The following is a 69,475-nucleotide window of genomic DNA, read 5'->3' as shown; positions in this document are numbered from 1 at the left end:
GCCAGAGAGAGGTCCTGGTTCCCTGACCCAACCAGAGCACAGTGTGATGATCAAGAACCCCTTGCTATTATTGGCTTCTGACTAAACTCCTAGAGGCCCACAAAGTTGTTTTTTTTTTCCATCCAGCCCAACGTCTCCTTGACTGTTCTGTGCATCTCCAGCCACTCTCCCCTGTGCTGCTTAGAGTGAGTATTCATGACAGCATCATAGATGTTTCAGCTCAATCTGACCATAACTAAACATCCTCAGCTCCGTGGTCTCTTCTCTCTCTGGATTCTACTTCACCTCCAAAAGCTGGAAGTCCCGCAAATAGTGGATCTGGATTATTGCTGGGTATCCTTGCTTCCCATAGTTACACTCCATCTAGCTTGACTTGACGGGCAAAAGTCCCAGCCCGTGCTGTGTGTCAAACTGAAACAGCTGTCAAACATTGGTGTGCACCCTCCCCAAACCATGCTACTGATTCTCTCTGGGCAGGCGTGGGAAAGGACAGCACGGCTGCTATAGCGGCTGAGTGGCTGTGATTTTCCAAGCCTGAAAGTGGAGAGGTTGAAACATACTTAAGCGTCTTGTGTGTGTGAATTCTCCCCCAATAGGAACATGCTAAAGTGATATGGAAATCAAGCATTTCAGCTGCTTCTAGTGGCCGCACGCAAACATTTGAGCACAGCTGAGAGGATCGCAAACGGCACAAACCATTTTTTTATCATCACTTCACTTCCTGTCTCCCTACCCTCTGGTGCAAAAATAATCTTCTGAATTGATCCCTTTTTCTGAGGACTGGATGATATTAATTTTATGGAACGCAGCATGGTTTCTTTCCATAGCTGTGAACTGAGTAAGCCTAAAAAAACAACACCCCCGCACAATAATACCATTATAGCTGTAGAAATTCAGGCCCTGTAAAAGAGATTCAGCATCTGTTGTGAGTTCATGTATAAATACCATCTTGTTCATTACACTTTGCACTGTGCTGATCTAGGTTTAACACTTACTGTAAAATCCATTTGAACTTCAGCATCTGAATTTAGGATACAATAGTCCGAACAGTGACATTCCAGTTTTCTGCTCAGTGCAGTTCATTGGAACTGTGGAACTCCTTGCCACAAGGTATCAGTGAAGCCAAGAGCTTCACCGGATTTAAAACGGGATTGGACGTTTATATGGCTAACAAGAATATCCAGATTGACAACAGTAAATATACTGGTAGGGGTATATTTGGAAGGGATAATAAACCCTCATGTGTCAGAGCATATGCCAGTGGCTATCTATTGGGGGCTAGGAAGAAGCTTTCCTTGTGGGTAAGTTATCCTATAAATGCCTTCTGCAGGTGTTTTACAGCTTCCTCTGAAGCTGCTGGTGTTGGCTACTCAGACACTGGACTAGATGAAGTAGTGCGGTCTAGTGGTTAGGGCACTGGGTTTGAGAAGCAGGACACGAGTTCTATTCCTGGTTCTGCCTCTCTCCAGCTGAGTGACCTTGGATGAGTCATCCCCCTTCTCTGCCTTTGTGTCCTCCCATCCTTTATCTGTATCCCACCCTTCAGCTATTTGTCTAGTTAAGTTCTTTGGGGGCAAAATCTGTGGGTCTGGGCAGCGCCTGGCACAACGGGGCCCTGATCTCAGTCGGGGCCTCTAGGTGCTACCATAGTGGACTATTGTAGTGTGGCAGTGGCTCTCAACCTTTCCACACTCCTGTCCCCCTTTAGGAGTCTGATTTGTCTTGTGTACCCCAAGTTTCACCTCACTTAAAAACAACTTGCTTACAAAATCAGACCTAAAAATACACAAGCGTCACAGCACACTAGTACTGAAAAAGTGCTGACCTTCTCATTTTTACCGTATCATTATAAAATAAATCGATTGGCATATAAATACTGTACTTACGTTTCAGGGGATAGCCTATAGAGCAGCATAAACAAGTCTGTATGAAATTTTAGTTTGTACTGACTTTGTTCATCTTTTTTATGTAGCCTGTGATAAAACCAGGCAAATATCTAGATGAGTTGTGTACCTGCCTCGTACTTGCAGTGTTGTGTCCCCCCAAGGGCTGTGTCCATGCCCCGTTGAAAACCATTGCAGTATGGCAATTCCATGCTCCTGTTGAAGCCAATGGGAGTCTCACCACTGACTTTAATAAGAGCAGAAACAGGCCTTTTGGTACATGCTCTTGGGCGCCCTGTACCTCTGCGCTCTCTGAATTGGTCTGAGAGTTATAGAATTTAAGGCCAGAATTGGCCACTGGGTCATCTAATCTGACCTCCTGCCACTAACCCATGCTGCGTTACCCTGGCACAGAGACCGATAACTTAGCAGAGACTAAAATATTACAGCCCAATTAGTGGTGGTATGGGAATTTCCCTTAGATTCCAGCCTGAAGTGCAGAATAAGCCCCAACGGTCTTCTTCATATTGCACTCGTGGCATTGAACCCTTGTGAGAGAGGGCTGGGTTTCTCCAGCTTGTGTAGAAATGATTGAAAAGAATGCTTTGGCTTTATAACCCTGGAGGAAATTCCTCTTTCGCAAGGTGCCAGATTCTTAGCTAAGTTCAGACAGCATCCAAGTTCTCCCTCAACAAAAAGTGGAATGGCTGGAATTGACTGGAGATTTCATAGTTGGCATAAGTCATTGGACTGTCAATTTCCTTTTTGTTTTGGTTTTTTTTTAAACGGGTCTTTGCTTCAGTCCCCTGCCCTGGCTTTAATGATCTCCTGCTGCTTGAATGCTTGAACAGAGTCAAAACTCATACCAAGGCATCTGGGAGCACAAGCCTAAATAAAAGGAATATATGCAGTCGATACTGGTGGAAAAGCCTTCACACTAAAAGCAAGCTAGGTTAAGGGAGAAACTATCTTAAACCTTCCACCTGTTCCTTCATTGTCCTAACTTGCATTCCGTCTTCACGCCATCTGGCCATGGCTCCTCTACCAAAGCCAGAGATGACCAGATACAATTTCCCTTCTGTGTGCCTTGACTGCCATTTTGCTACTCGAGTTTAGACTGACCCCTGCACTCTGAATGCTGTTGACCGGCTTCTTCACACTGTGATACGTGCAGTGACGTTTGTATGTTCTGATGGATCACCCTGGCTGTGGGCCTGGCTCGGCCAGCTGAAAAGTCGCAGTAACTTAGCATCAGATGCGTTGGTGCACTTACAAAATGTCCCTCTGCAAATCTCAGGGGTGGGGTGGTATGGGCTAGTGGCCAGAGCAGCATCTGGGACTCAAGGGAGCTGGCTCCCAGACCGCTGCTCTGGGCATTTAAACCTACAGATGCCTTGCTGGGCTTGAGGAGTAATTGTGTCTTGTCTGTACAATGGGGCTTGGCATTTATTGACTGTCTAAATGCAAAGGGCAGCTTGCTGTTGCAAGCAAGAGGTCTTCTGTTCCAGCTGTTTGGCTCATAAAGAACAAGATCACTGAGATACTTCCCCATTTGCAATCTATCAGCGGTAAGATCTTGTCTAAATACTTAGTGTCCCAGTGGTCTAGACTGGTTCAGTTAAAGCAGTGCGACCACCTTCATTTGGATGCAGTCAGATCAGTATAAAGGGGTTTATACCAGTGTAGCTTATTTCCATATGGGAAGGGAAATAACTTATCTGGCTATAAGGCGCTTGTATGCCAGTGTAACTGTATCCACACGTGAAGTTGTACCATTATAACTGTATCGGTGAAATTAATCACCACCTAACCCACATAGTTATCCTGGGACAAAAACGGTGTCTACCAGGCCTTTATGCTTCAATCTGCCTCAGTCTTGTGCTGGCAGACACGTTCGTGGTGGGTGAATAAAGCAGTTTGCGTTACCAATCTGGGGTCCAATGCACCCAATTTCTGCAAAGCGGTTGACTGCTTGAGCTCTAAACGCCGTTACCCGTCTTTGACTACAGGAAAGAACCTTTTGTTGAGTTAATGGTACTAAATGCACCTCCCTGTGCGAAAGAACAAACATCTCCAGAAATTCCCCCTGCATTGCTGATTTTTTTTTTACAGGGGAAAAATCTCTCCTAACTGCATCCCTTCTGGTAGCTGTTGGCCTAGACTTAAATCTACAGCTGGTCTATGTGTTGTACCAATAAATTAAAAACCAGCAGGATCTTATTAAAGGGAAAAAGGCAAAATACCACATTTATTGTGAATACAGAAAGAATCCTAGTAAGCAGTTAGTTATAGCTATAACATTCCATTCAATCTCATATTTATTCACACATTCATTCATACACACACACAGGTTCTGCAAGGTTGTTATCATAGTTACCAGCCTTAGAGTTGCTCATGCCAAGCCACTGGCCAGGTGGACTGGACACGAGGCGGGAGCAGGGCCTTGTCAGATGCTCACCTGATGCTCCTGGAAGTTGGTTTGCAGAATCAGACCCCAAAGTTCTCACTTTCTAGAGTCCATTTTTATAGGAATTTCTTCCTATGCCAGTCTGTGGGAATTGCTTCATCGTGCTGTTGCTGAATCAATCAGCAGATGGCACATTCCTGACGGCTCCGTGCTGCTAGATGTTATCTTGTTCTTTGGTTCCCCCATTCTTGAGGCTGTTGGGTGGATTCCAATCTGCCCTGGGGGGGGGGGGGTCCTCTGGTTATTTCCACTTGACGCCTTCTTCAGCTGATGGACACTGGATTCTTAGGCTGGCACCTCCCTGATCATTCAGTTATTATCCACACCAAGCATCCATCCACATACGTCCTCTATCTCTATTTTAATCACAATTATTAATACAACAAAAGGGCGGGGAGTCTCTGGGTGCTGTTTCTGTTGTTAGAGTATTGCTTTGAGTCTCTCTCTCTCTCTCTCTGTGAATTACTTTGAGAACAGACTGTCTTAGAATGTACTAACGCAATTAACAGCTTGCAAGTTTCACACATAGAGGGAGAGAAACAGTACCAAAAACCAAGAGACCTCTTAATTAGTAATACCCTGGAATTTAAACTATGGGGAATCAAACTCATTTGTGATTTTAATTCAGAACTTCTTTAATATGATCCAACATATCAACCTTGAGTTCCAATTCAGGGCTGAGTTCACGCTCCATTGACTCTTATCTATGGGAATTTTACTGATCATGAAGTTTGAAGGATGAAGTTTAGCAGGGTCTTTGGGTGAACTTTCACAGCTAGTTTGCTGGCTGATCCCAGAGGGGCTGGTCTTCAACTTTTTGCCTTTGTTCCGATTCTCGTTGAAAACATGGGTAGCGGTGAAAAGCTGCACTGACTGGCCAGGGCCGGCAGAGGCTTGTGTCCAGATACATTAGAGTATTAGGTGGCATTTCAGAAGTAAAGCTTGAATTTTGAACAGGGAATCCCATAGGCAGGACCCAAAACAAGTCAATAAGGCAGATTTCACAGCCCGGAACGAATAACTGGGAGGGGTTTAAGTGCAAGAATCTTAACTTTTAAAAAACCTGCACATGATTGATTGACCTAAAAGGGGAAGGGAAAAGAATAAACTAGGGTAATTAAAACACTAGTTCTAATGCTATTCCGGTAGCACCTGGCCCTCCCTCCCCATGGTGCTGGCTGGTGTCCAGACGTACGGGGTACATCTTCCCCGCAGAGCTAGCATGCGTGTGAGAAGCCGCATTGCCCTGCCCTGGCGGAGTCACCCTGTCCTCACTAGTGCTGCGCTTTCCCAGTGTGTGTCGCTAGGGCTTCTGGGCCACAACCCCGTGGTTCATAGCGCTCAAACAAGTGTGTGACGCTGAGTCTCTCCCAGTGAATTGTGGGAGAATTTCTCTCCTCTTGGGCCCACTGGGGAGGGGCGGGACTGGCAAGACACTGGGGGACTCACCTGTAGCCCCACCTGTGCCCGTTGGCCTGGGTTGAAAGCACAATCAAACTTGGGTGAGAGGGTTTGGTGTGTGGACAGGCGTGGGGTTAGGAGTAACCCCTAGCTCTGCAGTGAAGTCAACCCCCTCAATCAATGCCTCCCCTGTGAGGCAGTCTCTGCACCGAAGAGTTCCCGATCTAAACAGACAAGCCAAAGGGGGAAGAGAAAGGAGGGGTTATACCCATATTACAGATGGGCAGCTGAGGTATTGAGACTTGATGTGACGTGACCAAGGTTGTGGGAGGAATGTGTGGCAGAGCCCACACTGAACCCAGGGTTTTTTGAGAGCTGGTCCAGTGTCTTGTCGTCCTTCCTCTCTCTCAGTACTTCAGTTCCTGGTTTGGGCCTGGTGCCCCTCGTGTTCTGCCGGCATCCTGCAGCAGAATGTGTGTTGATGATGCCACTTGCAAGGTTAAAACAATTCAGTGGCATTAATCCCATCAAGTCAATGGGATTTCCCAAAAGCTTTTAAAGGTGTTTTGCAAAGGAGGGATCCCCTGACGTTCCTGGAGTGGAAAGGGAGAGATTTCCCTCGTCACGGACATAGAAGCAAATATCCTTCCTGCCCCTGCAGGTTGACAGGTACCAGCAGCCTATGGTCCCTTTTGCAGGACAGGGGGAGAGAAGAACCAGGAGCTCTGAACCTAGCAATCCGAGACCCTGAGGGAAGGGTCCTTGACTAAACCAGAATTTAGCTCTTGCTCCATGCCCCTGCAAGCAGCTGGTGAAGGAGTATGACCAGAGCAACCTATTTGCCTTCATCCTCCTGAGAGAGCTGCAGCCCAAGAGGCCAGCCTCTCTGCTAGCCGTTACAATTTCACCTCGACTCCCCAGGCCTGCTGCATTTCAGCGCCAGGCCTTCACTGTTGTGATCTGCGATAGCAATTTGGTGATGCTCTAAAAGGCTGCTTTGGTGGTGACTGATGCCTGATCTGCGGTCCGGTGCTGGAACAGTGGGCCGTCTAGACTGTCCCTCGAGCAAGCCCCATCGGAGCAGGGGTACAGAGAAATGCCTGCTGCATTCCTACCATTCCCTCTGTGCTCAGGCTGCCTAGTGCTGTAGCCCCCCCCCCCCTCTTTTTTTTCAAACTGGAAATGCTTTCCTGGGAGTGCGGGCTAGTGGTTAGAGCAGTATACAAGCTGTCAGGACTCCTGGGTTCTCCTTCTGTCTTGGGGAGGTGAGTGTGTTGTGTAGTAGCTGGAGCAGGGCACAAGGCATCAGGAATCTGGGGTTTCTATTCCTGAATCGGGGTGGGGGAAGTGTGTGGTCTAATGGTTAGAGCAGAGTGGCTCCTGGGTTCTATTCCTGACTCAGGGAAGGAAATGGGTAGACCTGGGGATGGGACTTGGGACTCCGGGGTTATGTTCCCAGGCTGTGGGACGAGTGTGTTGCTAAGTATTTTAGTCTTCAAATGGTTAATCCCTTTCGAGTTCTTTTCATCGCACGGTTGGTTTGGACGAATGTTTTTGACGCAACCTTTCTCCCTTGAACGCCCCAGCTCCTTTGATCCGCTGGCCATAATAGGCCCTGCTTTTAACATTCAGCTCCATGGGGCGCGCTGCAAAACCTTTCTAACCCTCTCCGCTTCCAGCTGAATGGTTTCCTCCTTTTCTTCCATCTTCATTAGGAGCGAGAGGCTGCTATGATTCCCCAACGCCTTCCAGCAGTTGAAGGGGACGGGATCCCCCCCCCCACCACCACCACCACACACACACACCCCCCCGGGAGCCGTTCCCCATCAGCTGAAATGACTTTGCCTGCAGTCAGCTTTTTTCCACCCTGGTTCTTGGCAGCCGGCTTCGCTGTGCTGGGTGGGAGCCATGCCTGAGAACTGTCTGTACCGAAGCTTCCTGCAATTTCCAACAGATGGTGTCTTGCAGACTAGCCCCCTTCACTGAAGCCAGGCCTGGGATTTCCCTGGGCTAGTCTCTCTCCGAAGTGGCTGAAATGCACCTTTTTCATTCGGCAAAGAAAGCTGAGGCGGAGAGGGGCAGCCCAGGACATGCGGGATCAGGGCCTGTGTTCCACTCACCTCTCGCTTGAAGTAACCTCTTCATAGCTGTGCATGCAATGGCATAGGGCTTGTCTACACTAGGGTGCGGCTATGGCCCTATACCCCCCCCCCATAGTGTAGACACATCCTACAACGATGGATGGGTTTTTTTGTTCCTCTAGGTACTCCCCGCCACCCCCAGGTGCCAGTAGCCAGGTTGCCGGAAGCTTTCTCCCATCAGCCTAACTGTGTTTACACTCGGTGTTATGTGGGCCGAGCCGTGGCCCAGAGGCGTGGGGATTTTTAGGACCTTGAGCTATGTTTTTAAGTGTAGACTAGGCTTTAGTTCTCATTGCTGCCATAACTGACCAGAGAACGCCTGAGCTGGCCTCGCTTAACAGGAAAAAAAGCTTTTGCTGGATTCCAAAAACAAAATGGCGGCTGAGTGCCCGATGCTTTGAGATGATGGCGGCTCTTAGTTTAAGAGACCTAGTTCAGGGGACGGGGGTTCTAGTCCCTGCTCTGCCCAAGCGGGGCAAAGTTACTTCCTAGCTCCATGCCTGTTTCCCCTCCCATCTTTTCCCTTGTCTGTTTAAACTGTAAGTCTTTCATCCATCATGTTGTCTGTACAGCCCCTAGTACCAGTCTCAGTTGGAGCCTCTAGGCGCTATGGTAATAAATTCCCCTAGGTCTTTAACTTCCAGAGTGCAAGTAGCATCTCTCTTAGCCCCCCAGCTCCTGTCTCTTTCCCCTGAGCAGAACCGCCACAAGAAAATTCCAGGGTCCTGTGTGCTCTGAACCCTCGTGTTTGCCCATCTCCTCTGGACCTCCTTCCACGTCCCCCGTGCTTGTTTCTGGGTGCTTGAGATGTCCGATCAGCCAATAAAATGAAGCCAGGTGAAGGAAATTTGCCAGGCGTGACTCCTGCGGATGAATCTCCCTGGGTTGTTGGTGGAAGGCTCCAAGGTCGCTTTGGGGAGGTTGAGGAAGCTAATACGTGGCGAACAGCTCAGGTTGCCAGCACTCATCCTACATACGACATGGACCTGCAGTTTAAATGGTACAAGCTGTTCCTGTGCTTACATCGAAGGTACCTTGCCATCGATTAGAGCAGTGTTGTAGGGGAGGGGCGTTGGGATAGTGGGGCTGTTAACGATCCTTGTGCTTTGGGTAGTCAGATTTATAGTGTGTGTTCCACCTGGGGCTCTTCTCCCAGTGCTTTCTCAGCATGACGGTGTGGTACCTGACTCTGTGTATCAATGAGATACTCCAACCTGGGCTCAATAGCCGGAAGCGGCTCTTGAGTGCAGCTCTTTGCAGCACGTGATATTAAAACACTGTGTGGTTTAATTATTAACTAATCAGGCTGCTTTTACTGTGTTAACTGATTGATTGTAGTTGAGAAAATGTGGTCAGTCCTCTTGCAGTGAGAATTTATATATATACACACTAAATATTTCTCCTCATACTGTTTCAATATGAATGGATAGTAAATGAAACAATGAATTCATACTCCTGTGGCTCTGTTGGGTACTGTTGATCACTAATTTGGCTCCTGAGGCCTGAGTATCACTACTGTGTATCAAAAAGATCAAGAGTTGACTTGATTAGTGTATAAGACTCATAGACTTTAAGGCACGAAGGGACTATCGTGATAATTTTAATCTGACCTCCTGCACATGGCAGGCCACAGATACTCACCCACCCACTCCTGTAATGGACCCCTAGCCTCTGGCTGAGTTACTGAAGTCCTCAAATCATGGTTTAAAGACGTCAAATTATAGAGAAGCCACCAGTTACACTAGTTCAAACCTGTAAGTGACCCGGGCCCCATGCTGCAGAGGAAGGCAGAAAAAAAAAAAATCCCAAAGGCTCTGCCAATATGACTTGGGGGAAATTCCTTCCCAACCCCAAATCTGGCCATCACTTAGACCCTGAGCATGCAGGCAAGACCCACCAGCCAGACGCTTGGGAACGAATTCTCTGCAGTAACTCAGAGCCCTCCCCAGCTAGCGTCCCATCACCAGCCACCGAAGATAGTTGCTGCGGGCAGTCGCAGATCAGTTACATGCCATTGTAAGCAGTCTCCTCCTACCATCCCCGCCATAAACTTATCCAGCTCAGTTTTGAAACCAGTTATGTTTCTTCCCCCTGCACCCTGCTCCCCTTGGAAGGCTGTTCCAGGACTTCACTCCTCCCATGGTTAGAAACCTTTGTCTAATTTCAAGCCCGAACTTGCTGATGGCCAGTTTTATCTCCATTTGTTCCTGTGTCCACATTGGTCTTAACTTAAATAACTCCCCTCCCTCCCTAGTATTTATCCCTCTGATGTATTTATAGACAGTAATCAGATCTCCCCATAGCCTTCTTTTGGTCAGGCTAAACAAGCCAAGCTCTTTGAGTCTCCTCTCATAAGGCAGGTTTTCCATTCCCCAGATCATCCTAGTTGCCCTTCTCTGCCCCTGCTCCAGTAGGGTTAGAATATACCAGGAACTAAAGGGCTCTTGAATCTAGCAGAAAAAAGCAGAACAAGCACCAGTGGCTGGAAGTTGAAGTTAAAGCCAGACAAATTCAAATAAGAGCCCAGGCACCCATGTTTACCAGTGAGGGCATTAACCAGCGGAACAAAGTGTCAAGGGCAGATGGGGGATTCTCAAGCTCTTGATGGCTTCAGATCCAGACTGGCTCCCTCTCTGGAAGATGCTTGAGCCTAATACAAGATATTGAGTTCCATACAGAGATAATGGAGGGATTCTCTGGCCCGTGCTATGCAGGAGGCCAGACTAGATGATCTAATGGTCCCTTGTGGGCCTAAAAATCTGTCTATACCTGGCCTTCATCCTTGTAATATCTGAGGCCAGGTCTATGCTACAGAGACTCTAGCCGCAATAGCTACAGGACTGTACAATGGCACTATGCCATAGCCCCTAGTGTAGATGCAGCGGCGGAAGGGGTTCCCCCAGCGTTGTGGGAATATCGCCTTCTCGTGTGAGAGCAGAGAGGTTGATGGAAGCATTCTGCCACCCACCCACCTACCTGCATCTATGCCTAAAATTTAGGTCAGCCTCGTGCCAGGGCTCGAGCGTGGATTTTTCACACCCCCGTGCAGCGTAGCCGGGCCCACCTCACTTTTAAGTGCAGACCAGCCCTCAGTAGCTCGGTGTCGCTCATAATTGCCCTTGTCACCTCCCAAGCGCTTCGAGAGCCCCAGCTGTGCCACATTACGGACGAGCAAAATAGAATTCGAACTGGAGTTTTACTGTGATTTTTATAGCACAGCAGCGCCTGCCTTTGGTACCTTGTTCATTGGGGAAACTCACCTGCTGACCACGCCCGCTGCTATTTATAGCTCTGTGTTTACTCTGTTGCTATAACCTGCTGCAACCCATCTAGAATGCTACACCGTCACTGGGCTGGCCTCTGGGGCAAGTGACATTGCAGTTGTGTTGCAGTAACCGAGCAAAAATAAGGTTCCTAGGTGAGGCCTAGAAGTGCTTTCCTCTCGCTCACAGCCGGCAGCCCTGTAGACAGCACAGCTATGCTGCCAGTGTAGCTTAGGAACTCTGCCTTGAAGGATGATGGTCTCTTAGTTGGTAAACGTGCAGCGCCTAGCACGGCGGGGCCCTCATCTCTGTTGGAGCCTCGAAGCGCTACCATAATAAACAAGAGTGCCCGCCACTTGTGCGTTAGGACATCTGGAGCTGTTTTTAACCCACAGGCTGCTCGCTGACCCTCCGTGAACAGAGCTCTCATGGCCTGGAATGCATGCGGCCCCATTGCTGAATCAACCCCTTCCTTTGTGTCTTAGGCCTTTGTCTTATGTCCTACATCGTGTGTCACTCCCACTCTCCCCCTTAACCAGACTGCTCCCCCACACGCGCACACTGCACGGCCTTTGAAGCGTCATCTCCTGTTAGCTCTCACCCATGCGCTGTGGCCGTAATAATCGGTTTCAGACCATAATTGGGCAGCATCTAAAATGTTCCCTGCTGGGGCCAGCATTGCAACAACAGGGGAACATAAAAGAACAGAAGCTCCTCGTGGGGTTTTTGTTTGGAGCTAAGTTTCTTTCAAGAGAATGCAGGCCCAGGGCTGGGGGAGTTTCTCTCTCTATGGGAACAAACCCCTCTGTGCCGTTAGAATTTACGGTCGAACGCTGATTTGCAGCAGATGTTGCATATGGCAAGTGACGGCCTGGCTTCTTCACAGGGGCTTGCCTGTCTAGAATTGGAGCAGACAATATTTGTGTAAGCTGGGAAAACAATGTGGGTATTTTCCTTTCCAAAAGGCAGAGCTAAATAAACTCGAGTCTGAAACTTATTTTACCCTTTACTCTGCCCCGCCCTCACCTCACCCTGAGGGACATTTTTGTGGCTGGAAATTTTCTTTAGTTTCTGTTTTAAGTTTTGTATTTATTTTTTAAATATACAAGATGGAGCAAAGCGGGAGAGTGCATCTAGTAGGGAAATAATAAACAGATGGACTGGGCTAGGCAGTAGCTTTGAAAGCCCTGGGAGCTCAGGTTGAGAGCCCGGCGGAGTTGGCTAAACCCTTCTTCATGCTAACGTTAGTAGCTGCAGTTTGACATCCTCCTGCAATACTAGTGGAATGGAAAGAGTGTTAGCAACATCATGTGATGTGACTGTCTTTTTCCCCCTAATACAGAACAGAAATATTTGCCATTCCTGCATTATTACTGACAATCCTATCATTTCCATCTAGTAATGGACCGATATCATTGTCAGAATTATTTTTGTCCCTACTATACTTTAGAAACTACTGCTCGTTGTCCTTAACTCTGCTGGCCATAGATTTCTCCTTGTATCCCTTTGATAAGGGAAACAATCTTCTACACTTCCTAGCTTCTGATTTATATTCAATACTATCCACTTCCCCTTTCTTCTATTTGTTAAATATTATTTTTATAGTTGGCTTTACTTCCCTCTAAATTGTTTGTTTGTTTTTAACCAATATGGCCATTGTCCTCAATTGTGGCTTTTTGGGCATATAAAAGTCGTCTTGAACAATTCCCAGGGATCAGTAACAGTTTTCTGATTAAATTCTTCCTCCCAGCAGATCTGGCTCATAATTCTTTTCAGCATTGTGAAATTGTCCCTTTTAAAGCACCAAGTGTCTATACATATATATAATATTACTGCTCTGGACTTTATTCTGTTTGCACATTATAAGTGTGATCAAGTCATGACCACTTGTACTTAGGCTACCGGTAATTTTCAGCTTGGTGAGCAGCTCCTTTTCATCCATCAAGACAAGGGCTGATAAAGAATGCAGGAGGCTCTTTGGGAAGAAGAGTAAAATCCGTACAGGCACAGATGGCCGGAATTGTAACAGCAACAGAGTGCTACGTTCAAAAGAGGTCTCATCAGGTAGGGGTCAGGGTCTGGGGCATGAGCGGCAGGGGTAGGTGCCGGGAACCGTGGGGTCTAGTCTTGACTGTGCACTGCCTTGCTCTGTGGATATGGGCAAGTCGCTTGAACCCTCTACCTGGGTACAAATGCTCATCTCACAGAGCTTCATCGCAGTTAAGGCCAGCAGGGACCATGTGATCTCTCAGGCCAGAGAATTTCACTCGGTTAGCTCTTTACTGAGCTCAATAACCTGTGATGGCTTCTGCTCTGTTCATTGCTAGCCATGCCGTACTCGATGCATGAGTCTTAATGGAAAACAAGATCAAAATCTTTATCATTGTACTCTCTCCCCTTCTTGGCTAATGAACTAAGCTCCAGAACTTCTCTATTTACAGACATCATGGACCCAGCCTTGGGGGGCGGGGGCTTGAATTGGCATAGTCCACTGCTGTCCATGCGTCCGTACTCACTTACAATAGTCTGGGGAGTATCTCTCTGTGCACTAACCAGCTAAATGATCCTGGTGGAAGTTACTGCTGCAGGGGCAGTGTGATAGAAAGGGCATGAGCCCACCTGGGCTAAAGACAGCCAGAACTGGGGTAACAAAATAGCCGGGGGAGCCCAGGGCCGTGCGTCTACAGTGGGGCTTTGAACCACAGCTGCTCCGTGGCACCAGAACCAAACACCCCAGCAGAGCTACTGTGCTTGTTCACACCCTGGAGCCTGTGCAAATAAACTGGGCTTATCTGCTCCCAGGGCTTTGCAGCATCACAGGGCCAGTGCTGCTTTGGTGCATGGCATCTCCTCCGTTAGCAAATCTGGTGCATGGCCTTCTAGTTTTCAGGCCAATAGCTCCTGAAGTGAGCACAAGCAGACACTGGAAATGACCTCCCTCTGTGTTGGATTAGAGAATGAAATAGCTAATGTGAACATTAGAACCACTGCCAGGCTTCAAAGTCAGTGTTGCATTCAGATAAAAGAGGATTGTTCACACCTGAGCTATTGCTCCAAGATCTCTCCAGCTGCTGGTCTAGGCATGATACTTTATCGACGGCGTTGCTGTGGGGCTGTAATGCTGTAGCCAGCAGGAGTGGAGCTGGGGGTAGAGCAAGGGCAAAAGGCAGGCCCTGAGTACCTAGTGAATTGCCCAGGGGCAGTCGTGACCCGGTTTTATTGCACTTTTCCAGAGGAGCGTCTGCCAGAGTTACCAGCTTAACAAGCTAGAATGCAAGCTCCTGTCTTACCTAGCCCTGGAATGCAGTCACCATGGGACCAGGTCCAGAGCTCACTGCGACCAGGCTATCCATTATTAGTCATGTTCATTAAGGTAGCGCCTAGGCCGCAATCAAAAACACGGCCCCCTTGTGCTAGGCGCTGCACAATCACAGAGTAGGAGATGGCTCCTGCCCCAGAGAGACCAGACCACCAGGGTAGGGGAGAGAGATGGAACAGACAAGGAATGACAGGAACATATATGAGCTGATTTGACATTTGGCCAGGACACCAGGGTTTGCATCCTTACTCTCCCCATTCGTCCCAGGGGATGTTAATTATTATGGGATGTCAGGCCCTTTGGCTTTGTCTCAGTTGGGAGGGGGTGTCTCCTTCTGCCCGGTGGCTCTGTGGTACCATGCGGGCCTTTGGGTTCGGTACTGAGACGGGGAGATGCACGTGAGACGGGGAGCCTGCCTTTCGGTTTACAATGTAATTTCATAGCATGCTCTATTTCCCCTGGGATGGCACGCTGGAGCCGGCTGATCTATATTGCATGAGCATGAACAAAAACCATCAGGGCATTATCTGATACAGCGACTGTGCTCCTGTGAGCTGCTAGCCTGCATTTCATCTTACCTTGCCTCTCCTGCTCTCTTGCTTCTTGTTAGGCTGATCTCCTATGCAAGCCCTGCCCGGAGGGAGCGGCCAGTCAATTTGTTGAGTGCCAAGCATCTGCTGCTCCTGTAGGTTCAACCACTGGTTCTGCTTGTTGCGTGGGCAGGCCCAGCTACCCCCAGGACTGAGTGTTGCAGGGGGCAGCTGCTAGCCAGCTGGAAGTGCTTAGGAGTGAGCTGGATTTAGAGTTGTGGTGGCCATGTGGCCCAGTGGGTAGGGAGTCCTGGGTTCTATCCTTACTCTGCCCCTGACCTGAAGGAAAATTCATGATGAAAATGGCCAAAATCCTGCAACCATAGTTTAAAATAAGCCTGAAGTGCCAGGCCCTGGGAGAGCCCAATGTCTCCCTCCCATCCCAGGAACACGTGGGCCCTGAAGCTTGCACCGTGGTTTTCTTTCTCAAGGATTTAAGCCCCTGCTGTTACTCTCTGCTCCTTTGCGGTGCTGAGAAGCTGCCTGGGGGTTCTCAGGGACGTTTGCCCAGCTATGTCGTAGTGTTTCAGAAATGAGTGAGTGATGCTTTCTGCTGGGCGGAGGATACAGGCTAGTCACCTGCGGGCCCTGAACCACAGCACCAGGGACCAGCTGTCCGGCAATAGACTGGAGATGAGACAGTGGCTGAGTTTCGATTGTAGAGCGTAAACCCCTCGGGGCAGGGCCTGGCTTTCTGTTCTATGTTGGTTCAGCGCCTAATGCCTATGGGTCCTGATTCACACCTGGAGCACCTAGGTGATACTGCAGTATGGATAATAATGATACCAGTGACGTTACGCCGGATATTGTGTATTATGCTGGCGCCTACACGCCCAAGCTGAGATCAGGACTTTGTTGGGCCAGGCGCTGCATGTCACAGAATGACAGACCGTCCCTGCCCCAAAGAACGTCCAATCTAAATAGACCAGACATACTATGGAGTAGGAGGAGAAGCGAAGGCACAGAGAGAGGATGTCGATGGCTCAGCTGTTCAGCTTGGTTCTAACCTGCTCCTCCAGGGACCTGCTCACCTGTGAGTTCAGAACTCTGCTCTCCCAGAGGGGAAGCGCTGGAGACGGACGGCTTGGGAGCCATGCAGCCTAAGAAGGTTCATCTTCATTGCACCCATGAGTGCCGTGCCATGCCAGCTAGCTGCAGCCCTAGCTTAGAGCCCCACTTAACTCAAGCTAGAGATTTGTGCATGTGGGGACAGGAGGCAGGTTAGGGGCAACGTAAGCGTCATACCGTGAGCTAATAGCCCAGGGAAGACGAACCCCGAGTACTTCTCCAGTCCTGGGCGCTGCAGTGTCTCAGCACCTTGCAGTCGCAAATCAATTTTCATCCTGGGGCTGATAGCGGCATAATAGGGGAGGAACTGAGATGCCGAGAAGGGGCTTGCCCCAGGGTGTCTGCAGCTGAGCTGGGAATTCATCTCAGGTCCCTGGGGCAGGGTCCTAACCACTGGACCATCCTTCCCCTCTATGAGCCATTTGTGGTTCGAGAACCAGCATTACCCCAACAGAAGCAGCACTCCTCCAGCAGCAGGGACTCACCAGTAAAGGGTTTGGTTTATTCACGTTCTGCTACAGCCCTCGAGGTAGCTGGGCCCTTCAATATTTCAGGGGTGCTGATCTGCAGTGCCCCCAAAGCCAGCACCTTCCTCTTCACTTCCTATCCCCCTCTTGGTTTGGCCTTTCCCACAGCCTGCTTCCAACCTCACCCCAACAGCTGCTGTGGTTCAAAGGTGGGATACAAGGTGGGGATCCAGGCCCAAGGGGTGGGAGATGAGGAAACCACTGTAGGGAGCTCTAAGTGATGCAGGAGGTATCTGGTATCGGCAACACCCTCTAGATCACTGTACTTTGCCCTCCTTGAGCACTTCTCAGCTAGGGCTCTTAGAGTGCTTGGTAAACGTTCACTGCTTGCCAACACTCACTGTATTTGGTGTTTTCATTAAAGCCCCCACTCCATGAGTCATGTGATTATGTGAGAGCCTCAGCTTTCTAGCTGTTGGGGTCATACAGAAAAACTTGAAACTGTGACCTGACTGTGACCCCGAATGCTCGGAGCCCAGAAGACAAATGAAAATGTTATTAAAAAAACCCTCCTAATTTTTAAGGCAGTCTCACAATTGTTTGAGGCCTGATAATTTTTTTAAGTGCTTTCGCCTGGCAATATGGGGAGGTTAATGACTTGCCCAAGCTCGCAAAGCGAGCCAGCAGTCAAGCTACAAATAGAACCCAGGAGTCCTGACCCTCTAGTCCCTTGCTCTAACCAGTAGCCCACGCTCCCTTCCAGGAGCCCTGATTCCCAGCTCTCCTATTTAACTGCTAGATCAGGCTCACTGGCCTGAGCTGGGAATAGACTGGGGACTCCTGACCCCCTCCCCAGCTCTCACCCCTAGACCATCATCCCTCCCCAGAGCTGGGGATAGAACCCAGGAGTCCTGGCTCCCAGTCCCCTGCTCCGCCCCTTGCCTCGCGGCTTTGGCCCGATCCGCGGCCAATGCGATGACATTAAAATGCGGCTGGCGGAGGGGAGGGGGAACGGGGGGGGGCAGCGCCCAGAAAAGGGCCCGGGCTCCTTTAAGGCTGCGGCAGGTTTCAGCCTCTTCCCGGGACCCAGCGGGTCAGTTTCCCCAGGCGAGGGGGGACCCACGGCTGAGCGGTGCCGCCCCCCCCCCCATGAAGGAAGCGGGTTCCCCCCCCGCACCTTAGAAGGGGTCACGAGCGAGCCCCGCCCCGCCGCTGCATCCTCCCACCTGGGGCTGCCTCCTGCCCCGCCTGGGAGGCGAGTTTCTTCCACGCCGGCTCGCCACGCAGGGCCCCCGCCCCCGGACCGGGACCGGGACCCCGCCCCTGCCGCGGGGCTGAGCAGCGGCGGAGACCCAGGAACCCGGGGGCTGAGCCGGGCACCTTCCCCGCCATGGACTGAGCGCCCTGCCTTCTCCGCCGGGGCTGGGACTCGCCCCTTGCTCCCCCTTCCCTGCTGGGGGGGTTCACCCCCCCCCCCACGTCTCCTCCCCGCTGGGTTTGTGTTTATGGGGCACGAAGAGACTTGACAATGTTATCGGGCTCCAAAAACTCCCTTACAATCCAACAGGACGCGCAGGGCCCTCCGGTAAGTGGAAAGCTGGGGGGGGGGGTGTTGAAATACTGGGGGGGGGGGTCCTGCAACAATGTGCACGATGCGGGTGCTGAGCGCCACTGAACCAAACTGGAAAAACCCTCCAGGATGGAAGGAAAAACCCCTTCGAGCCGAGGGGTGCTGGTGCCCCCCCCTTCCAGCACCTATTGGTGGTGGGGGGAATAAGTTTATGGGCTGAGTCTCCGGGGCTGGCTTCCTCACCCTGTCTGGGTCGTGGGGAGTGTGTGTGGGGCTCTCCAGCCAGGGTGCTGGCTGTTGGAAGCAAAAGTGATGTTGGGGGGGGGGCATGGCATTGTTTGTCTCCCCCCTTTTTTTTTTGTTGTGTAGCCTGGGTGTTAAAATTGCAGTGGGGGGCTGGAGGGTGCGCGGCTCTGTCAAGCCCCCGGGGCTGCGGGGGAAAGGGGGTTCGTGCTCCTGGCCCACAGCAGCCCAGCTCCGGGTTTTCCAGCCAGCAGCCCCCGCTCCCCATGCGCCTGGCTGGCCGGGCTCGGGTCTTTCCGACGCCAAACGCCGCCGTTGGCCAGCGAGCCCCGAGCTCGGCAGCGGTAATTGGGAGCAGGGCTGTTTGCACGGTACGTTCTGTCCTGCGCTTCGGAGCCTGGGCAGGGCCCCCCCGCCCCGCGCCTTCTTTCTGGGACCAGGTTTTGCGCTGTCCGCTGGGGCTGGTAACCAGGCGACTGGTTGTTGTCCAAGGGGCTTTGTCCTTGCTCTTGCAAACGGGGTGACCCCCCCCCCCAAAAACCTCCAGCAAGCCCGGAGTTTGCGCAGGGCTTCCCTGGGGCTGGAGCGGGTCCGCGGGCTGAGGGTTTCTTTGCAGGGAAAGCTGGCTGGCCTTGGCTGCGCGGCTCTCTGCATTCCTTGCAGAATGAGACGATTGTTTTCCACCGCCGAGCAGAAATATGCTACGCAGGGGCCAAGCGCGCCCTGGCAGTAGAGACAGCGAGTCTTTAAAGACTCAGACAAGCCTCGTTTGTTGTTACATGGAGCCTAGGAGCCCTAGCCCAGGACCCTCTTCCGTGCTAGGCGCTGGACATGCACAGGCCACGCAGACAGCCCCTGCCCTGCCCCAAAGAGGTGACCGTCTGAGTAGAAGGCAGGCGACCGCAGGTGGAGAGAGACACATGGAGGAGCAGGGGGAAATAATGAGACCATAAGGAGGGGTGATCATTGCTATGATTTCAAGGGTGGAGAAAATCGCTTTCTAGAGCGGGGCCCTGATCTTGGTTAGAACATTTCTGTGCAAACAGCTGGGTAAAATCAGGGAGATTAGAGAGGTTTCAGAGTAGCAGCCGTGTTAGTCTGTGTTGGCAAAAAGAAAACGAGGATTTGTGGCACCTCAGAGATGAACAACTTTATTTGAGCATAGGCTTTTGTGAGCTACAGCTCGCTTCATCGGATGCATTAGATTAGAGAGGCCAGTGTGGGGGCAGAGTGGCTTAGTAGGTAATGCTCTGGACTGAGCTAGGGAGTATGAACTCTGTACTGGTACCTGTCAGTTAGGACAAGACTGTTCCCTGTCTCAATAAAGCTCTAGGATCTATCATCACGGTACTGAGCAGCACATCATGGTCTTTAGTGGATTTATCCTCACTGCCCCCTGTAAGGCAGGACGGTTATCCCAATGGGGAAATTGAGGCACAGAGAGGCCAAGTGACTTGCCCAAGTCTGTGGCACCGTAGGAAATTGAACCCTAGGAGCTAAACTTCCTAACCACGGGGCCCTGCTTCCTCCCACCTGTTGCTCAGTGCTCTAAATAAGTCTTTTGCCACTCCTCTTTAGACTCTCTTCCATTAGCCCTCCTGGTTACGAAATTTAGCAGTTTGCTGCCAGCTGATCTCCCCACCCCAGGGAAAACCTCTCATGGAATGAATATCTTGCTGACCCCTAACATTTTGGTCCGTGCTTGGGGGATGTCTTACCCTGCTGTCATGGCATAGCTGGGGGCTGGCGGGGCACTGAGCCTCCCGTATGCTTGATGGCGTCACTAACCAGCTGCTCTTACACACAGTTTTTGTAGCATTTTATGTAAAATCTGCCATGCTGGGTCAGGCCAAGGGTCCATCTAGCCTAGTGTCTTCCCTCACCATCTTGGCTAATAGCTATTGCCGGACCTAGCCTCCATGAACTTATCTAATTCTTAACTTTAACCAGAGCTCTTTGCAATGGCTATAAATAATGCAGTGCAATCCCTAGTAAGGACGCAGTTATTCTATAAAGGTGTCTCTGTAAATGTAGCCGAATAAGCTATGCTGGTATAAAACACCTTTACTATTGTAGTCTACATAATAACATGCAGGCTGCAGCACTGGAGAAATGCAGCCACGTCAGGGGCGGAGGTTGGTAGTCGCAATACAACAGCGAAGGGGGAGGGTGGGATCTGGTCCAAGGACACTGAAATAATGTTGTTAAAAAGTCAGATTTAAAAAAAAAAACAAAGCAGGAGAGAGCTTTAACTTTTGGGATCTCAGCCTCTGGTGTCATTAAACAATTATTGCCTGACACCCCCCCCCCACACACACACACATTGTCTGAGCCACGTAATTTTGCATACCTGTAAAAAAATTACTTTAAAAAACTGAATCATGCAAAGAGGTTCTGGGAACAAGCTGCATGTCCCCATTCCGTGTATGGGGCTGCAGGCACTAATAGAGTGGGATGCAGCAGATCTGTCTGCCTCAGGCTGGTTCCTAGCAGCCAGGTGGCCAGGCCATGAAAATGCCAGTTGGCACTTACTGGCTCCTCTTTCTGGCAGCCTCAGAAGTGGGGTCAGACAAGATGATCACAATGGGCCCATCTGGCTTTGCAAGCTACCAATGGGCCATGGAGACGAAACTCCCCTCTCTGCCCTACCGGGGATCTGTCCAGGATAGGGCTGAGTTGGGTGGGAGTGTGTCTGTGTGCCCACCAAACTTCGTCTGAGATTGCTAAGGTCCCAGGGGCCGTCTGTCTTGTCCCTTTCACCAGCTCTAAGATCCCTGGGACTGAGAGTGGTAAACGTTTCTCGTTTATACATTTGCAGTGACTTTGACTTGCAGTGTTCTGGGCCCTTAAGGTTGTTTACAGCTGCAAGGAGGTTTCCGGCTCACTATCTGATCAGGCAGAGGAAGGTATGCTGTGGCAATTCCACTTTGTTTGCTCTCTCTGCTTAACAAAAATGCCAGATAACCTTTGGTTGTGGTTTAGGTTTCAGGCAGTTATGTTCCGGCTAATCTTTCCTCTGTGTAGCTGTTCCCTGGTAGCGTGGCACTCAGATCTTACCCTGCGCCCTCAGCTGGCATTAGCCCCCTCCCCTTAGTTGACCCTAGTAGTCAGGAGACTTTGGCTTGCCCAAGAGTTGGGGAGTAGCCAAGCCAGCATAGCCATGTGGCTAGCTGAGAATCATAGATTTCAGAGGGGACGGACCACTGTAACCATCTAGTCTGGCCTCCTGTAACACCGGCCAGAGTACTTGCCCAGAAGAATTCCTCAGCCAGATCTTTTAGGAGAAAACCTTCCCACCCTGATTTTAAAATGGTCAGTGATGGTGCCAGGGCACCTGGGTTCTATTCCCAGCTCTGTGAGAGAAGTGTGGTTTAATAGGATCTGTGGATCTATTCCCAGCTCTGCCACTAAGTTGTTGTGTGACTTTGGGCAAAATCATTTAAAACTCATTGTGTTTCCCCATTGGTAAACTGAACTGGAAAGGCAAAGTGATGTACCCAAGGCCCCAGAAGGGAGTCAGGGTTGGAGATGGGATTAGAACTCAGGAATCCTGGGTCCTAGTCCTGTGCTCACGCCAGCCCTCCCCCCTCCCCCAAAAGCATCAGATTTTCAAAATATTATTGCCTGGGCCCATCTAAACAACCACCACCACTAAACAGCCACTCATGATCTGGGGCACAGGGAGGGGAAGTGACTTGCCCAAGGTCACCCAACAGGCTAGTGGCCAAGCAGGAAATAGACCCCCAGCTCTCCTGGGCCCCAGTCCACTGTACTATCCACTAGACCGCACTATCTCTCATGCATGCCATCACCATCCTGCCGTATTATTGTAAATGGAAGGGGGCTGAGTTTCCAGGTAAGAGCCATTGCTGTAGACCCCAGTGTGGCTAATCCCAAGCATTCCCCAAAAAACCCCACAAGCCCTGTCCCAAAATAATCATGAGATTGGCTTAAAAATCAGAAGATTTTAAATGTTTGGTTCCTTGTTTGTTTTCAAACTCTTTAGAGGTTGTGTTTTGTAGCTTTTTTTCTCGCAACCACAAGGCCAGGAAACTTCCTTTCCTTCAAGAAATAAAAGCCGAGATGCCCAAGACTCCAGGAGTTAGGGCTTTAAGAAGTGTACCCCATAGAATCCCGGAGGCTGGCCACTCAGATCCTTGTGACTGGCTGAGCCTCCTGCTGTGGGAGGGGATGGGGTCAGAAGTCAGGACTGCGAAGGGGAAGAAATAATTAACTAGCGGATTGGGTTAAATATTACTTGCCTTGCAGCGCCCTAGTTAGGGCCCCATTATATGGACATAAGCTAAAGAGACAGCCTCTGCCCCAGAGACCATGAAAGTTGCTGTCTGGTTCTCCAATGTCTGTGCATTAGCCCACAGTGAGGAAAGGGTTAAATCCAGCTAACAGCGACCTGTTCTCTTTCTTTACAGCTGAGAGGTCCAAAGTCCTCTGACATGAACGGCCAGAGAAACAGAAACTGCCAGGCTTTCCCGTGTATCCCAGGTATCCCCGCTGGCTACGGGGGAGTGGGTGGCTCGTGTTTTGACCCCCCAGTTGGGTTTCCTTGGGGCTTTCACTATGGTTCTAATAATAATCCCTAGCGCTAATCTAGCACTTTCCAGCTGCAGATCTCAAAGTGCATCACAAAGGAGCTAAGTATCACAATCCCCATTTGACAGGTGGGGAAACTGAGGCACAGAGTAGGGCAGCAACTTGCACCAGGTCACGCAGCAGAGCTGGGTATAGAACCCAGGTGTCCTGAGTCGTATCTCGGTGAGTAGCCATTAGACCACACTGCTGCCGAGCACTGGACGGGACCAGCAGCCGTGGTGTCTCTTCCCTGTTCCTTAGCTGCACAGAGGAGGACACAGCTGGGCTCCCCACTCGCCTGTGCGTGTGACATTGAGCGCCCGGGGTGGGGGGGACTGTGATGAGGTGTCTCTTCTCCAACCCCCTCCCCCCGCAAGGCTCAGAATGACAGAAATGTCGGGCTGGAAGGGCCCGTGACAAGCCCCCTGCGCTGTGGCAAGACCAAGTGAACCTAGACCAGAGCAGATGAGACCTGAAGTCCAGGCCCACAGACTCTAGCCACACGCAGCTCACCTGTGCCTGGCAGGCGGAGGAGCCCTTCCTTCCCTGGCCACAGCCACTTCACATCTGCTGTCGGCCCAGGCTCCCCCGGGGGGAGCGGGGCGGAGGGGGCGTGCCAGGACACCTGGGTTCCCTCCCTGGTTCTGAGAGGGAGGCAGGACTCCTGGAGTATAATGATTGGAGAGTAGAGAAGAAGGATGGTCCAGGGGCTTGGACACAAACCAAGAACTGGGTTCAAATCACTGCTGTGCCGCAGATGTCCTGTATGACTTTGGGCAAAGCCTTTGGTCTCCCTGTGCCTCAGTTTCCCACCTGGACAGTCGGGATAACAGCACTGCCCTGCCTCCTGGGGGGTGTGCGTGAGGGCTAATATATTGAAGGATGAGTGCTCGGATACTATGGAGCTTTGGTACTTTTATTAAAATCATTAAGCTGGGCCCAATCCTGATCCCCTTCCTCCTTAAGAGCCTTTCACTTTTGCTCTGTATTAGAGGCATGAAGGGTTAAATCGGGGCTCTGGGCAGCAGCTGTCAGAAGGCATTTCCTGGCTAGGATGACACGCTGCAGGCAGTGGCCGGAGCAGATGCTTTGCTGAATTCGTGACTAGCAAAGAACAACCGCTCCAAAGGCACCTGTTACCCGGGCAGTTCCCTTTCATGCCCAGCATGAGCGGCAGGGCCCCCGTTCCGCGGGCCACGCTGCCTGGGCTGAGGGAACTCAAGCTGGAGCAGGTCCATTGTTTGGCTTTTCTAGCGAGGCTCTTTAGCAGGGGCTGGCTGCCCAGCTGCTCTGTGATGCCCGCACTTGTTGACGTTGAGGGGGAGACGGTGCAGTCTGGTGGGTATAGCAGGGGACCAGGCGCTGGGACACCTGGGTTCTGCTCCCAGCTCTGGGATGGGAGTGAGGTCTAGTGGTTAAAGCAGGAAAATGGGAGTCAGGACTCCTGGGCTCTGTTTGTACTAGAGGGTCACACAGGTCACAGCTTCTGCAGACAGAGTTCACTGTGCACACCAGGGGCTGCTTGCGTCCCTTCATTTCCCCTCCTCCCCCAACGCTCCTGGTGTGGACCATCCCATCCCCCCGCTATTCCAGGGACTTGCTGCAACCTCCCGCCGGGGGCTCTGTGCGCCCTCCCCATTCCCCGCCCCATGCCGGGGGCTCTGTGTGCCCCCCCATCCCCACATGCCAGGGGCTGTTGGACTATTGAAAAGGTCAAGAGAAAACAGCCCCCCCTCCGTTGTGAAACCCCCTAGCCGAGGGCCCACTATTCTGAGCACGGCCTCCATTGTTCCCCGTGCAGGCGTTCTGTGGGGCAAACCCCCTTCCCCACAGCTCTGCAGGTACAATTTGCCGCCTGATCGGTGGCCCCAGCCGCTCCAGCCCCCTGAGGATCAGGCCTTCGGACCTAGATCCTGCTGGGGTAAATCCACCTGGTTCCATTGCAGCCCATAGAGCTTCATCAGTTTACGCCAGGAAAGGATCTGGCCCCTCGGTGTGCTTTTCCCTCCTGTGGCATTGCATGCCCCTAACCCAGTCTCTTGCCTGGCTTTGCGTCACTCCCCAGCCAGCCCTGGGCTCCTGCCTTTACCCCCTCCTTTCCGGTGCCCTGGGGAGCTGGTTTCACGAGTCATTCCAAACCACAGCGTTCTCCCAGCTCACCCTGACCTCTTCCCCGCCCTTCAGGGGAACACGTCCTGGAAGAGGCAGCTCGCGTGAGGAAGATCGTCCGCTCCAGGGATGGCCAAGGATCCATCCTGGGCACACTGTACTGCACCAACCTGAGAGTCGCCTTTGTGCCAGAGCCGGCCCCAGGTGACACGGTGGGGGTGAGTTGGAGGAGGCCCGGGCGGGAGCCGGGACGCCGGGGCAATGCGGGCGCCCGGGCGGGAGCCTTGTAGCCCTCAGCCACCTGAATTGCAGCCCTGATGCTCTCTAGTGGACACCATCCTCCTGGCCCTTCGGAGCCCCCTGGCTGTGGTGTGGGGGTGGGCCCCCTGTGCCAGGTTCTGCGAGTGGGGTCGGGGTGTGGGGATGTTCCTTCCCCATGCCGCAGGAGGGGGAATGGGCCTGATCTCTAAGGGCTGCTCCTTTCCCACCGTAGGCCCCTCGCTGTTCCACTTGCCTGCACAGTGAGCACGACGTGGCCCTGCCCTGCATCGGGAGGCTGGTGGCAGGTAAAGGGGGGCAGGAGAGGCCACCATTACATTCCACCCCATCAAGCCGCATCTCCTCCACCGCTGTGATGAGTTTGGCGTCTCTCAGCCTGTGCGGCTCACTGCCTCCATCCCAGCATCCATCCCTGTGGCTGGCGCTGTGATCCCCTCATGGGCTGTCCCAGTGGCAGAGAGGCCGGGGCCAAGGCCAGGCCATGGCGACCCAACTGCCCCCTTACCCACAGGCAGGGCTGGGGCCATGGCACCTTGGCGGGGGGGTGGTGGCACTGGAAGACTTGCCCTTGCCGTAGTTGACAGGGCCATACTCGGAGCGAGCCGTGGTCCCTCCGTGTGCTCTCCCCCTGGGCTTCCCGGTCACCAGGGCAATCCTGATCGGCCGCTGCCAGCTACCCCCCACACCAGGCGCGATCTCCATGCAGCTGGCTTGGGGGCCTATCCTGCCCCAGTCCCCCCCCATGCTGGAGGTCGAGCCTTCCCAGCTGCCCCAAGACTCTGGTTGCTGCCTGGCCTCCTGGGTCCAAGCCCCCCTCCTCTGCCTGGCTTCCTCTGCAGTGAACAGCTTCACCAAGGCCAAGGTGCTGACGGCCAGCTCCACCCTCAAGTTCATCCCAGAGGAGCTGGTGCTCTACTGCCGGGACTTCCGGGTGCTGCGTTTTGGCTTCCGTGACAGCAGCTTGGAGTACCAGGCCTTTCAGGTGAGCATCTGCCATTGCAGACAGGGGCACCCGCCTCTCCAGCCGGTGATTTCCAGGGCCCAGCGGCTCGGGGCTTCGGGACCCTTGGATACTGATGGGCACCTCCAGTGGACTGGCTCTGAGCTGGACCTGCTTGGGATTTGGGGGCTTGTCACACCAGGGGTTGCTCTGTGTGTCGCCTGGGTGGGAGGATGAGACCCCCCAAGGGGGTTGTTTTACCCCTCGTGTGGGGTCTAGTGGATTAACACAGGGGACTAGGAGCCAGGAATCCTGGGTTCAATTCCTAGCTCCAGGAGGTGAGTGGGATGATGTGGTTTGCGGGGAGGCGAGGTCCTATTCCGGGCTCTGCTGCTGACTCCGGGCAGGGATGTCCACGCTGCTCAGGGCAGGTAGGCAGACTCATGCCAGCCCCGTCTGAGCTCGCGTGCTAAAGACAGCAGCGAGGGCGTTTGCAGCCAGAGGGCAGCTCAGAGCCGGGGGCTGGGCGGGCTTGGACTCAGGCGACTAGCCTGGGCCACAGCGTCCGCACTGCTGTTTTCAGCACGCTTACGAGTCTGTCTCCCTGGGCCGGGAGCGGCACCACCCAGCTGCAGGGCAGATCCAGCCTATGTGACCTGGAGCAAGATGGTTCGGTTTCTTCCCTCTTTCCCGAGGTCCCTTTCCTCACGAATCTATCTCCCACAGGGCTCAGAGCTGCAGAACCCTGGGCAAGGCAAACCCCACCCTTCCCTTCCCGCCCCCTGTCTAGCGATCCTCTGATGCCCCGAAACACCCAGCGTCCCCGGCTCCTGTCTCTGCCTTAGCTGGGACCCTCCAGCAGCGAAGAGCCTGCTCTTCAGAGGGGCTGAGCGCTTCCAGCTCCCAGTGACTTCACTGAGGGTTGTCAGCTCGGCAGCTTTGAAAACCCGGCCTGTCATAGAATATCAGGGTTGGAAGGGACCCCTGAAGGTCATCTAGTCCAACCCCTGCTCGAAGCAGGACCAATTCCCAGTTAAATCATCCCAGCCAGGGCTTTGTCAAGCCTGACCTTAAAAACCTCTAAGGAAGGAGATTCTACCACCTCCCTAGGTAACGCATTCCAGTGTTTCACCACCCTCTTAGTGAAAAAGTTTTTCCTAATATCCAATCTAAACCTCCCCCACTGCAACTTGAGACCATTACTCCTCATTCTGTCATCTGCTACCATTGAGAACAGTCTAGAGCCATCCTCTTTGGAACCCCCTTTCAGGTAGTTGAAAGCAGCTATCAAATCCCCCCTCATTCTTCTCTTCTGCAGGCTAAACAATCCCAGCTCCCTCAGCCTCTCCTCGTAAGTCATGTGTTCTAGACCCCTAATCATTTTTGTTGCCCTTCGCTGGACTCTCTCCAATTTATCCACATCCTTCTTGTAGTGTGGGGCCCAAAACTGGACACAGTACTCCAGATGAGGCCTCACCAATGTCGAATAGAGGGGAACGATCACGTCCCTCGATCTGCTCGCTATGCCCCTACTTATACATCCCAAAATGCCATTGGCCTTCTTGGCAACAAGGGCACACTGCTGACTCATATCCAGCTTCTCGTCCACTGTCACCCCTAGGTCCTTTTCCGCAGAACTGCTGTCACGCCCTGCCCAGGAGAAGCCCCGAGCGGCAAAGCTTGGGGGCGGGAGGGGGGGTTTTCTGCTCCAGCGGGGTTGGCCGGGGTCCCGTCACGACTCTTCTGTTCAGCTGTCTGGCTCAGCGATGGGCCTGCAGCCCCAGGGACTTGCGCGGGCTATTTGTCCTGGGCTACAAACCTCCATGGGTCAGTGTTGCAAGCGCTGCCCTGCTGGGGGGGCCTTCCTGGATCCCCAGCCTGGTGGCGTACCCTCTGCCCTCCTGTGGGCCCCCAAACCCTGCCCACAGCCCCAGACGCCGCTGTTTTCCAGGTGACGCTGGCCATTGTGCAGGCTCAGGAGAGCAGCAGCAGAAGTGCGGAGATGTGGTACGACGGCACTGCTATCAGGAACCTGGGTAAGTGGCATCTCCGCTTGGCGTGTAGCCCTGCCCCCAGGCCCTGGCAGCTCGAGGGGCCCGTCCCTGGGGTGGCTGGACCCACGAGGCACTGCCCCGCTCGTCCCTGACAGCCATCCCTCCTGTGCGGCTTCAGAGAACGCCTGGCCGAGCACGGAGGAGTCATCGTCCCCCGCGACGCTGCTCTTCGAGAGTCCCTGCGACTGGGAGAAGGAGCTGAGGCGGCTCGGGGCTGCTGGCTGGAGGGTCAGCCCGGTCAATGAGCGCTTCGACATGGCCACCAGGTAAAGCGTGGCCCAGCTGCCGGTCCCCCCGCTCCGGCGTAGGGGGGATCGGGGGGTGAGTTAGATCCTCGCCCTAACCCCAGCCCACGGCATGGGAGCATGTTACAGCCAGGAGCGGCGGAAGTGCCCTAAAAGTGTGTGTGTGTGTGGGGGGGGGGGGGCGCAGGTGCCTTAAGTGTGTCCCCCACCCATGCCGTCCTGCCCATTTCCCCCGCCCTCGTGCTGCCCATTCCCCTCAAAGTCCCGCCCTTGTCCCGCCCCCTCCCTCAAGATCCCGCCCCACGCTCGCTCCTCTCCACCGCTCCCCTGTCACTTGCCTTCACGGCCGGTTAAGAAGTGGGAGGGGCCTGGCCCCTGTCCCCACTTCCGGCTCCCCTGGTCACAGCCCCTCCGGGTACCCTCCAGTAATTGGGACTCCCTGAGCTGTGGGAATGCCCTCTGCCGCGAATCTCCCTCAGACCCCCTTTCTACAGTGGGTATGGTGTTCAGCCCTTGGCTACAGTCCCAGGTCCATATTGATGGCCCCCTCCCGGATTGAGCATAACCTCCATGGGCATGTGGCTTCCTCGAGTGGCTAGGGAAGCACAGTGAAAATGTTCATGATTTTGAACCACGTTTCGATCCCGAAGTGGGTGGTGGTTGGGGGCAAGAAGTCAAAATCTCAAACGTTTCCTTGAACTGGAAAAACTTGTAGCTTCCTTCCGATTTTGACCCTTTTACATTTTTGTTTTACTCACATTCACTCAAGTTTCTAAACCGAAAGGGGCTTTGACCCGGAAAACTGGAATTCCTCATCTCGCAAATATCAAAATGAAACGTTTCGACAGCTTTGGGATTTTTCCCTGAATGATTTTGATTCACAAAATGAGCCAAAACTAATCACCTTTGGCGTGGGAAACCTCCGGGTTTCGACAAACTGACGCTTTCTAGGGAAAAATCCTTTGGCTGTCAAATTCCCGAGAGCTGTAGGTGGAAGGCCTGTCTGGGGAGAGCTGGTGGGAGCTCTCTTCTAGCACACGTGGGAGGGATGCTGTGGGCCAGCAGACCCTGAGTTCTCTTCTCTGTCTGTGCATGTTAATGTGGGATGGATCCGGGGGAGTCTTGTGAGTTGTGGGGGTGGCAGGATTTGGGAATGTCCTTGTAACAGGGAGATCTGCCTCCTTTAAGAGCCAGGGGCCATCCAGCCCTGTCTGATTATCAGACCTGGTGGGGATCAGGCAGGTGTTTCCTGTCAAGGTCTGAGAGTGCTCAAAGGGGAGCTGTGGGAAGGAGGCAGGTGCCGGAGTAGTGGAATGGGAGAGGCCTCGAGGGTCCCGCATCCCACTCTGGTTGTAGTGTTTGTGTGCAGCTCCTGAAGAGGCTTGGGGCGAGGCGGGCCGGCAGCCCTCTGTGCTTGCTCTGAGCTGGTTCCCCTCCGACTCCGCTTCCTCCCGCAGCCTCCCCAAGTACCTCTGGGTCCCCAGCAGGCTCCTGGACAACGAGCTCAAGAGGGCCTTTGGCCACTTCAACGCGAGGCGCATCCCGGTGAGTGTCTCCTGCCCCGGGAGCAGGCTGCGAGCTGCCACCTTGGGGAGAGGAGGGCGGTTCCTAACGACCTCCCCTGCCTCACCAGGTTCTGGGGATGGGGCAACCACCGGGGGGTGCCGTGGGAGGGTGGGGTTCTTATTGAGGCAGGGGGCATTGGGCCAGCAGGGTGGAATAAGGTGTGAGGACCCCCCCCCACCCCGCACGGTAGGCTGTGTTTCCCTGCGGCCAGTGCCCTGTGAAGCTGGCCTGCCATCAAATGGGGACTACACCGCTCTTAAACCAGCAGGGGAGGGAAGGCTGAGGAGGGAGGGTCTCCACCAGCTGGTTGGGTGGGGGTGTATCCCAGAGCCAGTTAGGGGGAGGCAGGTCCCTGAAGCTGGGGGGAGAGGAGGAAGGCGGGAGACAAGGCCCCAGAGCTCAGGGCCCTGGCGTGTGCTGTGGAGAGCCTGCAGCCAGTGGAGTATCATTTCGTTCTGTTCCCCTGTGCCTCCCCAGAGGCTGTGCTGGCATCACCCGGGAGGCAGCGACCTGCTGAGAGCCGCTGGCTTTCACGCCGACTCGGACCCCGAGAAGGAAGACGTGAGGTACGAGCCTCGAGGACATGGGAATAGGGCTGCGCTGCCCCAGTCTGGGAGCTCGGGGGAGCTAAATAGGGCCAGGCTGGGGGTGGAAGACTCCCCAGGAAAACCCAGCTGCTCTAGGGAGTCGGGGGGGTGTGGCTCAATTGGGGGCACTCTCCCTTACAGTCAGTGCTGGCCCCAGTGTGGCACTAGGGGGCGCTGTGCTGCAGGGAGCTGGGTGGGTGCTGTCCCCTCCTAGCTGGTGCTGACCTCAATGCCCCAGTGTGACACTAGGGGGCACTGTCCCCTCATAGCCCGCGCTGACCCCAATGCCCCAGTGCAGCACTAGGGGGCGCTGTGCTGTAGGGAGCTGGGTGGGTGCTGTCCCCTCATCGCCGGTGCTGACCCCAGTGCCCTCGCATCATGGTAGGAGCGCTGTGCTGCCGGGCCCCATAGCCCAGACCAAAGCAGTGATTCCACCTCCCCGGTGCGGCTGCGTCTCTCTGCAGGTCCGTGGAAGCGCTGATGCTCGCTGGCCACGCCCAGTGCGTGATAGTGGAGACAGCTGCTGACCTGCCCAGCCCTGCAGAGATCCAGCTCTCTTACCTCAAGCTTCGGGCCCTCTGCCTTCCTGGTGAGACCCGGCCTCGGCCCCGGCACTGAGGTCACTTCTCAATAGCAGTCGCTCGCCTGAGCCGACGCCTGCGGAATCCCAGACAGTAACTAACCAGCTCTTCAGCGGGGAGGACCTGGGCTATTCTGGATTGGATCCCGCTTGGGAATCAAGGGACCGTTATCACTAGTTTGTATCTGATGCACCTGTGCTGGATTTCCAGTTTCTCCTCTCTTGCTCTTGGTGCTTGTCTGGCTCCACCATTGTCAGAGTGTCTCGTGCCGTGGGTTATATCCTCCCAATCCCCCAGGGAGGTATTATCCCTGCCTTACGGGGGGGAAGTGAGGCCCAGAGAATTACATGATTTGCCTGAGGGAGTCTGTCAGAACCAAGATCGGAGGCCGATACTGTAACCCCGAGGCCGTCTCTCTCCTCCTGGAAGCAGCTGGCTGTTTGACGCAAGGAAGCCAGGGCTCCGTAAAACAGGCCTGGCTAAAGCCAGAGCACAGTCCTGCACTGGCTGAGAGGCAGGTGGGACTCGAGGGTCTCTTCCTTCCATGTCTCCTTCCTTGTCTTCTCTCCGGGACAATTCCTGACCTGCCACAGAAAAGGCAGCCCAAAGGAAGGATGTTCAAGACTCTAGGCTGGGACTGAGGAGACCTGAGTTCTGTTCCCATCTCGGCCACAGACTGTCTGATCTGGGTCAAGTCACTTTACCTCCTCTGTGCCTCATTTCCTCTGTCTGACCAGGGATAATCATTCGCTCCCTGCCAAGGGGGTGGTGAGGATTAAAACCCAGTAATGATAACCTGGCGCTACACGGCTGGAGGCTGGATAAACCTCTCCACAGCCAAAGTAGTAATTGGGGTTCTTCGGCGTGGCTTCCTTTCAGACTCCTCTGTGGCCGATGAGAAGTGGCTCTCTGCCCTGGAGGGGACGCGCTGGCTGGACCACATCAGGTGAGAGCCGCCCCATACGCTGACGCCTTAACTCCAGGAGCACAGGCCCTACAGAACATCTGGGTGGGACTGGGTAACCACCATCCCTCTGTTGGGGGCTGCCCCAGCGTGGGGGGTGGAGCTCTCTGGGGGGAGTGACTGGCAGGACCGTGCCTGGCTGGATGAATTTCAGATGGTGCTGGGGGGGTGAGGGGGTCCTTTGCTTCCCATTGGCTGCAGGGTCTTCGTTTTCAGTAGTGACCCCCTCTCCTTGCAGGGCTTGCGTGAGGAAAGCGAGCGAGGTGGCCGCCCTGGTGGCGGAGAGGTCCCGCTCTGTCATCCTGCAAGGTAGAGTATGTCGCTCCCTCCTCCGGCCCAAGCACAGGCTGGCTGCCCTGAGGCAGGGCCAGGGATGGGGTGAGCCCGGCAGGGGAATAAGCAGCTGCAGTGAGCTCCTCGGTACAGGCTCTGTGACGCTTCCCAGATCTGTGAGGCACCTGGCTACTACCTGTCCTTTGCGTGAGGCAGGCTTGTCTGTGCCTGCCGGGGGTTGGCTCCCCGACCCCACGGGCAATGCAAGCACTCCGCTCTAGGTCATGTGGGCCCTGCTGTCGCTCTGTAGGTTAGCGATTGGCCCATCTCCGTGGAGGGTCCAGCCCCGGTGCACTGGCCACTGGCAGCATTCACTGACTCGCTGCTCCCAAAGAAGCAGCACACCCCAACTTCCCAGTTCCTGCTCACATCACCACTCGCCAGCACTTAGGTCTACTTCTAGTGAAACCGAGGCTAGGTTTACATGGCCAAGCCCAGAGATGCAAGGAGCAGCAAGTGGCAGTGTGGGAAAGGAATGGTTACACCTCACAGCAGGCCTTCTCGAGCTCCACCGAATTAACAGTCCCCTCCTGTCTCCTAGAGCAACGCTCACCCCAAATCCTTGCAGGACTTTACAGCCAGGGTCCAGCTTTGCTCCTAGGTGGAGGACTCAATGCTGTTTCTTTGCTCCCCAAGATATGCCAGCCCCACCCTCTGTCTGTATTCAGAAGCAGGACACCTCCCCTCCCTCCACTAAAAAGAAAAGGAGTACTTGTGGCACCTTAGAGACTAACCAATTTATTTGAGCATAAGCTTAGCACAAGCTTATGCTCAAATAAATTGGTTAGTCTTTGAGGTGCCACAAGTACTCCTTTTCTTTTTGGAAATACAGACTAACCCAGCTGTTACTCTGAAACCTCCCTCCACTGTTTGTTTCCTGTAGATTTCACAGTTTCTCATTTCCTCACTGGCTCAATATGTAAATAGGTCTCCGATGTGAGGCATACAATACACAATAGCCAAACTGCCAGGCAGGGGGAGAGGTGTCTGTTACCTCCTGGTGACCTGCCTTAAGTCCAAGACTTTAAGAACATAATTTTCAGGCCCCTCATGCCCTAAATATTATCCATCCATCCAGTTTGCAATTACTGTAAAGACTAGTGGGCTACTGGCTCTTGGTAGAGACCTCACATGTCACCCCTGGGTGAACTATTGTGCATATATCTGATCCCTGGGAAACCCTATGCAACCCCTGTGCCCTCTGCCTGTTGGCACCAAGGGGTGCCTGGGTCACAGGCTCCATGCTGGCCAGTGGGCGGGCTGGCCGACTCTGGGAATCGGGGACTGATGGAGGGTCATTGAGTGGGTCCCAGGCCAGATCCTTGCGGGACATCACAAGAGCTACTGCCGATCAGCCTCTGCATTAGCAGCTGCAGCAGAGAGGTCTCTGGACAGTGGAGCCGTGATGCTCCTCTTGCCGAGGTCCCTCACTCTCTGTACCCTTCCGCCTCACAGAGTCAGATGACCGGGATCTGAACTGCCTGCTGGCCTCCCTTGTCCAGATCCTGTCAGATCCCCACGCCCGCACCCAGTCTGGGTTCCAGAGCCTGCTGCAGAAGGAGTGGGTGGTGGCAGGGCACCCCTTCCTCCAGCGCCTCAATCTCCTCCGGGACAACGACCGTGAGGAGGTGAGTCTCTGAGCACCCGCGGCTCCGGCTTGATGCCTGGCTGTGTTGGCCAGAGGGGGGCATGCTTGAGAGCGATGGGAGTTCTACCAGTCCGGCCCCCGTGACACCACTGTGTCGAATGTCTCCCAGCACGTGGGCTCTGCCTTTTGGCTCCGAGCACAGCTGGCCGGGAGCGTGGCTTGATGGCCATGCAAAACTGAGAGGGTTTCTTGGACTGACGGTTGCCTTCCCTCCTCCCCCGTCGGCTGGTGGGATGCCGGACTCAGAAAGCAGCTGTGATCCAATCATTCCCAGCGTCTGCCCTGCTCCCAGCCAGGGCACTTGGGGCCCTGGGCTCTAGATTTCCCTCTGCTGCCAGTCATGTCAGCATCTGTTATGGTGGGGCTGGGATAAGGGGGCTGGGTGAGGGGAGAGGCAAGGTGGGAGCAACTGGCTGTGGGGGCCGCAGTTGGGAAGGTGCGGAGATGGCTGGGTGGGGATCGGCAGTAGCTCCGGAGTCTGAACCAAACCCAAGCAACCCCTCTAGGCTTTGTCCAGCTGGATACTTGCTAGGACGCTTGTCCTTGGCTCAGGATCCACTGCTCTGGTGGGGACCTCTGCTGGGCAGCCTGTGAATGACACTGTTACCGGCCTGTGCTGGATTACAGTGCGGGCAATTAGCCATGGGAGCGGCTGTTCGGAGCCTTTGAATCGGGATTGTTTGGCCTCTTGCTGAAAGACACGCTCTAGCTCCACCGAAAGCTAATGGGCTTGGTGGAGGAGTCGTTGGGCGACGATCTCTGGCCTGTGCCACGCAGAAGTCGGCTGAGATGCTGCAAAGGGGGCAGGGGAGTAATAAGTTAGAGAGGAAAGATGGTCTGGTGCTTCCGTGCTAGCCTGGATATGCTCCGGATTCCTTGGTCCAATTCCCCGCTCTGCCGTTGGCTCCCTCTCTACCACAGTTCGTCATCTGTCCAACGGGATAATGGCCGTGCTTCCCGGGGAGCTGGGGGGAATAAATGCACTGGAGATGGCGAGGCGCCCAGATGCTATGGAGATAGGCACCAGAGAAGGAGCACAGATCGTTTGCTCCTATGTGGGGGCAGGGCCTGAGCTCTGATCCCCAGGGCAGGTTGTTCAAGCTGCCCCGGTCAATCGCAGCATTGCTGCGAGCAGTTTGACGGTATTTCCTTTCTGGGTAAATCTCCACAGCATTGCTGCACGGATGGTCCGCAGCTGCCACTTTCCACCCCAGAGTCAGCTGCTTTTCAGTGGTGGGAGAGCGATTGCTATGCAGTGTTGCTGCAGGTTGTTTCGGGAGCTGTTCTGTTGCGCCCCAGAGTTGGCTGCATTTTTGCTGTGTCCTCAGGGAGTTCTGTTTTTTTTTTTTTTTCTTTTCCCCCCCTCTCTTATAGTCTCCGGTGTTTCTGCTTTTCCTGGACTGCGTGTGGCAGCTGCTCCAGCAGTTCCCAGCATCCTTTGAGTTCACAGAGACATACCTGGTGGCCCTCCACGACAGCAGCTACATACCCTTCTTCAGCACCTTCCTGTTTAACTGCCAGTGGGAGAGAGATCGCAGAAATCAGGTGGGTCCAGCATGGAGCCTCCCAGCTACAGTGAAACACTCGGCTGCTCTGCGGTCATTGCCCCAGGCGCTATCCTACCGTGGGCGGAGAAGGGGGAAATCCGGTGCTGGGGTTAATGCAAGGCCTGGGAGTGAGGACTCCTGGGTTCTCTTCTCAGCTGGGAGAGTGAGGCATGGCCTAGAACAGGCAGCTGGAGAACAGGACTCCTGGGTTTTATTCCCAGCTCCTAACAGAGCAGGAGACTGGGAGACCAGACTCCTGGGTTCTTCTATTCCTGGCTCACTGCCTGACCTAAGGCGAGTCAACTTGCTTCTTTGTGCCTCAGTTTCCCCATCCATAGAACAGGGTGGGGCTCATGATTCTCTTCCACCTCTGTGACGCTCTGAGATCCTCAGTGCATAACGTTCCCCTTAAAGGGCCCGCTCCTGGCCCAGCCTCAGTGGGGTACGGAGTGCAGCCTCTCTCAGGGCCAGGGGGGCAAAGGGATAGGGATGTGCATTCGCTGTTCCTCTCGGAGACACCTCTCGCACTCTCTCTTCATCTCCCAGCACCGTGCCTCCAACCAGATCTACGCGCCCGTCAACGGCTGGCGGGAACCCCTTCCCCTGGAGATCCTGCAGAAGGGTGGCCGCCTGGTGAAGGAGACGGGGGGCCCCTACTTGCCCACCATCTGGGACTGGGCGCTGCGCTACACCACCCAGCAGAGGGCACAGTTCAGAAATCCCGCCTATGCCAGGGGCAGCAGCAGCGTTCCAAATGGCAACTCTGCCCCACTAGGGGGCGACAAGGTGAGTGCGCTGGGCTCCAAACACTGGGTGGGGTAGTAGGAGCGATTTGGGGGCAGGGAGTGTGTTGTCCGGCAGTCATGCCATGGGGCTGTAGGGGTCAGGGCAACTGGGTTTTCTTGATGGCTGCGAGGCCTTTCTGAGCCTCAGTTTACTTTTTCTGTGTCACTAGTAGAGCTGGCAATAGAACCCAGGAGTCCTGATGCCAGCATGCCTGCTCTAACCACTAGACCCTACTCTCCTCCCAGAGCTGGCAATAGAACCCAGGAGTCCTGAAGCCCAGTCCTCCCCTCTAACCCCTAGTCCACACTCTCTCCTAGGCAGGGTTCAGTAAAGTATCCTGCTCCCGGCTGAAGCACCAAAACCTGGGGGGGAGGGAGAAAATGTGCTGAGTGTTACTGTCCTGGATTTCCGTCCCCCCCATCCCTCTCTCTCTCTCTCTCTCTCTCCAGCTGGAAGCTGCCTTGTCTGGGAACGGGGCCGTGTACCTGTTTGTCAAGGGGGGCCTCTCACCACAGACCCACCTCTTCCCCTGGAAGAATGGCTCGCTTTCCAGAAAGGGCTGGCGGTGGGCTCAGTCCTTGGAGAGCCTCAGCGAACAGGACCGGTCCTTGAGGAGCAAACCCAGTGGCTGCCCCCTGCAGCCTGAGGGGCTGCTACTTCCTGCCTCTGTGGGCCCCCTGATCCAGCTCTGGAGAAGGTGTTACCTGCGGGGGAGCCAGGAAGTTCAGGTAACGCCAGCACCAGGGACATTAGCAGACAGAGTGGCTGTGGGGTTAAGGCTCTGAGCTGGGACCTAGGAGCCACTTCCCTGCTCTACCACAGATGCCTTGTGCCTCCTGTTGCTATTGGGTGGAGCAGCATAGCCTAGCAGATAGAGCACTGGCCTGGGAGTCAGGAGACCTGGGTTCTGTTCCTGGCTCCGCCACTGACTCTATAGGTCACCTTGGGCAAGTCATCTAGTTTTTGTGCCTCCGTTCCTCTGTATAAAATGGGAATAATCCTGCCCTGCTTCCCAGGGGGTTGTGAGGATAAATCCATTAGTGGTTCCATGGGGTCAGAATCTATAGTGAAGGGTGCCAGATGAAACCTGTAGATTAGTAGCAAATTACCTCTCTGTCGAATCTGGGTGCGGGGATGGACTGAGGATGGTAATGAAGATACTCTGTGTATCCCCTGTAGGAAGTCCAGTATTAATACCCTCTTGTGCAGAGGGGTAAACTGAGGCAAAGTGAAGGTGGCATGGCGAGTCAGTTACAAGAGAACCCAGGAGTCCTGATTCCCATATTCATTTTTGTTACAGTAGCGCCTCGAGAGCGGAGCCCCATTGTTTTAGGTGCTGTACAAACAGATAATAGAGAGGGTCCCTGCCGAACAGAGCTGGGCCCAGGCTTTTAAATCCAGGGAGGCTGCAGCTGACCTGGCTGCAGTTTCCCTGCAAAGAGCCCTGCATGGGAAACATCTGGAAAGAGGGACCCATACATATGATGCCCTGTCACTTTCGGCTTCCTTAAAAGGATTGTGATTGGAAACAGAGTTCCCCGGTTGAGCCTCCAGAGGCCCTGTCACACGCTGAGGTGCTCCCTTTCCCTGCCCGGCCTGCCTGAGGGCATCGAAACATTTCCTGGACATCGGAGTTAGAGGAAGAACGTAGCACGGCTCTCTGGGGGGCAGAGGAACATGGCTCTGGTTTGGCCACTGGCATGGCTTAGATCTTGCTAATGATCTCAATCCACCTGAGACAGAGGCCTCAAAATCCCCGGCAGCTGCCAGGCCTGGCTGCTCTGGTGATTTGTGTTTTTTAAAAAAAAATATATTTTTTAGTCTGTATGGGAAAGGCCCAGGGCTCGAACAGCTGGAGGGGCATCGGCTGAGCTGAGTGTATGGGGGGGGACCGCAGGCCTGGGATAGCAGGGTCTGTTGCAGGTCAGGATAGGAGGGTATTGGTGGATCTGCACCGGGCACCCAGACTGCGACAGGACGGAGGGCCATGAGCAGAGGCGCGTTACCTGCCCAGGTTGTTCCAGCTGGGGCTGACTCAGCCATCGTGTCCCCCAAGCCCTTGCGCTATACCCGAGTCTAGCTGGGGTGCTGAGTCTCTCACTTGCCTGGTCGCCAGCCCCAGGGAGTGCAGCTTGGGAGCACCCACAAAGCTAGGCACAGTGTAGACTCAGCCATCCCTGAACCGCCCTTACTGTCTGTGTCTCTGACTCTCCCCATCAGCGCGGCCTCTTTGCCTCCACGCTCGCTGAACTTGCGGAGGAGCTGGACCTGCTTCGAGAGCGGCTGGGCGACTGACAGGCGAGAGGACCCACTTGGGAGACTCGCCATGGCAGCAGAGAGCCCCAGCCGGGGGCACCGGGGGCACACGGAGCCCCCTCTCGCCATCCCCCTGAAGGCGAAACGCCGTGAAGACTGGACGGCATCGCGTCCCTGCTGCCATGCTGGAGATGGGAGAGTGCCCTGGGCAGAACCGGATCTGTCTGCTGGGCCAGTGGACAAACGGGGGGACTTGGAGTTGTAGGAACGGCTTCAACAGAATTTGGGCACTGCTGTCCCTCCTGACGCTGGGAGCTGCCCATCCTTCTGTGGCTGCTGGAAAGGGAACCGGGTAACCCTGTTCATCTAAAGGGCTTGCTCCCACCCCCGCAGCTCAGGGTGATAGGTGCCCAGATAACCCTGGCTCCTCCCAAGTGCTACCTCCTCAAAATCAGGCCCGATCCAAGGGCTCCCACCTGGCCATGAGTCGTCTGGCGAAACCGCACCCAGTCACGCTGGGCATTTGCCCGGGATTCGGATGGTGAGATCTTGGTGGGAACCAAACAACTCCACTGTTTTCCAGCGCCACTTGGCAAAACCTACAGCATCGGATTCTGTTAACGCAGGGTTCAGGGCAGGCTCCAGTGTACGGGGTCCAACTGCTTTGCTGCTGCTCGAGCTGAGTTGCGTCTCTCTCCGTTGTCTGATATTTCATGCCCCTTTACTTTCCTCGCTTCCGCAGGGTGGCTTACTCAGCTGATGAGACTGGCTCATTCACTCTCCTCCAACTGGGTATTGATGCTGTAACATACCACCCCCAGAGGGGCACGTGGGTGGGAGGGTAGGAGAGGGTTAACCTGCCGCTGCCCATGCTGTACCCATCCTCTGGATTATCGCTGGCCTCCAGTCTCCAGCACTGCCAGTCTGGTACGCAGCCCTGAGTTGCAGCTCGACGAAGCTCTTAACCCCCCTGCCTGGATTTCCCAAGCGAACCTTTCAAACGAGGCTTTTGAAGCGGATGGAGAGGGGAAAAGGGTTTGAATCTTTCAGAAGGGTGGGGTGGGGAAAAGCCAGGAGCAGGAGAACCCCATCCTCAGTAGATCACAGGGAGCCCGCACGAGCTCGCGTCTCCGGGCAGGGCTACGCTCCAAACTCGCATCGGCGGCCCGCTGTAGCGCTTCTGGTGGAGACGTTCTAAGCCGACAGGAGAGAGCTGTCCCGGCAGCCACGGGGTGGGTTAAGGTCGGTCTCATGACGTTGCTCAGGGGTGTAAAAAAAATCCACCCCCCTGAGCGACGTAGTTAGAGCGGCGTGTGTAATGTAGACCCGGCCTCTGGTCCGAAAGGGACTGTCTCTCCCAAAGCTGCCTTGCGGAGCCCGTGAGTCGGATGCACTTGGAGCTGTCGTGCTAGCAACGTGCTGGGGCGGGTCTTTGAGGGGGTGGGCATGTCCCAGCGACAGGTACTTCCTGTGCTGCCTCCCAAACTTGCTTTCTAAGCCTCGGAGTTCAGGTCTCGACTGGAGAGTCCCCAGAGGGTGGGAATGTCAGGATCCGGAGTGTTGGGACTCTGTGGGCTGAACAATGTACCCAGCTGTGTCTCTGCCAATCGTCTGGGCAGCATGTAAGCTGCAGTTGCGCTGGCAGGCAGCTGGTAACTGCCCTCTCTTGGTTTCGTGTGTCTGTCCCAAGCGTGGTCCCGGGAGCCTCGGTCCTTCGTTACCACCCTCGAACGATGGCAATTCCGTGCTCACTAGTTTCTCCTACAGCGCGTTTCCAGCACAAGCTTAGGGGAGGACGGCGCAGGGGTGGGAGCCTTTCCTAGAGGCCATCATGGCAGACCTAGGTCAGGTTACCACCTGATGTCTCTGAGGAGGGGATTGGTGGGTCGCAGCCAAGTCCCCATTAAACGAGCATCCGTGTCCCCCCAACTTCCATCATCTTTCCTGCTCTGCGGCTCCCACCTTGATACGTGCAGTGGAGCGTGAATGGGCCTTGTTCTCACCTTTCCCAGTGCTCCTTATAACCCAGGGCTGAGGCTCCATGTATGGGGGTGGGCGGGGGCAGTTTACTTGGACTGTACCCGGCCTGGAGGCCTTCAGTTTCCAGGGTGATCCCACTGGAATCTGTCTTGAGCTTGGCAGGGAAGTAACCATCCATCCCAGTCATGGGCTGCTTCTGGCCTTAAGCCAGAGATGATGTTGCTTTTGTATGTTAAATCCTAATTGAAAAGTGAATGCTCCGGAGCATGGGCCATGCATTTCAGGGAACCGCACTTGCTATCTGAGCTCCAGCTTTTCAGAGGCCTGAATCGCAACCCTGTCACCCACCACTCCTTCCACTTTTTAGCCAGCCTTCTTGGGCTGAGACTTTCATCTCCGAGGGGGGAGCAGGATGTGGAACCCAATCTTCTCCCTCCTCACTCTGCAGAAGTTGCATCCAGTTAGTCCATTTCACCAGCCATGCTTGGGCATTAGAATCAACAGGCGTCTTTCCATTGGCCCCAATGGACATTGGATTCAGGCCCTTGTGAGGGAGATGGAGGAAACCCTTTGATGGGAGACTTGCTGCGTCTTTCAGGTACCTACAGATGCATGACTGCCATACCCATATGGCAACATGCTGCTTATTGTCAGTGTTTATGGACACTGGGGTTTGCACAGTTCCTGTATCTACTTCTTTTCCGCCCTGAGATTTGAGTGCCTACTTTGTATATCTGTCTAACACCAATGAGGAATAACAAAGATTATTTTTATTGGCATTTGTAATATAATCTCTCAGGACGATATTAGATGTTTGGTTTTTTGTTACAAAATTTATATTTTATATTAAAAAAAAAAAGCTCTGGTTATAACGTTAGTAACCCACAGGAAATGGGTTATTGTATAAGCTAAAGTATTAGACAAAACTGGACGATACATTTTTGTGTGTGTGTGTGTTTCTTTCACACCCCCACACAGCGGCACTGGAAGCCGCCAAATTCCAGGCTGGATTAGAACAGTCTGGGGGGTAGGGCTACCCTGCAATCCAAGGAAGCATTGCAGCCTGGGTAGACATGCTGGCATGGCTAAGAGTAGCTGTGCAGATGTGGTGGCACTGGTTTCGGTGGGGGCTTTACGGGGGACCCTGGGTAAGTATGGGTGGTGGCGCAGGCTAGCAATGCATCTGCTTGGCAATTTTGAGCCATGTTAGTGCAGATGAAGCTAGCGTGGGTAGACATACCTGCACAGTAATCACACCTAGGATTGCAGGATAGACCGACCCATGCTGCCGGCGTCACAGCAGAGGGTCGAGTCCAGCTGTGATCTTAGCTTAGGAACTTGGGACTGTTCTCTGCGGAAGTGTGGAATTGTTGGTGTAAGAGTCCTAGAGCTTTAGGGCTGGGAAAAGAACCAGGACTGTCGGCTGATGAGTATGAACAAAGTACTTCCTCCAGAACAGCCTCATTTCTTTTTACGTGCAAGGGTTCAAGACCGCGAGGGCCTGGACTTCCCTTGGAAGACTCCTTTGTGATTCCTTTTCCTGCTGGTTACTACTTGTGGTGGTGGTGTGGTGGTTTTTTTTCTTTTGTTTTTTGTTTTTGTTTTTTTTTTAAATCCTTAGTGCTAATAGCACATACATAGAAGTATTTTGGAGACCAGAATATTAGGGTAACTCTGTGCAGATCACACATTCCCTGTGACATGAGGCATGAGTTAAGTGGAAATCCAAATAAGGGCATTTTTTTTCTATTCTGTATATTTTTTGTAGTGACATTTCTATTTAAGAACTCATTAAAGTGCAGTATTTTTAAATGCAGAGTGGCTGACTGTGAGTTGAATGGTATGCTCTAGTTAAACTAACAGTTGGCAGGGGTCTAGATGCTGGAATCATGGGGTGACATTCTCTAGCCTGTGTTCTGCAGGAGGCCAGACTAGATTATCCTAACGGGTCCTTGTGCTTTTAAAATGTATGAACCTAGGAGTTTTCTTCTCATATAAAAGCTAGTGCTTATATGATGTTTCGTAGCAGTGGATCTCAAAGCATTTTACAAAGGTGGTCAGTACCACTATCCCTATTTTACAGATGGGGGAAAACTGAGGCACAGTGGGGCAGTGACTTGCTTAAGGTCACATAACAAGCTCATGGGAGAACCAGGAATAGAACTCAGGTTTTGTGAGTCCATGTTCAGGGCTCTCTCTCACTTGGCTGTAAACTGGGAGCAGGATCGTTCAGGTGCCAGGCTGCTGACCTGTGAGGCAGGAGAGCTAGGGCCTATTTGTACCTCTGCCAATGACTTTGTGTAAGATACTTCACTTCCCCCATATGTAGGTTTCCCATTAGTGCTTTGCAAAGAGCATGAAGATCCTTCCCCTACGAGGCTGGACACCCTAGAAGACTAAGGACTTGCTCCATAATGAAGGTGCAGAAAGGGCAGTGAGGGCCCCCGTTAGGTTCAGCAGGACAATAAAGCATCATGGAGTAGCTGACTCTGCCCGCTGCTTGTCCCCCTAATATCAGAGCTTCTGGCATCAATTATGGGGGCCTGGGTGTCTTTCTCCCTGACCCCAGTCAGAGGGGGATGAAACCCCCTCTTGCTGGGTTTTTAATTTTTCTCTCGTCTCTCCGGTTGGGGAACAGGGGTCCTCAGAGGCCCAAACAACTGTCCTCGTCTCCCCCCCGCCCCCCCAGCACCACTGACCATACACTGAGCAACGCTGTGCCTCCAAGGGGAACAGGGATCCCCGTCAAGCAGCCGCTCATCCCCCACCCAGCAATGGGGGTGCCCTGCAGGGAGGGGGCATCCACTGCACTGGGTACAGGAGCCTGTGGATTTGCTAGGGGGAGTTTATGTCATGATATGTCACCACAAAGGTGTGAGACCAAAGGGGAACAAGCTCTGAACCCCTGGGGGCCCAGAGAGGGGATGAATTACACATGGGGGGGAAATAGGGCCTAAGATAGTCACTTCCGCCCATAGGCAACATGGCTACGCGTGCGTCTAAGACGACTTCCGCCCTTAGCCGCCATGGCTCCTTCAATGCACGGCCACTTCCGGCCTCACCCAAGATGGTGAGCACCGCCCCTTTTCAGCCGCGGTGGCCGGAAGTGGGGGTGTGTGAAAGAGCGGAAGTCGGAGGTCTCCCGCCTGGCCGAGGGGAGGCGGGAGCGAGTTCGAGATGGCGGCGGGGCCCATCTCCGAGAGGAACCAGGGTAAATGGCGGCGGCTTCGAACCCCCTTGTCCCCGCTCACGAGGGGCTGGGGCCCGATCCCCCTCTAGCCGGGGGGGCGGGGCTGGGTCCTAGCTTGGGGGACCTGAGCCTTCCCCCAAAAGCTGGGTCCCAGCTTGGGGGTCCTGAGCCTCCCCCCAAAAGCTGAGGGGGGGGCTGGGTCCTAGCTTGGGGGTCCTGAGTCTCTCCCCCAAAAGCTGAGGGGGGGGCTGGGTCCTAGCTTGGAGGTCCTGAGTCTCCCCCCAAAAGCCGGGGGGGGGCCGGGCTGGGTCCCAGCTTGGGGGCCCCCGAGCCTTCCCGCCCCCCAAAAGATGGTGGTGGGAGTTGCAGTAGGGGCCTAGATTGGGGGGCCCGAGCCTCCCCCCAAAAGCTGGGACGGGGGGGCTAGATTCAGTCTCCTTGCTGTGCGTCTGATTTCAGTCAATTCATTTTGGGCGTCTGGGGGGAGCTGTGGGACCCATAAAGGGAAGGCTGTCAGGGTGCAGGACTGGTAATCAGGACTCCTGGGTTCTGTTCCTGGCTCTGTTACTGGCGCACACTGCAGCCCTGGGCAAATTGTTTCCCCTCTTTCTGCCTCAGTTTCCTCCAAACAATAGGTGTCATAACAGCGATTCTCTATCGGGAGCTCGTGAGGGTTAGTCTAAGAAGAGGTGCGCAGTGCTTTGTGTGGAAAGCCCTTCGGCGGCACAGAGGCCTCATGTCGCCAGGGACTGCTCTGGTGTTTGGTATAGACAGTGGCAGACTTGGTTGGAAATGCAATAAAATAACAGATTTCCTAGTTCAAAATAGGAACCAGCATTCAGCGGGGTAACTGACGTTCATGTTTCAGGGCTTGGGCTGCGGACGGCAGTGGTCAGCCAGGGGTTCTACACCAGTTTGATCTGAAGTATCCACTTTGTGTTGCCTTGGCAATGAGTGGGGGACAACTGACTGCGACATCATCAGATATGGTGTGAGGGTGACACAGTACAAATGTGTGGTTTAAGGGGAGTTACTTCCTTGTAGTACAAGGGGAGGCAGCGCGGCCTGGTGGCTAGAGCCCCGGGCTGGCCCTCGGAACACCTGGGGTTCTATTCTTGGCTCTGTTGGTTGACCTTGGGCTTGCCTTCTCAGTGACTCAGTTTCCCCGTCTGTATAATGTAAAGCACTGTGAAAGCTACTGAAGGAAAGTGCTAGATAAGAGTTAGGGATTATCACCTCTTTGGAGCATGTCTTCACTGTAAACAATGTTCTTAATCATTTAACGTTGGTTTATTAGATGTCAGTGTACTTACTCCAGAGATGTATGTTTCATTAAGGGTCCAGTCTTGAGCTGTTTAAGTCGAGGAAAGTTTTGCTTTTGACTTCATGGACTCGAGCTCAAACCCATGGGGATCCAGAGCTGATCTGTTTGAGGGAGAGTTCTTAACTCATCTGAAATGTTCAAGAGATTGCTCTTCAGATCCACATAACCAATCACCATCTCCTCTCCCCCCCTCAAGATGCTACAGTTTATGTCGGTGGCCTGGATGAGAAGGTCAGCGAGCCGCTGTTATGGGAGCTCTTTCTGCAGGCAGGACCAGTGGTCAATACCCACATGCCCAAAGATCGAGTCACTGGTCAACATCAAGGTGAGATATTGACCGGTCCCTTCAAAGACATGTCTCTGAAGAGTGCCCTGTGGATACGTTATTTTGCCGGCAGACATATGTATCTTCTGCCTGTATGGAAAGGGTTAAAAATCCCATTTCTAGTCATTTTACATGTCACTTGTAGTAATAGTCTGTGTAAAATGTTCAGACAGAACTGAGACAATTAGCTGTGTTGTGGCAGCGTGGAGGAGCCCCAGTTGTGGATCAGAACACCACGGTGCCAGGTCTGTACAAACACTGACCAGACAGGCCCTTCCCCATAGGTTTTATAATCGAAGTAATTCTCCTGGGTTTCAGTTTACTTTGTGTGTATGTTGCCATTTGTTCTAAGATGAAATACCTACCACATCTCATTCTGTACATTGTCTCACCCCACTTGTTACTTTAAAGAGTAAAAGCTTGTCTCTGCACCAAGATGCACCGTTACTTTTAAAACCAATTGAGACTTAGGCCTTGTCCACACAAGGCCGGGCCGGGCCCGGGCAGCTATACTGGCAAACGTTCCCAAGGGGGAGACAGTGTACACCAGTAAAAGAGTTCTATAGCTTATACTGACAGGTTTCAGAGTAGCAGCCGTGTTCGTCCGTATTCACAAAAAGAACAGGAGTACTTGTGACACCTTAGAGACTAGCCAGTTTATTTGAGCATAAGCTTTCGTGAACTATAGCACTGAATGCATCCGATGAAGTGAGCTGTAGCTCACGAAAGCTTATGCTCAGATAAATTGGTTAGTCTCTAAGGTGCCACAAGTCCTCCTTTTCTTATAGCTTATACTGTATAAGCTGTAGCAGCAAAAGGACTGACTTGTTGGTATAACTGCATTTACACGTGGGCCTCTGTTGACACAGCTATGCCATTTAGGGGTGTGATTATTTCACACTCCTAACCAACATAGCAATGCTGGAAAACTTCTGAAGTGTAGGTCAGATCTTAGTGAAACTGGTACAGATTCCTCTTTGGATACTCATAGCTGTTTAAATCTAGGTTAGCTTGCAGCTGTGAATTACAGGTGCAAGCTAAATTGATAAGCCAGGTTCGACTTGATGAGCGTGTCCACATACAAAGCTGCACCAATTTAAATAAATCAGGTTTGAAATCGCACCTTTAGACTGGTCTAACTTTGTGTCTAGACCAGGCTTTAGAAGCAGAGTGGGAGAGAAATCAATAGCTGCAGATGAGGGAGGAAGACAGTTTGAAATGAGATGGAGTGGAGAAGGTGGAGACATAGAATGAGGTGGTTCTGGGTGCTAGATGATGCAGTGAGAGTTCTCCTATCTGTAGGGGGGCAGTTAGCCTCCTCAGTTGTTCCAGCCAGTTCTGGATAAGCAAGGAGGAGAGAGATTATTTCAGGAGAGCTGCAGAGGAGAAGATTATTGCATCAACAGTGGAGAAATGATGGAGCCTTGAGATCAACCAGGGGGATGGTGTGGGTGACATAGAGAGATTATGGAGTGTATCTGGCTATAAAGGGCTCTGTTGGGGCACGTGTTGCAGGTTATGGGTTCGTGGAATTCCTCAGCGAGGAAGATGCTGACTACGCCATTAAAATCATGAACATGATCAAGCTGTATGGGAAGCCGATCCGTGTGAACAAGGCCTCGGCCCACAACAAGAACCTGGACGTGGGCGCCAACATCTTCATCGGCAACCTGGACCCGGAGATCGACGAGAAACTGCTGTACGACACCTTCAGCGCCTTCGGGGTCATCCTGCAGACCCCCAAGATCATGCGGGACCCTGACACGGGGAACTCCAAGGGCTACGCCTTCATCAACTTCGCCAGCTTCGACGCCTCCGACGCCGCCATTGAGGCCATGAACGGACAGTACCTGTGCAACCGTCCTATCACCGTCTCTTACGCCTTCAAGAAGGATTCCAAAGGCGAGCGGCACGGCTCTGCCGCGGAGCGGCTGCTGGCTGCCCAGAACCCCCTCTCTCAGGCAGACCGGCCCCATCAGCTTTTTGCAGACGCCCCTCCTCCTCCATCAGTGCCAACTCCTGTCGTCACGTCCTTGGGGCCAGGCGTCAACCCTCCAGGTGAGCACATGCTGTGTGGTGCTTTTTGTGCTTGCGGGGAACTCTGGCTGCAAGTTTCCATAGGCTAGAGGGACCCTTCAGCTATGACATGGCTGCGGCGCGTTGCTAGGGGGTGCTGTGCTGCAGAGAGTGGTGCGGTGACTCACTAAGGGGCACTCTTCCCTCTAGTTCAGGGGTGGGCAAACAGCGGCCCAGGGGCCGCATCTGACCCTCCAGACGTTTTAATCCAGCCCTCGAGCTCCTGCCGGGCTTGCCCCGCTCCATGCGGCTCCCGGAAGCAGCAGTATGTCCCCCCTCCGGCTTCTATGTGTAGGGGCAGCCAGGGGGTTCCCTACACTGCCCTTGCCCCAAGTGCTGCCCCCACATCTCCCATTGGCCAGGAATTGTGGCCAATGGGAGCTGTGGGGCGGCGCCTGTGGACAGGGCAGCGCGCAGAGCCGCCTGGTCATGTCTCCACGTAGGAGCCAGAGGGGGGACATGCCGCTGCTTCTGGGAGTTGCTTGAGGTAAGTGCCACCCAGAACCTGTGCCCCTGATTCCCTCCCGCGCCCCAGCCCCATGCCCCAGTCATGGTCCCCCTCCGGCCCTCCAAACCCCTTAGTCCCAGCCCAGAGTACCCACCTGCACCCCCAGCCCCTCATCCAGAGCCCACATCCCCAGCCGGAGCCCTCACCTCCTCCCACACCCCAGCCCCCAATTTTGTGAGCATTCATGGCCTGCCATACAATTTCCATTCCCAGATATGGCCCTTGGGCTAAGAAGTTTCCCACCCCTGCTCTAGTTGGTGCTTGAACCAGTGCCGTAGTGCATTGCTAGGGGGCGCTGGGCTGCCGAGAGCGGTGTGGATGAGTCACTAGAGGGCGCTCTGATCTGGATCATGGCTGAAGCCTGGATTCAGAGCTGAACTGCGTGGCTGCAAACTCTGCTGCTCCATCGTGAACCCTGGTTCCTTCGGGTGCTTGCAAACTGCTTGCAGTTTTCCCCACCACGCTCAGGGGTAAAGTTGGCCATTAGTCCCCAGAGCAGTCGGCCATGTGTTCTGCTCTCAGACCTACCCAAGAGGTCTGCAGGTAGCTGACGTGACCTCAGTCATCTAGAGCCTGGGGAATGGAGTCAGGACTCCCTGGTCCTGTTCCTGTCTGCCACTGACTGGCTGTGTGAGTTCAGGCAAGTTGCTTAATCCCTGTGCCGCACTTTTGTCTCTGTAAAGTGGGGGTATGACCCTCAACTCAGGGCACTGCGGGGTTATATTGAGACCGTTGGGTGAGATGCTCTGTAGAAGATTACTGGCTTTGTGTGCTGGCTGAAATCATTGAGGCCTTCGGGCGATCTGTGGCACTCCTGGTTTGGCAGAGACCACATGGGCTATAACGAAGCAGGCGAGATGCTACGGGTGATGCTGGCTCTCTAGCAGCAGGCAGGGCTCGCTGTCACTTGCTCGCACTAGCAGGTGGCCATGTGGCTGCTGCCGAGGCCAGTTCATTCTGACTCCTGTCTGTGGTTTGTTGATGCTGACCCAGGTGATCAAGTTTTTTCTCACTGACTCATCTTTCTTTTCAGGCATTCCACCCCCAGGATCGTTTCCCCCACCAGTGCCGCCACCTGGAGCAATGCCCCCAGGAATGCCTCCTGCCATGCCACCTCCACCCATGCCACCAGGAGCAGGTGCCCCGGGTCCTCCTTCAGGGGGCACTCCCAGTGGAGGGCACCCTCCTCACCCACATCCTTTCCCACCTGGGGGGATGCATCATCCAGGTAGGTATCAGAGAATCGGTGTGGCCTAGTGCACAGAGAACTGGACTGGACTTGGGAAACCCGGGGGTTCTATTCCTGGCCTGGTGGGTGATGTTGGGCAAGTCACGGCCCCTCTCTGTGCCTCAGTTTCCCTACCTGTAAAATTGGCTGAGCTTTGCAGAGTGCTTTGGGATTTACTGATTAAATGCAAGGAAAGAGCTGGGGATTTTCAGGCTTTCTCTGCGATCTGCTCTTCTGAATGCCTTTTCTAGAGTGCGGACCAAACGGACGTCTAAACCAGGGTGAAGTGATTTAAACCAAGGTGATTTATCATGGATTGTTGTTTTTAAATCACTAGAGAGAGAGAGAGATTTAATTTATTGACTTAAATCAAGTTGAGGCTTTGTAAATTTAATCTGAAAAGGTATGCAGTTGCAACTTTACATTCAAATCTGTGGCCTGAATTATAAATGCTATTTTTTATGCCGTTCTTGCAAAGGGTGAATCTTACAAAACACCCTCCCCGCAGCCCCCAAACATTAAAAATTCAGGCTCCGGTCCTGCAAGCACTTAAGCAGCTGCGTACCTTTCCTCCCTGGAATAGTTTTAAAGTTCTGCACGTGCTCAGGTGTTTGCAGGATGGGGGCTAAAATGATATTTTTAGTTTTTTAAAAAAACCTGGAGTGGCATAAAATCTGTGTCACTTCAGAACAAAACCGCTTCGGTGTTCGGACTGAGCGTGGCTGTTTCTGTGCTGCAGAGCCTATGCCGGCATAGCCGCTAGTGTAGACGGCAGCACATGCCGACAGAAGCTTTTCTGACGGGAGGTGGTGGTCCAACCCCTGCGTGAGGTTAGTTAAGCCAACAGGACGCCTCTCCTGTGGACACAGCTGCATCTACACTAGAGCTGTGTCTGCATAGCTGTGCCACTAGGGGGGGGTGGCTTTTCCCCACTATGACCAACAGAGCTATGGCGGTGTGAGGTTTTTAAGGGTATGTCTGCACTAGAAAGGCTGCAGTGGCTCACTACGTACTACGGAGACGGATGGCGATCTCCTGCCGCTGTAGTAAATCCACATCCCCGAGAGGCGGGAGCTTGGTTGGCGGAAGAATTCTTCTGTCCACCTAGCACTGTCTACACCGGCTTAGCTACGGCTCTCAGGGTGTGAACCCCTTCCATCGCCGTAGCGTCTACACTGCAGCAGCCCACCTGTAGCCTATCTAGTGTAGACCCATCCAAAGTGACTGTAACTTTTTTTATTTGCCCATTCCAAAATATTCAGAAAGAGCCTGATGTTAGGCTCCGTAAGCCCGTATTTAAGCACCTTTGGGTGGGACTTTTGTAAAGCACCTACAAGATTTAGGAGAATAAGCCCCAGATGGGGGAGTGCAGCCTGGTCAAAGCCTTTCAGCTTTTTCTGATTTGGGGAAGTTCAGTGTATGGGAAGGTAGCAGGGGTTGCAGACCCAGCGTGGGCTATTTATTTATCAATCTTGCGTGAGAGTTTGTGGCGTTCTTGCAATAAGAGTGTGAATGAGGCTCTGGACTTGTCTTCTGCAGCATAGATGAAGATTGAAGTGTGAAGCTTCTTAGCAGGCAAACGACTCTCCATGTCAAATCTGAAATTCTGGTAAAGGAACAAATACAGAACTTTCCCTTTACCAATATAAGACTATAAAATGGGAGGGAATCAAAGAACTGGCAACATGCAAGCTAAAAAAACCCTCTGATTTTAAACAGAAATCTTTTTAAAATCATGATTTTTTTAATCCTCCCTGCTCTAAACCAGAGGTGGGCAAACTACGGCCCGCGGGCCACGTCCGGCCCAGCCGCTGAGCTCCCGGCCGGGGAGGCTAGGCCCCGGCCCCTCCCCCGCTGACGTCCTCCCTGCAGCCTGAGCGCACTGTGCCGCCCACGCTCTGACCCACCGCTCTTGGCGGGCAGCGTGGCTGGCTCCGGCATGGTAAAGGGGCGGGAAGCGGGCCGTTCCGGGCTGCAGTCGGGACAGGGAGCAGGGGGCGGTTGGATGGGTCGGGAGTTCCGTGGGGGGCAGTCAGGGGATGGGGAGCAGGGGTTGGATAGGCAGGGGAGTCCCAGGGGGCCTGTCAGGAGTTGGGGCTGTGGATAGAGGTTGGGGCAGGCAGGGGACAGGGAGAAGTGGGGGTTGGATAGGGGGTGGGGTCGCGGGGGCAGTCAGGAGACAAGGAGTGGGGGGAGGGGGGTTGGAAGGGTCAGGGATTCTGAGGGGGGCGGGAAGTGGGATGGGGAAGATAGGGGGCGGGGGCGAGGCTGTCTGGGGAGTCACAGCCTTCCCTACCTGGCCCTCCATATAGTTTTGCAACCCCGATGTGGCCCACCGCCGCTCTAAACTGTGAACCCAGCTCTGTCTGTTAGGAAGTCACCTCTCCCCCTCATGTCTGATTAGGAGGCTTTGTATAATTGCAGATTTGGCTGTGTTAGTGACAGATGGCTGTGGTCTCCTATTACACACTGGCTTTCAGTGCTTTAAAGTAGACGGTTACATACAGCAGTGAAAGGCCCATCACGTTCGGTGCCTGGCCTGCGGAGGTGTGTTCGGGCACCTGGATTTCTGTTAAAGGGGAAAAGAGAAGAATCTGTGTTTTTTTTGTTTTTTTTTAAAAGAATCTCTTTCCCCTCTTCCTTTGTCTCTTTACTCCAGTGCCTGGTGCCTGTCCCCACCTTTTCCCCCTTTTAAGTTGTCAGTGGCGTAACTGGGTCATGCCACTACCGCTTGCCAAGGGAAAATTTCAAATCCATTGGCCGTGCTGGCTCTTCTTAAAAGTGAGCCTGGGAAATGCAGCTGGTGGCTGTTTCTCACTCTCCTGTCTGTGCCACGCTGAAGGCTGCGGGTGGCACCTTAGATCACGTGCATGATTAACAACACCAAGTCCCTTGGTTGTGTCACGGCACCCCCGGGCGATGCTCTGGAACTGCTCCTACGAAGCCAGGCAGGACCCTGGGAAAGTCTCCTCTCTGGGAGCAGACTGTCTGCAGGGCAAACAGCTCACATGGCTTCCACCTTCCTGGGTCTGACCTCGGAGCATTCAGCGTCCTCTGACCCTCCGTGCGCTTCCCACGGTGAGTCCGCCCAGGCAGGGTCCTGGGGAAGCCAGAGGGCCCTGCCCCCAAACTTCGCAGTCAGACGTGACTCTCAGCCAGCCACTAAAACAGAGTTTTATTAGACGACAGGAACATGGTCTAAAACAGAGCTTGTAGGTACAGAGAACAGGACCCCTCAGCCGGGTCCATTTTGGGAGGCAGTGAGCCAGACAACCACATCTGCCCTTCACTCCTCGTCCCCAGCCAGCCCAAACTGACTCGCCCTCCAGCCCCTGCTCGTCTGGGCTTTGTCCCTTTCCCAGGCCAGGAGGTCACCTGATTCCTTTTTTCTCCAGCCCTTTAGCTCTCACCTTGCAGTGGGGAAGGGTCTAGGCCATCAGTTGCCAGGGGACAGAGTGTTGGCCCTTGATGTACACTGGCCCTGTGCTCTGCAACAATTACACCCCCTTATTCCACCACCTAGAGACTTAGGAAATGCCTAGGGGAAACTCAGGCATCCCTACAGTATTCAGAAGAAACATTAAGAATAGTCCCACTTTGTCACAGGTTGGCACTGAAGGGCTCTTTAAATTAGCGGAGAAAGGCAGACCGGGAACCAATGGCTGGCAGCTAGAGCCTGATGCGTTCAGACTGGAAATAAGATGTTACCAGGGAGTTTAACTGCTGGAGCAAACTCCCAAGGGAAGTGGTGGATTGTCTGTCTGTCGAAGTCTCTAAATCCAGAGTGGAGGCCTCTCTGGAGATATGTTAGCCAAACACAAGGCTCTGGTTCACTACAGGGCTAGCTGTGAGATTCTCTGACCTGGGCTATGCAGAAGGTCAGACTAGGTGATCTAATGGGCCTTTCTGGCCTTGAATTCTCTGGTACAATCCTCCCACCTGCTGGAATTCGAGTTGCTCTAGTGGCCAGTAAAAATGCTATTGGGACCAGTCACGTCCCCCAAGCCCTGGTTGCCTCGAGGTCGCTGGGATCCTGGAGTCCTGTCCGGCAGCTCATGTGGTCAGTGGGCTCAGCAGAACTTAGTTTCTAATCAGCTGCTTTGAATGTCTGAGGGGATCTAAAGAATGTCTTGTGCTTTTCCCTAGGGATGCCGCCCATGCAGGTGCATCACGGACCACCCGGGATGGGACAGCATCATCATCCAGGGCCTCCAGGGTCAGGAGGCCAGCCCCCGCCCCGACCGCCCCACGGCATGCCCCACCCCGGACCACCCCCGATGGGCATGCCGCCCAGAGGGCCCCATTTCGGGTCACCCATGGGTAAGTGGGAACCTGTGAGATGGGGTGTTTATATGCCAGAGTGAGAGTGGGCACTATCAGGAGTGAAGGGCCTAATACCAGCCCAGGCCTGTGGCATCCATTTGCTAGTTCAGATGGGTGGTGGGAAGAGGAAGACTGAGGTCTGAAATGGTGGCTGGTTACGTCACAGCCTTGGAGGTCAGCCCTATGCTTGGAGTGAGATCTCTGGCTGGGAGCTGTTGAGAAGGGGGAACCGCGGGCAGTTTCCTCTGCCTCGTGATGCTGCGTGGCTCTGTGGGTGGATCAGGGGCTTGGGAGTCAGGACTCCTGAGTTCAATTACTGGCTCTGCCGCTGTCTCGCTGTGTGACCTTGGCCGCGTCCCATGTCATCTGCCTGCCTTTCCCAGCCGTCGAGTGGGGATGTTTCCTTTGAGATCCTTGGCTGAAAGGCACCTGAGGTGGGCGACTAAGGGCTTCCCCGCCTACTTCCCAGCTAGGAAGGGATTGAGCGATAAAGTGCCTCTTCTCCGATCCTGATGGCGGAGTGGGAGGGTGGGGGCTCATGTCCCTTCTGCCTCGAGCCCTGCTGCAAGGAATCAGGTGGGGAGGCAGGGCCTCAGGTAACTGGCATCCTGGTACAGCAGTTGCTTTGCCCAGAGCTGCGTCATTTCACTGACCAGTTCACTTCGCTGAGACCAGACTCCTGCTTGAGGTGTGGGGAGGGCCCCGAGGACGAGAGATGCCTGTAGGGCTGTGCCCAGCTCGACATCCCTCCAGAGGCCCCAGCCAAGAGTTTCAGCTCTGAATAGCCTCTTGACTTCGAAATCAATTTGTGGCTTGTGGTACCTGAAAAATCTTGTGCAAGAGGCTCGTGCAGCTGGGCCCTGGATCGGAGCTGCCATCTTTACTTCCTTCAGCTAGGGTTTAATGTCGCTACGCTCTGTCCTTGCAGGTCACCCGGGCCCCATGCCCCACCACGGCATGCGTGGGCCGCCTCCATTGATGCCTCCCCATGGTTACAGCGGCCCTCCCCGCCCACCGCCCTATGGCTACCAGCGGGTCCCTCTGCCGCCTCGTCCTGCCCAAAGGCCCCCCGTGCCACCTCGTGGGCCTTTGAGGGGACCCCTTCCATAAACACAGCCGCATCAGGACCCGGCCAGCAGAAGAACCTTCCTACTGCGAATTCCTCTCTCTCCTACCTTGGATTTTGGTTTCTTTTTGGACTAATGTTCCTGAGAACAGGAAGCGTGATCGGAGCCGTCAGTGTCTCGTTGCCCCTGTGAAAACCCTGCTATTCCCTTTAACAGTGTTACTTTTAGTTTTCCTCTCCCTGCTCTTGTCTCCATCATTTCGAGAAGATAACTTGATTTTAATGAATTTTTTTTCTATGTGAACTGACTGAGGTTGGCTGTTTTCAAATAAACACCTTGGGCATTGCCCTTTGAGGCTGGTATGATTTTTTATCTTTGCATTCCACAGCCTACCAGCCCCTGCGCCACATCTTGAGGAGTCCATAGGGCCTGGTGTTCTTTGGATCCCGGCAGCGTGTATCATTGGATCCTCACGCAAACGTTTATTTACATGCTAGAATCCTGTTTCTGCATCATTGTTCCTTCGGGGGGCTGTTGATCATGAAGGTAAAGGGCTGGCAGCATTGGCATAATGCAGCCATGCATGCAGGCATCCTCTGTGCTTCTTGGCCAAGACGTCCCAAAGCTATGCCAGTATTAGGCTACCACGTACAGCTCTACGAACATATCTCCTAACCAGCCAGCCCACTGCCTCTTCCTTAAGAACGTAAGAACAGCCATGCTGGCTGACAACAATGGTCCGTCTAACCCAGTATCCTGTCTTTGGACAGTGGCTAGTGCCAAATGCTTCAGAGGGTGTGAACCGAACAGGGCAATTTATCGACTGATCCATCCCCTGTCCTCCAGTCCCAGCCTCTGGCAGTTGGAGGTTTAGGGACACCCAGAGCGTGGGGTTGCACTCTCACTTAAATGAGTCCAGCTTGGTTAAGCGAAGGCAAAGGAGGAGAGGAATTATTTAGGGTGATAGAAAGGGTAGTAATGAGAGCTGGTTGGGAACTGGAATTTCCATTCCACGAGGAGTTCTGACATTTTGAAACAAAAAATCATTCCAGTTGGGAACGAAAAGCCAAAATGTCTCATGAAATGAAAATTTCAAGAAATTTTGATTCAGTCCCATCAAATGTCTTGCTAGGGTGGAAGTGTGTTGTTTTCTTACTTTTATATTAAAATATTTCAGTATATTGTTAAATGAGACAGATCTAGATAAAGTTAATGCAGTAGAAAACTCTATAACCAAAATTAATCAAAACACTGTCCAAAAAAACCCACTCAGTTTTTCCCATCAAAAAACTGTTGAAATCAGTATGTTCCCCTGAAACATTTAGACGAAACTCTGGTGTTTTTCCAAAGGAAAGCTGTTCCTTCTACATTTTTTGATCAACTCTCGTTCTAACCAGCCATGGAAACTTAGGCTGAAGGTTCAGATTCTGGCCTTGCTCCAATCTAGAGTGTACAGAGTACCTGAGTCGATATGCTTCAGGGAACGATTCTCTGTCAGTTCGTGGGGTGGACGCTTTGTACCCTAGGTAAAGCACTCGGCTAGCTGGAGTGTGCTATGTGAATTTGTGGCGTTAGGGGGTCTGAGAGCTCCATTTAGCAGAGCACTTTGGCATTCTCAGCTAGTGAGACCCCAGCGCTGCTGCTACGTTGGCCTCCAGTCTCTAATCTCAAAGCCCAGCTAAGCGTGTGCTTCAATCCAGAACATACCCAGGGACACACTTCTCACTCCTCCCTGCACAGCGCATGTCTTGTGTCCTAGCAGCCAGCATCTCACTAAGATAAGAGCTCTTGCCTGATGATGATGGCCTGACTGGAATAAAAGCAAGTGGGTTTATTGATGTGTCTTCCAAACGATGGAGCTTTTCTCTGATTTACCTCACTCAGCTGGATCTGTCACCTAGGACATTAGAACTCTAATTTACTTTGTGCTGTTGTCATTTTGCACTTCACTCAGCTTGTGCAGTGGAAATAGACTAATCAGCTTCCCTCTTGTTTATGGTCTTGTGTCTGATCGATTTCACTTTCCGGATCCCCTGCCTGATGCCTGCTTTGCAAACGTGGCAGGTGCTGTTCCTATCTTTTCTTTTTAACCCTGTTTCCATTAGACTTTGTAAACCAGGGATCAGAGGGACATTTATCTTGGATGGATTTATTATTGCTTGTATGATTGGGGAGGCCCCAAACCAAGATCAAGGCTGCATGTGCTGGGCCCTGCACTGATGCATAATGAGAGACAGGCCCTGCCTCAAAGAGCTTACAGTGTAAGTGGACAAGCTAGAGGGTGAGAAGGATCAAGAGGTCCTAGTGGAGAAGAAACTCACCAGGAGCTCTCAGGGCCAGGCTGTGGCACAAAGGGCTAATGCAATCCTTGGGTGCATACACGGGAATTGGGGTAGGGAGGTGATTTCACCCCTGGAGATGGCAGTGGTTAGATGAATACTGCCTCCTGTTCTGGTGTCCACATTTTAAAAAAAGATGTTGGAGAAGGGGGGCAGAAAGGGCCCAAAACATAATTCCAGGGCTGCAGAAAACACCTTACGGTGAGGAACGTAAAGCGCTGGCATGGTTTAGCTGATCTAAAAGAAAAATGAACGGTGCCTCAATTTCAGTGTATCGGTGCCTGCTGGAGACTAAAAGACTCCCCCAGCTGCTGGAGAAGGTCAGAATGAGAATCGAGGGCTGCAACCAGACAAATTCCAAGTAGGAACAAGGCACCAGGGAGGGCAATTTACCACTGGAACGACCTGCCAAGGGAAGATGTGACTTCCTTGTCTCTTGACATCTTCAGCTCCAGCCTGGAGGCCTTTCTGGAAGTGATGCCTGGGCTTGATAAAGGGGTGAAATTTAACAGCCTTATTCTGTAGGAGGTCAAACTAAATGATCTAATGGTCCATTCTGGCCTTAAGCTCTACGAAACTATGCAGTGACTTGCCCAAGGTCCCAATCAGTCAGGGGCAGAACTAGGAATACAATCTGGTTCTCACAATCCCAGAGTCGTGCTGCCATCTGACCCTAAACCTCATCTCCTTTGAGAGATCTTTTTGGCAATGAGGTCGTGCCCTCTCCCCAGTCTCCAGCTAGGAATTAGAAGGTCTGTCCTGAAGATGCAGGTAGGGTCTGTGCCCTGAATAGATATTAAGGTCAGAAGGGACCATTATGATCATCTAGTCTGACCTCCTGCACAATGCAGGCCACAGAATCTCACTCACCCACCCACCCACTCCTGCGAAAAACCTCTCACCTATGTCTGAGCTATTGAAGTCCTCAAATCATGGTTTAAAGACTTCAAGGAGCAGAGAATCCTCCAGCAAGTGACCCGTGCCCCATGCTACAGAGGAAGGTGAAAAACCTCCAGGGCCTCTTCCAATCTGCCCGGGAGGAAAATTCCTTCCCGACCCCAAATATGGATGACTGCCTGGTTAGGCAAACCTAGCATAGCTATATCTTTAGAATCTTCCCAGCTCCTCTAACAAATTCAATGCGATCACACAAGTGAAGCTGTTAATTGGGAAGGTATAAAAGCAGAGGTGCTGTGTGGAAAGTTTCACACCTCCCTTGACAGCTAGAAAGGGGTGAGGGTGGAGACTGACTGAATAAAGGCTTAAAAGTCTCTATTTGAAGATGGGGAAGAGATATGGCCCTTGATTCACCAGATGCTTTGAAGGGCCGCTATCATCTTGAAACCCCAGACTTGAAGAAGGGCTCTGTGGGAGCTTGAAAGCGTCTCTCTTACCAACAGAAATTGATCCAATAAAAGATAGCACCTCTTAGCTTGAAATCTAGTTAGTTCCAAAAAAAGAAGTCTCCAAGTACTTCCATGTTCTCCTGCCAGTTTTTCTGGGTTTATAATCATGTTTCCCTGTAGATAAAAATAATTTGCTCCTGCCTGTTCTGGGGGAGACCTGCATGAAGTACAGATGCTGGTTGTAGCGTTGACAGTGCAAGATAAAATTACTCTGGTTTCCTGATTGTTTATTTTTAAGCTGGTTTGTTTATAGGGCTCTTAGGAGTTAATTAGTACACAAATAACGCTATAAAAAATCCAGATGGAAGCATTAGTTTTATTAAAAAGTTGACCTCCCCTTTAGGATCCAATTAGAGCCAGAAAAGTGAGCTGGAGTTTACAGCAGGTTGGATTCTCTCTGAATCCCCGTTGCTCCCTTTCAGACATGAAAGACTTTCCTAATTGCTAACGCTGCAGCCTGCTCCTCTGGAAAGCCAGCCATTGCTTCTGCGCCTCACCCTTCCCGAGGTGTGAAGATTCTGCAGTTGGAAGCTGATGGCTTTGCTGATGCGCAAAGCAGAAGACAGTCCAGCTGGCTTCCCCATAACAGTGTCTGCCCTTGCAAGGAGTTATTTATTATCTGTGCTGCAGTGGCTCAGGCCCCCTGGTACTAGGCGCTGCATAAATTCATTCAGGATGGTCCCTGCCCCAGGGAGCTTACAAGATGTAAGAGAAGAGACAACCGCTGATTACAGACAGATGGGGAAGTACAAGGAAAGGAGGAGATTATATTGACCAGCATGCCAGGCAGGGGAGTCAGCACACCAGCTGCCTGGTCGCTGTTCAGTTTTTTGTAGGCACAGGGGAAGTTGTAAGGTGGGATTTGAAGGAGGCTAACGAGGTAGCTTTGTGGGTGTTTAAAGGCAGTGGGAGAAAGGCTGGAGGTGCTCGTTTGGAAGTGTAACAAGGAGGCCGTGGAGGCTGCCTCGTGGTCTGCTCTCAGGCAGGACTTGACCTTCCCATAGTGAATGAGAGATGATTAGGGGAGTGGCTGTGAAGGGTGTTGCAGAGGAAGACCAGAAGTTTGTGTCTGATGCAATGCAGCAGGGGTAGTCAGTGGAAGGATGCAGAGGGGTAGGGATCCAGCCAAAGGGACAAGCTGGGAAATTCTCTTAGACTTGTGGGGGCTGACCAACTCCACACTAACCGGAGCAAGACATAGGGCACTACTGGGCTAGGGAGGCCCCACCCCTTAGCAGCTGCAGGGCGTACTCCAGGTGGAGGGACCTTTTAAAAGGGCACTAGGAGCTGTGGGAAGAGCGGCTCAAAAGTGGAAATCCATATCCTCCCCCTCACCTCCACACACCTTTGCGAGCTGAAACCCCCAAGAGGCCCCGAAGAATGGGATGTGTCTCCCCCCGGCAGTCTAAGCATGCCCCTAACCGGAGGAACCACAGTCCGGTAGGAAGCAACCCAGGAGGCTGTTTAAACTAGGGTGGACCAAGGAGGGGACCGGACACTGCAACATCCCTTTAGAGCCCTGGGTTGGGACCCCGTGGAGTGGGAGGGCCTGGGTCTCTTTTTCCCTGCTCCCATTCCCCTCTGTCATGCCAGACCCCTGGGGAGAAGAAGGGACGCCCAGGAGGGACTGAGGTGGGACCATCTCCAGAATGAGCAGATGGTTGAGAACTGCCTGACCACTAGGCCAGCTGGCTAGTGCACTGACCCGCTACAGCAGCTGGGGAGCTGTGACTCAGGGGTTGGTGGGGGCGGCCCTGGGAACGTTTCGGGTTAGGAGGAAGGGGGTCGTCCTGACAGAATCACTGTTGCAGCCCTAATAGTTTGGAAGCAAAAATGAATGCTATAAAACCCTTCCTGTCGGAGCCCAGCACGCGAGGCCCAGGGCAGGGCGAGTTTATCCCGCTGCCGGTGCTACCAGGGTTGCAGCAGCACGGGTGTAGCTGTGGGCCTGGCTCTTCGGTCTCTCTGGGCCAGAGCCTGCTGTGCTGCTGTGGGGTGGGGGGCCTCAGTTCGTTTGCCTCGCTGGATACTGAACTCAACCTCAACAGAAATCATTAAAACCCTGCCCCTCTGGCCACTAGGTGTCACTGCCCAAAATAAAAATCCACAGCTGGGAAACAAGAGCCTGGCTCCTCATAGGCATTTGGGTGCCCAACTCCTAAAACTCGATGGGAGTTAGGCACCTAAATGCCTTGTAGGAGCGAGGCCGAGGCATCAGCCCAACACCACTGCCTTCCTGCTGGCTCCTCTCGCAGGAGCGACGGCTGGAGCAGCCTTGATCGAGTGCACCTGGGGCTAAACATCTGGCTGCACCCACTCATGGCAGGGGAGAAGGATCAGACCCGGCATACAATGAGCCCATCTGCTCCCGTGGGAGCCCTTGGCCCCTTCCTTAGCAGGACTGTGGGTGTACTTTGCAGTGGTGTGGTTCACTCAGTGGGGCCTAGTGGATAGAAAGTTGGCCTGGGCTCAGGAGACCTGGGTTCTATTCTGGGCTCTGCCACTGGTCTGCTGGGTAACCTTGGGCAAGCCACTGCCATGCTGCCTGCCTCAGTTTCTCCAGCTGGAAAAACGGGGTGATGTTACCGACCTCCTTTGTACAGGTCTTTGAGAGCTGCTGATGAAAAGAACTAGAGACTATTGTTAAGGGAGTTAGGCACTCAGCTCCCAGTGGATGCCAATGGGAGTTGGGCACCTTGATACTTAGGATCCATTGAAAAGTCTAGCCTTGGATACTCTGTACCTTAGAAATACTTCTTATAACATATCTCCAGCTCTTATCTAGCACTGCACATCCATAGATCTCAAAGCACTTTACAAAGGAGGTCAGTATCATTATCCCCAGATTGCAGATGGGGAAACTGAGACACAAAGCAATGAAGTGACTTGCCCACGGTCAGCCAGCAGGCCTGTGGCACAGCCAGGAATAGAACCCAACTCTCCCGAGTCCCCCTCCTGTGCACTACCCTCTCACCCACACTGCCTATCGAGTGGCTGGGCCCACGTGACACCATGAAGTTCTTGACTGCAAGAGTGTCGTGTTTGTGTTGCTGTGGATTGTGATGCCATCGCGGGCTGTTCCACAAACCCAGCGCAGTCAGCCTTTTGGCTTTAATCACATGTCATATCACCTTAATATCTGCTCTGCCCTCTCTCTGGGGACCACGTTCTGCAATTGCTGCTGACCAGATTTCAGCCTGGTTATTTTTCATCCCTCACTGGGAGGATCATAAGATGCCCTTTGCAGCTGCCTTGCTAGACCTATAGGAAAACAGCTGCTTAAAAGGTTAGAGGAGGGGACTGGGGGTCAGGACTCTTGACTGCATCTATTTCTGGCTTTGCCACTGACTCACTGTGTGATGGGGCTAAACCTCCACCTCTCTCTGCCTCAGTTTCCCCCCCTGCAATACAGGGACGACAACAGGAACCGATTCACAGTCATATCCCCTTTAAGGAACAGAGCAGAGCTATGAGGGGGGAAGTAATTATACACCTGCATCCAGCACCAGATGTGTCCATTGAAGAGCTAGCTATCAAGTTACACCTGAGCTAGCTCACGGCCTAATGGCCCGGCCTCCAGAGCCACTGGTTTATAGGCACTGAGCTGAGACGGAGTAGAGGTGCTTGGTGAGTGTGATTCTATCTATGCGTGGGTTTTGAAAGAGAGTATCTACCACTGATCCTTGGGACTGTGATTATACGGCTTGCCTTTTCTCCTCTGTGCTTTGATTGTGTGTCATTAAGGGCTGTGTGTACACAAACACATTGTATTATTTTAACTGGACTGGTATAGTTGAAGCAGTAGGATTCCCTACCCAGCCTGGGGATGCAGATACAGCGGTAAGTGCTTATGCTTGCACAGCTCATTGCTGTCTGGGAAGGGGAATAAGCTATATTGGTGTAACCATGTCCACTCCAGGGGTTGCACCGATTATAATTAACTATCCTCCGGGGAGAATATACCAGGGACCAAAGGGCTCCCTAATATAATCTATCAGGAAGAGGCAGAACAAGAACCAAGGGCTGAAAGTTAAAGCCAGACAAATTCAAATTAGGAATAAGGCACAAATCTTTAACCACTGGATCAAACTGCCAAAGGAGGCGGTAGATTCTCCATCTCTTGAGGGCTTCAGATCCAGGCTGGCTGCCTTTCTGGAAGTGACCCTTGAGTCAAAAAATGAGTGACTGGGTTCCATGCAGGGGTAGCTGGGTGAAATTCTCTGGCCTGCGGAGGTCAGACTAGATGATCCCATCTGGCTTTAGAATCCATGACTCGATGGTACATTTCCCTGTATCATTTCTCAACTGGCCACCCTTTAATTCAATCTGCAGTACATCTCTGCCTGCGTGATGGGCTTTTCTTCCAAAGGCAGCGCTCTCTGACGATGCATCTTCCCTGATTTATATCTGCCCAGAGCCCGGAAGAGAGGGATCTCCTCACACTCTAGCTTGATCCCAGCAACTGACTGCCCATCAGCCAGGAGCCAGAGATAAACTTCAGTCACAAGAAACATGGGCTAGATCTGCAGCCTAGAAAGTCTCCATGTCCCATTAGAGCAAGCACGCTAAGGAGATCTGGGTTCAATTCCAGGCTCTGCCACAGACCTTCTGCGTGGCCTGGAGAAAGTCACTTAGCCCAAGAATGGATCCTCTCCTATTCCCGCCCCCGCCTGGCATCTTTGATAATTCAGTGTATCAGGTCTGTGCTGCCCTAATCTTTAATATCTCTTATATCTAATATCACCTTGCAATGCAGGTGCTTAACCAGTCCTGCAGTCCCCCATAACAGCCGTGTTCCTCACAGCCATGGCTGCTCTGCAGAGGCCCATCAAAGCGTCTGCTTCCTCTGTTTGTATTCTTCAGTTCTGAGAAGCCGAAATGCCATACAATGAAAGCTCTGAAAGGGCCCAGGCAGTAGGACAATTACAGCCTGTAATTTGGTGCCATTTACGGTACAGTTGGATTTAATTTCAGAGCCTGCCACTCAGGGAGGTGGTTGTTAAGGCTACCAACAGACTTGGCAAAATGGGTGGAAAATGATTCTTTTCAAACAGATCCTAGCTGAAATGTTTTTTTCCCCTCCTGCCTCCCCCCACCCCCCCGCAATGGAAATAAATTCCTGTGCGAGATGAGTTTGTGTGTGTGTGTGTCTGTCTCCATTTGGTCCCCGGTGGCCATTGAACAATTGGTAACTAATGGAGAGGCTCTCTACTGAGGCTTCCCACAAAGGTGTCAGCCAAGGATTGAAATCCCCTCCCATCCCCGCAAGGGCAGGGTTGAGGCAGGCTGACCCAGTGAGCCTGTGTAGGGAGCCAGCCCCCTTGCTGCTCTGCCTGGCCCTGATCTCAGAATCCCCAAGGACCTTCAGGGCTGTCTGTCCCCCCTCCCCCTTAATCCAACTTTCATTATTATGTATATTCTGGTAGCCCCAAGAGAGATCAAGGCCTCACTGTGTTGCCTAGAGACAGTCCCTGCCCCAGAGCTTAACACTATTTAGACTCCTACTAACTCCCATTGATTTCCACTGGCACCTTTGGAAAAAGCCGGCCCTCGAAATCTAAGTAGCAGATTTATTATCCCTGTTTTACAGATGGGGAGCCCAGGAGAGGCCAAGATGTTCTGGAGTGATCTCCTGGGTGCCCCATGTGAGGTGCCTTCAAAGGGTCTGATGCTCAGGAAGTGGTGAGGACCCAGCATCTGGACCTCAGGGCTCCTTTAAAGCATCTGGTGTTAGACTCTCCCAAATGGCCAGTCACTTATTGAAACCTTGGGCTAAGTGACTTTCCCCAGGCCACATAGCAGGTCTGTGGCAGAGCCAGGAATTGAACCCGGATCTCCTTAGAGTGCTTGCTCATTGGGGCAGGGACCATTTCTTTGTACAGCGCCTAGCGCCGTGGGATCTTGAGCCAAGATGGACTTGTAGGTGCTCCTGTAATGCTCCTAATAGTCATAAAAATGTACAGCGCCCGGCATAATTGGCACTTGATCCTTGACTGAGGCTCCTAGGTGACACAACCTTTAATAAACCTCCTGAGTCCCATTCCAGCATCTCCACATCCTTGAATGGCAACAGATCTATACGGACGGCCTGAGATCCTTGTTTAATCTCCAGCAAGACCGTGGTATTTACACAGCCACAAATAATAACGGATAGAAGAGCAATAAAATGCTGCTGCAGTTTCTGATGATAAAAGCTTCTTAGGGGAATCCCAGGATGAGTAATAAATGGCATATGGCATGAGCTGGAGCAGTGATTCCGTCTTTAATAGCCTTCGCCGCTGCTTAACTGCATCTTAAAAGTGGGCTGCGGGAGTGCGGACTTGCTGCGTCGCAGCTGTACACTTAGGGACTCGACAAGGGAGAAGGGGACTTGCTGGGTCTTCGCTCCATTTGTTGACGTGGCGCTCAGGATCGGGGAAGCTGTAGGCGTGACTAGCTGGCTCTGGTCAGAGTGTGCCTTCCCCCCCAGTTAGAGCCCGTTTCACCAGCGTAACTGGTGGCAACGCGGATTGTTTTGTTGTCTGGCACCACTGGGGGGGTGGGCCACCTCTCCGTGTGTATGGGCGCAGGGAGCAGGTAAGGAGGTGGCTGCGTGGGAAGGAGGGTTTCTGACAGTGCTAGCAAGAGGACCCATGCGTCCTGAATTCCCCATCGCTGGATCAAACCACTCGACCGCATGCCCTTTCGGTCGGGAACAGAACCCAGCATTCCTGGCTCCCCATCCGTGGATCGGACCACTCGACCTGTCAGGGATAGAATGGAGCTGACTTGAAGGGAGAGAATCTCTTTATACCAACATCCATTTCCTGGGCGTGGGCCTTTCCTCACGGCCTCTTCCCCGCTGCTGCTATTTCAGATACCGATGGCAGAACAAACACTATTGGCTCTCAGTGTTCTCTGGGTTGGGAAGCCACCAGAAACCGCTCAGGGCTGCAGTATAGGGGTGTAGAATCGTAGAATATCAGGGTTGGAAGGGACCTCAGGAGGTCATCTAGTCCAACCCCCTGCTCAAAGCAGGACTAATCCCCAACTAAATGATCAGCCTCTTCCTACCCACCGTGGTCTGGCTCTCCCCTCGCTTAAACCAGCTTCCCCCCGATTCAATGGACAGTAGTGGGGATGTCCCTTTATCCCGCCCTGCCTAAGTGAGGTCAGATTCAGAGCCCTGAGAACCGAACGGACTTGTCACCATTTGGTTTAACGCTCTGCGCGGTGTTTGACCTGGGCAGAGACTCTATCAATCGCTGTGACACGTGTGAGGCGGGAAAGGTGCCTGCTCTGAGGTGCTGGCAGGACAGATGTACGGAGAAAGGCATGGGGGCGTAACAGCAAAGGGCAGTGGAGCCTAGTGTGAAAATTCATCTGGTGGCTTGACTGATAGATGTAATACAGGGATAGATTTTTAAGGCCAGCCCTGACACAGGTCAGACAATTTCCCCTGGTTACCCCTCTATTCAGCCTAATAACCTGTGTCTGGCTAAAGCGTCGTCCAGAGAGGAATGCAGTCTGGATCTGAAGACCTCAAAATATGGAAAATCCACCACTTCCCTTGGCGGTTTGTTCCACTGATTAGTCACCTTCCCTGTTAAAAATTGACACCTTTTTCCTAACTTCCATTGGTCTGGCTTCAGCTTCCAGCCATTGCTTCTTGTTCTGCCTTTCCCAGCTAGATTAAGGGGCCCTGTAGTACCTGGTATATTCTCCCCATGAAGGCACTTGCCCAAGGTACCAGAGAACTCCACAGGTTTTGTTTGGGTATTTTCCTTTGGCCTGGTAGCTACTGCACAGGACTGGGGTGCAGGAGAGCTAGGTTCTATCCTTGGCTCTGTTACTGGCCTGCTGGGTGACAATGGGCAAGTTACAGCTACTCTCTGTGCCTCAGTTTCCCCATCCGTAAAACGGGGATAATGAAGCCAACCTCTTTTGTAAAAGTGCTTTGATATCTACGCCTGAAAAGAGCTATGGAGTCCTGCCTCAGCACGGGGGCATAAACGAGGTGAGGTTCCTTCCAACCTTCCCTTTCTAGGAGTCTGTTATTGATTAATCCCTAAGGTGGGATTTGCAGCACCGCTCAGTGCTGGCCAGACTCTGCTCTCAGTGAGTCTGACGGGAGTTTTACTGTTTGCGTTAACAGACCAGTGCGGAGTGATTTCTTTTTATTTCGCACATACATTCCACCCTTGTGCCTAATCCTGCTTTAAGGAGAGGGCTAGGCCTTGTCAGGTTCGCTTTCTGCTTCTCCAGTGCTAGCATAGTTGAGTGTTTCTGGCACCCAGGAGGAAAAGTTAATTAAGAAGAAACCAGCTCCCCTGTTTTTCATCCCATGAGGTTTAAACTGAATGGAAATGTTTCTGCGCCCATTAGGCGTTGTAGAACTTTGTTTTTATGTAAGTTCCTACACTTCAGGGCTAAACGACTTGACAGTTCTAACCTTTCCCCCAGACTGATTCTGCTGTAGCTCCTTGATCATGACCCATAGACGCCCCCCCACGCTATCCCTGGGCCCCTACACAGCACTGCCATTTCACCCTAATCTTGACTCACAATTCTTCTCTGCTGATGCCTCAGTACCAATCCACAGCTCCCCTGCTATTCAAGTCCTGGGGTTCTTCCCCCCACCCCCGTCCACATGCTGATGCCCTTCAAATACAACCTGCAGCACCCCCTGCTATTCTAGTCCTGGGCCATGAGGCAGCTCTGATGACTCACCTCAATTGTGACTCCCTTGCCTCTGTTTCTCCATCTGTAAGATGGTGATAATACTCCTCTACCGGCTGGGAAGCTTTATGAATGTTTACACAGTATCTGGAGACCCTTGGGTGGAAGTGAAGTTGTTCTAGAAGGGCTCTAGAGGTGATCCTGGCAATTACAGACCAGTAAGTCTACCGTGAGTACTGGGCAAATTAGTTGAAACTGTAGTAAAGAATAAAATTGTCAGACACATAGAAGAACATAAATTGTTGCGCAAAAGTCAACATGGTTTCTGTAAAAGGAGATCGTGTCTTACTAATCAATTAGAGTTCTTTGAGGGGATCAACAAACATGTGGACAAGGGGATATAGTGGATATAGTGTACTTAGATTTCCAGAAAGCCTTTGACAAGGTCCCTCACCAAAGGCTCTTACGTAAATTAAGTTGTCATGGGATAAGAGGGAAGATCCTTTCATGGATTGAGAACTGGTTAAAAGACAGGGAACAAAGGGTTTGAATAAATGGTAAATTTTCAGAATGGAGAGGGGTAACTAGTGGTGTTCCCCAAGGGTCAGTCCTAGGACCAATCCTATTCAGCTTATTCATAAATGATCTGGAGAACGGGGTAAACAGCGAGGTGGCAAAGTTTGCAGATGATGCTAAACTGCTCAAGATAGTCAAGACCAAAGCAGACTGTGAAGAACTTCAGAAAGGTCTCACAAAATTAAGTGATTGGGCAACAAAATGGCAAATGAAATTTAATGTGGATAAATGTAAAGTAATGCACATTGGAAAAAATAACCCCAACTATACATACAATATGATGGGGGCTAATTTAACTACAACTAATCAGGAGAAAGATCTTGGAGTCATCGTGGATAGTTCTCTGAAGACATCCATGCAGTGTGCAGCGGAAGTCAAAAAAGCAAACGGGATGTTAGGAATCATTAAAAAAGGGATAGAGAATAAGACGGAGAATATCTTATTGCCCTTATATAAATCCATGGTATGCCCACATCTTGAGTACTACGTACAGATGTGGTCCGCTCATCTCAAAAAAGATATACTGGCATTAGAAAAGGTTCAGAAAAGGGCAACTAAAATGATTAGGGGTTTGGAACAGGTCCCATATGAGGAGAGATTAAAGAGGTTAGGACTTTTCAGCTTGGAAAAGAGGAGACTAAGGGGGGATACGATAGAGGTCTATAAAATCGTGAGTGGTGTGGAGAAAGTGTCTAAGGAAAAGGTATTTACTGGTTCCCATAATATAAGAACTAGGGGCCACCAAATGAAATTAATGGGCAGCAGGTTTAAAACAAATAAAAAGAAGTTCTTCACTCAGTGCACATTCAACCTGTGGAACTCCTTGCCTGAGGAGGTTGTGAAGGCTAGGACTATAACAGGGTTTAAAAGAGAACTGGATAAGTTCATGGAGGTTAAATCCATTAAGGGCTATTAGCCAGGATGGGTAAGGAATGGTGTCCCTAGACTCTGTTTGTCAGAGGGTGGATATGGATGGCAGGAGAGAGATCACTTGATCATTACCTGTTAGGTTCACTCCCTCTGGGGAACCTGGCCTTGGCCACTGTCAATAGACAGGATGCTGGGCTGGATGGACCTTTGGTCTGACCCTGTAGGGCCGTTCTTATGTTCTTATGTACTGTGGTTTCCTGCAGCCTGAGAATTTGGCCTTGGTAAAGGCCGGGGACTTACTTTTACCTGGATTAATAACCAGACTGATGCATCCTGTTTCTTGCCTGACCAGGTGGGCCATTGGCTGCAGCGACCCACCAATGTGAGCCAACAAGACCATGTCATCAGCGTGTTCGAGATCTCGCTGCAGCTTTCCATTCTGTTATCGAGCTCTTCTGTCAACAAAGCTATCTGCCAAGTCACTGCCTCAGATCCGGCAGGCTTGCTTGATGCCCTGAATCAATGGTCTGACAGAAGCCTATAGAAAGTGCTCATGAAAGTCAACCATCTTCTGCAAAAATAAGCCCCAAGCTGTATAGCACGAATGGTGTCTCGGTACTGAGGCACAGTACTAATCTATATGGACATTTTTGTGCTGTGGGTGAATCTCTCCTAAGGACAAGGGCTGATCTATGTTACCTAATTATA

The 69,475-nt window shown here is 52.8% G+C and overlaps 2 protein-coding genes across 2 annotated transcripts; both read left to right on the top strand.

Moving 5' to 3' along the window:
- The first annotated feature begins 18,092 nt into the window (after positions 1–18,092).
- On the top strand, positions 18,093–38,936 carry MTMR11 (myotubularin related protein 11). Its single transcript, XM_077841500.1, has 17 exons — positions 18,093–18,184; positions 22,843–22,915; positions 25,187–25,329; positions 25,605–25,677; positions 26,230–26,372; positions 28,282–28,366; positions 28,503–28,650; positions 30,087–30,174; positions 30,673–30,761; positions 31,247–31,371; positions 32,243–32,309; positions 32,566–32,636; positions 34,116–34,288; positions 35,683–35,853; positions 36,402–36,641; positions 37,091–37,369; positions 38,862–38,936. Exons 1-17 carry the CDS (start codon positions 18,128–18,130, stop codon positions 38,934–38,936), a joined length of 2,100 nt encoding a protein of 699 aa, XP_077697626.1. The 5' UTR covers positions 18,093–18,127.
- A 5,047-nt stretch (positions 38,937–43,983) lies between these two features.
- SF3B4 (splicing factor 3b subunit 4) lies at positions 43,984–55,272 on the top strand. The gene is made up of 6 exons (XM_077841125.1): positions 43,984–44,088; positions 45,588–45,716; positions 47,232–47,774; positions 49,334–49,528; positions 53,675–53,848; positions 54,780–55,272. The coding sequence occupies exons 1-6, from the start codon at positions 44,055–44,057 to the stop codon at positions 54,959–54,961; spliced, it is 1,257 nt and encodes a 418-aa protein (XP_077697251.1). The 5' UTR covers positions 43,984–44,054; the 3' UTR covers positions 54,962–55,272.
- Positions 55,273–69,475: the final 14,203 nt, after the last annotated feature.

The sequence above is a fragment of the Eretmochelys imbricata genome, chromosome 24, assembly GCF_965152235.1.
Source record: "Eretmochelys imbricata isolate rEreImb1 chromosome 24, rEreImb1.hap1, whole genome shotgun sequence".
NCBI lineage: Eukaryota > Metazoa > Chordata > Testudines > Cheloniidae > Eretmochelys > Eretmochelys imbricata.
The sequence above is the reverse complement of the archived record's forward strand: the minus strand, read 5'-3'. Positions and strand labels throughout refer to the sequence as shown.

Bases quoted from the DNA above. Each gene is read 5' to 3' on its own strand.
- MTMR11 (XM_077841500.1), top strand. From the start codon at position 18,128: ATGTTATCGGGCTCCAAAAACTCCCTTACAATCCAACAGGACGCGCAG. The intron at 25,678-26,229 runs GTAAAGGGGGGC...CTTCCTCTGCAG, and splicing joins CATCGGGAGGCTGGTGGCAG to TGAACAGCTTCACCAAGGCC. The intron at 28,367-28,502 runs GTAAGTGGCATC...GTGCGGCTTCAG, and splicing joins CACTGCTATCAGGAACCTGG to AGAACGCCTGGCCGAGCACG.
- SF3B4 (XM_077841125.1), top strand. From the start codon at position 44,055: ATGGCGGCGGGGCCCATCTCCGAGAGGAACCAGG. The intron at 45,717-47,231 runs GTGAGATATTGA...CACGTGTTGCAG, and splicing joins AGTCACTGGTCAACATCAAG to GTTATGGGTTCGTGGAATTC. The intron at 49,529-53,674 runs GTAGGTATCAGA...GCTTTTCCCTAG, and splicing joins TGGGGGGATGCATCATCCAG to GGATGCCGCCCATGCAGGTG.